The sequence below is a fragment of the Castanea sativa genome, chromosome 5 (assembly GCF_040712315.1).
Source record: "Castanea sativa cultivar Marrone di Chiusa Pesio chromosome 5, ASM4071231v1".
NCBI lineage: Eukaryota > Viridiplantae > Streptophyta > Magnoliopsida > Fagales > Fagaceae > Castanea > Castanea sativa.
The window spans coordinates 63,661,956-63,723,973 of record NC_134017.1 but is presented as its reverse complement, the minus strand read 5'-3'; the positions used below and the strand labels follow the sequence as shown (position 1 = coordinate 63,723,973).

At 40.7% G+C, this 62,018-nt stretch overlaps 2 protein-coding genes across 3 annotated transcripts; one reads left to right on the top strand and one right to left on the bottom strand.

Annotated features, from left to right (window-relative positions):
• The first annotated feature begins 16,833 nt into the window (after nucleotides 1–16,833).
• Nucleotides 16,834–22,822, top strand: LOC142636203 (acetyl-CoA acetyltransferase 2). The gene is made up of 14 exons (XM_075810334.1): nucleotides 16,834–17,064; nucleotides 17,422–17,520; nucleotides 17,658–17,831; nucleotides 17,931–18,036; nucleotides 18,594–18,732; nucleotides 19,589–19,666; nucleotides 19,753–19,818; nucleotides 20,648–20,733; nucleotides 20,860–20,959; nucleotides 21,045–21,155; nucleotides 21,231–21,272; nucleotides 21,413–21,499; nucleotides 21,756–21,841; nucleotides 22,422–22,822. The coding sequence occupies exons 1-14, from the start codon at nucleotides 17,019–17,021 to the stop codon at nucleotides 22,453–22,455; spliced, it is 1,254 nt and encodes a 417-aa protein (XP_075666449.1). The 5' UTR covers nucleotides 16,834–17,018; the 3' UTR covers nucleotides 22,456–22,822.
• A 377-nt stretch (nucleotides 22,823–23,199) lies between these two features.
• On the bottom strand, nucleotides 23,200–31,964 carry LOC142634153 (cellulose synthase-like protein E6). Of its 2 annotated transcripts, XM_075808439.1 has the most exons (8): nucleotides 31,653–31,964; nucleotides 31,241–31,562; nucleotides 25,909–26,049; nucleotides 25,674–25,805; nucleotides 25,358–25,570; nucleotides 25,033–25,257; nucleotides 24,024–24,371; nucleotides 23,200–23,937 (listed from the first exon to the last, which is right to left on the bottom strand). In XM_075808439.1, the coding sequence occupies exons 1-8, from the start codon at nucleotides 31,922–31,924 to the stop codon at nucleotides 23,395–23,397; spliced, it is 2,196 nt and encodes a 731-aa protein (XP_075664554.1). In that variant the 5' UTR covers nucleotides 31,925–31,964; the 3' UTR covers nucleotides 23,200–23,394. The 2 variants fall into 2 exon arrangements, with proteins under 2 accessions (XP_075664554.1, XP_075664556.1); XM_075808441.1 differs by lacking the exons at nucleotides 25,033–25,257; nucleotides 25,358–25,570.
• Between the last annotated feature and the right edge of the window lie 30,054 nt (nucleotides 31,965–62,018).

Sequence of the window (62,018 nt, the reverse complement as noted above, 5' to 3'; positions counted from 1 at the left end):
AGTACACTCTTCGATTTGATAGCTTGTGAAAAATCGTCTTCATCGGACCTCTCATGCACTCTCATGCTCCACTAAAAGTCTTGGTGGCATGATCATGCGCCTCCACGTGCGGCCTTTCTTCTTCACGCGCCTCCATGTGCTTGCATGCTCCAAAACACCATCTGCCGATGTCATCGATTATGTCATTTGCTGACATCAGCCCTAGTGACGTCATCACTACCATACCATCAGTTGCTTGCGTTAGCATGAGTCAACTGCTTGCATCATCTTGCTAACTTCATCACTGTTGACTTTGTTGACTGCATGTTGACCATTGACTTTGAATTTGACTTTGATCGTTGACTTTTTCGAGAGTTGACTTTTTGTAGTCTAGGTGCTCTTTACCCCATTTTTCTCGTAGATTTTTTTTTTGCAATCCATTTTTGCATATTTTGCTTCTAAATGAAGAATAAGAACATGCCTTCTTATTATTACAACAATCGTCACCAACAATCCAACAAATGATTTTGTAATTTTTGCAAATGTTTTGGCCTTAATATTAAAACTTACTATTTATGCATCAAATTAGTTGTTTCCATTTCTGTTGCTACTATTGCTAATATTGAGTGTGGGGAGTAAGGATACCTTGATGAGAATATGGGCCGATGGGTCATGCTAAGGAAGGCCGACCTGCTCTTGGGTTTAGGGCCTGTTAGTATTACGGGTCGGCCCATAAGCCGAGGATCCGAAGATCCAGCCGAGGATGCTTTTCCCCTCGTACTGACACCAGAGAACCCGAGACTTCATGGTAAAGGTTAGGGAATGACACGGTCAAGACCAATGGTTAAAGGAGGTGAACCCTTGAATGTCCTAGAAGCACTGATGTGGGAAAAATGTCAAAGGTAAATGCTGCTACCTCCACATTAAAGACCCTGCACCTACCATCCTGGCCGCATTAATGGGGAAGTGACACTTGAACAGTGGAAGGGAAACTTCTAGTTACTGTTCAAAGGCACTAAGAAAAGAAATATCTAGGCTAAGGGAGGAGTTGGGGCAACACGTGTATAAAGTATTAAAAAGAGGAGTATTTAAGGAGAGACAGAGAACAGAAAGGGGACGGAACTTTTTGTAACCTAAAAAGAAAAAAGACAAAGAGAGAGATATAATATAAGAACAGCTCTCGGCTTACATCCGAGGAGGCCTACTTACATTATTCCTTGTTGTTTCCAAGTACTGGCAATCTTTAGTTTGTCATTTAATCCCCACACACTTCTAACCTAGGTTTAAACCCACACTCTACAAATTCGTATTGTTTAAGGCTCATTGGGCCTGAGCCCATAACTGCTCTTGGGTCCAGGTGCAATTGTGCACTTACAATTGGCGCCGTCTGTGGGAATCTAGTCTAGAAGAGGTAGGGATATTATGGCAGGCTTAGGCTCTGACCATGCAGAGTCACAAGGATCACAACCGGAAGATCATTTCGAACGTCTTGAACATCGTAAGGATCGTGAGGGAAGCGTCCATACAGAATACCCAGGGGCTAGCCATACTCATGGAGGGGGTAGCATTGCCCACGATGAGGGTTCTAAATCCATGCAGAAGGAAATCAATTGTTTGAAGAGGAAGTTACGCCGTGCTAAACGTAAGGTTTCCCCGTCCTCGTCTAGTTCTTCCTCAGAGAAGGATAGGGGACTTGGGTACAGTTCAAGGTCATGTTCCCCCACCAGCGCAACATCCTCTGGTGAGGAGGACGACCAGTCAACCCACAGGCGTAAGAAGCTTCGTTCTAGGGGCTTGGGTAACGATACCATGAGTAGGGCGTTGCACCAACTCTCTAAATCTCCGTTTTCACGGAGGATTGAGAGGGGGAGGCTTCCCAGGAGGTTCACCCAGCCCACCTTTACCATCTATAATGGCCGGACTGATCCGGTGGAGCACGTGAGTCACTTCAACCAAAGGATGGCAGTGCACTCTCACAACGAGACTCTGATGTGTAAAGTTTTCCCCTCCAGCTTGGGACCTGTGGCTATGAGATGGTTTAACGGCCTCAAATCAGGATCTGTAGGCTCCTTTGGGGAGCTAACTAGGGCATTTGCTTCACGGTTCATTACGTGTAGTAGAGTCCCTCGGCCATTGGACTCGTTGCTATCCATGGTCATGAAGGAAGGGGAGACACTGAAAGCATACTCTGACCGATACTGGGAGATGTTTAATGAAATAAACGGCGACTTTGATGAGGTGGCGCTTAATACCTTTAAGGTGGGTCTTCCTACAGATCATGACCTAAGAAAGTCTTTGACGAAAAAGCCCGTCCGCAGCGTACGCCGTCTTATGGATCGTATTGATGAATATAAAAGGGTAGAGGAAGACCAGCAGCAGGGGAAAGGAAAGGAGAAGGTTATCCCGCAGGAGAGAAGGGATTTCAGGTCGGACAGATATCATAACAATAAGTCGAGGAGGGATTACTTTGGACAATCCGGCTCGGCAGCACCTCAGGCTGTAAATACTGTGTTCCGAGAACCAGTGCATCGGTTATTAGAAAAAGTTCGTAAAGAGCCCTTCTTCAGATGGCCCGGCAAGATGGCAGGGGACCCTGCGAGAAGAAATCAAAACCTTTTCGTCGGTACCATCGGGATGTGGGCCACACTGCGAGAACCGTCGGACCCGTGGAACCATCTAGAGCAGCTCGTCGGTGAGGGAAAGTTAAAGCGGCACTTGTGTCGGCCACCGGGCAGTCGGTCAAGTTGGTTCAAACAACCGGAGGAACAGTTCATCTCGGCCGGCATTGGGAACAATTAATGTTATCTTCGCCGCACACAGTAGGACCGGCTCAGGTCCCACTAGGGTTATGGCGGTTTCCCATCCGCAGGCCGAGGATGTGGGTAGTAGGCCGAAGAGATTAAGGAGCACTTTACCTGTCTTGGGTTTTTCCGAGGAGGATAAAGTAGGGACTATCCAGCCCCATGACGATGCTCTTGTAGTTACCCTCAGGATAGGGAATTATGATGTGAGAAGGGTGATGATAGATCAGGGCAGCGGTGCAGATATCATGTACCCTGATCTATTTAAAGGGCTGAGGTTGGAGTTGGAAGATCTAACTCCTTACGATTCCCCACTTATAAGCTTCGAAGGAAGGGCCGTTGTGCCGAAGGGACAGATCCGTTTACCCGTTCAATCCGGCACAGAAACGGTTGAGGTAGATTTCATTGTGGTTGACGCGTACTCTCCATATACAGCCATCCTCGCCAGGCCATGGCTGCACGCTTTGGGAGCTGTCTCTTCTACCTTACATGTCAAGGTGAAATTCCCCTCGGGGGAGCATGTTGAGGAAATCTTCGGCAGCCAGTTAGTGGCTAGGCAATGCATATCGGCTGCAGTGCTTCGTCAGTCAGAAATTGAGTCATCAACCTTGCCCATCCAGGAGTCATAGCAATTAACAGCTCCGGAGGCACCTGGAGCGATGACCGAAGATGAGGCTGTTTGTGAGGAGTTAGAGAAATTTGTAATAACGGATGATCCAGAGAGGTTCTTCCAAGTTGGCATACGTTTGCCACACCAAGAGAAGATGGAGTTGTTGAAATTTCTGAAGGATAATTTAGATGTCTTTGTGTGGGACCCCTATGAGGCTCCAGGCGTAGATCCGAACTTCATTTGTCATCGTTTGAACGTCAATCCTGCCATTGTTCCGAAGAGGCAGCCACCTCGGCGATCTTCTCGAGAACATTCTGAGGCTGTGAAGGAAGAGGTTCTTAAATTAAAAAGGGCGGGGGCTATCAAAGAAGTTTTCTACCCTGAATGGTTGGCTCATACTGTTGTTGTTAAGAAAAAGAACGGCAAGTGGCGAGTATGTGTGGACTTTACAGATCTGAACAAGGCCTGTCCTAAAGATTCGTTCCCAATGCCACGGATTGATCAGTTGGTAGATGCTACTGTTGGACATCCTCGGATGAGTTTTTTGGACGCCTTCTAGGGTTACCACCAAATTCCCTTGGCGTTAGAAGATCAGGAGAAGACTGCTTTCATTACTCCAACTGGGAACTATCATTATAAGGTCATGCCATTTGGGTTAAAAAATGCTGGGGCTACTTACCAAAGAATGATGACCCGAATGTTTGAACAGCAATTGGGGAAAACCATAGAAGTATACGTGGATGATATGGTGGTGAAGAGTAAGACAGTACCTTCGCACATGACAGATTTGGCCGACACCTTCCAGATGCTAAGGAAGTATAAGTTGCGCCTTAACGCTTCCAAGTGTTCTTTTGGCGTGGGATCTGGAAAGTTCTTGGGATATATGATCACTCATAGGGGCATAGAGGTAAACCCAGTACAGGTTAAGGCTATTCAGAATTTGCAGCCGCCTCGGAACCCAAAAGAGATTCAGAAATTGACCGGAATGATTGCTGCGTTAAATAGATTTATTTCTCGGTCAGCTGACCGGTGCCGTCCTTTCTTTCAGTTGTTGTACAAGTGGAAAGGGTTTCAATGGACCGAGGACTGCGAATTAGCCTTCCAACAGCTTAAGCAATATCTTTCTCGCCCACCCATTTTATCTCGCCCTGAGGTGGACGAGGTTTTATTCGCTTATCTGGCCGTGGCTATTCACGCGGTGAGCCTAGTCCTTATAAGGAATGAAAATGGAGTGCAGAGACCGATCTACTACGTTAGTAAATCCTTGAATGAGGCCGAGGTGCGCTATCTGCCCTTGGAAAAAGAGCTTCTGGCTGTAGTCCACGCCACGCGCAAACTTCCTCATTATTTCCAATCTCATACTGTGGTTGTTTTGACCCAGTTGCCTCTCAGGGCTGTGTTACGTAGTGTTGATTATTCTGGCAGGGTGGCAAAATGGGGAACTATTTTGGGAGCCTTTGATGTTAAATACAAGCCTCGTACTTCAGTAAAGGGACAGGTCCTCGCTGATTTGGTGGCAGAGTTTACTGAACCATTGTTAGAAGAAACTTCAAAAGAAGCACACATGGGTGAAAAATCAGTTGGTGTGATAACAGCCATATCGCCCTCGGCTTGGAGAGTTTATGTAGATGGGGCTGCTAATCAAAAAGGGTCTGGTGTTGGACTTGTTCTAATGTCCCCTGATGGAATTGTCTTTGAAAAATCTGTGAGATTGGCCTTCTCGGCTACTAATAATGAGGCCGAGTATGAAGCAGTCTTGGTAGGCATGCAAATGGTACATAAGATGGGTGGCAAGGAAATCCATGTGTTCTCGGACTCTTAGTTAGTGGTCGGCCAAGTCATGGGGACCATGGAGGCTAGAGACCCCAGAATGCAGGAGTATTTGGCCCAGGTCAAGCGTCAGCAGGCTGAATTCGACTCCTTTGCCTTAGCTCATGTCTCTAGGAATGGAAACACTCATGCAGATTCTTTGGCTACGTTGGCAACATCCTCGGCTCAAGGTCTACCAAGGGTTATTCTCGTTGAGGATCTGGTAGAACCTTCTCTTGTAACTGCTAACGCACCTCGCATCCATCTAATAAGGCCTGGTCCTTGTTGGATGGATTCGATCATATCTTTTCTTAAAAATGACATCCTTCCCGAAGACAAGGTTGAAGCAGAAAAGGTACGTCGAAAGGCGCCGCGTTTCTGGTTGTTCGAGGACCAGAAGCTATACAAACGATCCTTTTCAGGACCGTATTTGTTGTGTGTACACCCTGAATCAACAGAATCATTACTGGAGGAATTGCATGAGGGAATTTGTGGGAGTCATACTGGGGGAAGGTCCTTAGCCCATAGAGCCCTAACTCAGGGTTATTGGTGGCCCAATATGCAGAGGGAGGCTCAGGACTATGCCAGAAAATGTGATCAATGTCAGAGATTCGCCCTTAATATCCACCAACCTGGAGGGGTTCTTAACCCTCTCTCCAGCCCTTGGCCTTTTGCACAATGGGGCCTGGACATTGTAGGGCCATTTCCGAGAGCTGCTGGCAACAAAAGATGGCTGCTCGTGGGAACAGACTACTTCACTAAATGGGTTGAAGCTGAGCCCTTAGCCAATATCCGAGATGTTGATTCTAAGAAGTTTATATAGAAAAATATTGTTACTAGATTTGGTATACCGCATACACTCGTCTCAGACAATGGCGTTCAATTTGACAGCAACGCCTTTCGGCAATATTGTGGTGACATGGGTATCACAAATAGATATTCTACCCCAGCTTATCCTCGAGGGAATGGGCAGGCCGAGGCCATTAACAAGGTTATAGTCAACGGGCTCAAGAAGAGGTTGGATGATGCGAAAGGCAGATGGGTAGAAGAGCTCCCTCATGTCCTGTGGACGTATCGGACCACTCCGCGCAGGTCCATTGGAGAAACGCCATTCTCTATGACTTATGGAGCCGAGGCGGTAATACCATTGGAATCTGGTTTTCCTACTCTAAAGACAAGTTCTTTTAGCCCAGAGAATAACAAGGAACTTCTAGAAAGAGATCTTGATTTACTTGAGGAACGGCGTGAGGCAGCTATTGTCCAAATGGCTTATTATCAGCAGAAGCTAAAACAAGGATATGATGCCCACGTGAAGCTAAGGCCACTTGCGCCTGGTGATCTTGTATTAAGGAAAGTTGTAGGCACTTCTAAGAACCCAGCTTGGGGTAAGCTAGGACCTAACTGGGAAGGCCCCTATCGCATTGTTTTAATAGCAGGCATAGGGTCGTATAGGTTAGTTGACCTAGACGAACGAATTGTACCATGTCCATGGAATGTAAATAATCTTAGAAGGTATTATTATTAATGAAAATGAGCTTTTTTCAATTCATATTTCAAAGTTATGAGTAGCTCTGATTTTTGAAGTTATCATTTTTAAGAATCAAACAGAAACTTGGTTAAGTGCAGTCCTCGGACCATAAACCTTGTGGAAATTGATGTCTTGTCATTTGTTAAACAGAACCTTAGTTATGCCGGGTCTTCGGACCTCCTACTTTGGGAAAATTAACATTTGAAGTTATAATTTTTAAGAATCAAACAGAAACTTGGTTAAGTGCAGTCCTTGGACCATAAACCTTGTGGAAATTGATGTCTTGTTATTTGTTAAACAGAACTTTAGTTATGCCGGGTCTTCGGACCTTCTACTTTGGGAAAATTAACATTTGAAGTTATCATTTTTAAGAATCAAACAGAAACTTGGTTAAGTACAGTCTTCGGACCATAAACCTTGTGGAAATTGATGTCTTGTTATTTGTTAAACAGAACCTTAGTTATGCCGGGTCTTCGGACCTCCTACTTTGGGAAAATTAACATTTGAAGTTATACTTTTTAAGAATCAAACAGAAACTTGGTTAAATGCAGTCCTTGGACCATAAACCTTGTGGAAATTGATGTCTTGTTATTTGTTAAACAGAACCTTAGTTATGCCGGGTCTTCGGACCTCCTACTTTGGGAAAATTAACATTTGAAGTTATCATTTTTAAGAATCAAACAGAAACTTGGTTAAGTACAGTCTTCGGACCATAAACCTTGTGGAAATTGATGTCTTGTCATTTGTTAAACAGAACCTTAGTTATGCCGGGTCTTCGGACCTCCTACTTTGGGAAAATTAACATTTGAAGTTATAATTTTTAAGAATCAAACAGAAACTTGGTTAAGTACAGTCTTCGGACCATAAACCTTGTGGAAATTGATGTCTTGTCATTTGTTAAACAGAACCTTAGTTATGCCGGGTCTTCGGACCTCCTACTTTGGGAAAATTAACATTTGAAGTTATAATTTTTAAGAATCAAACAGAAACTTGGTTAAGTGCAGTCCTTGGACCATAAACCTTGTGGAAATTGATGTCTTGTTATTTGTTAAACAGAACCTTAGTTATGCCGGGTCTTCGGACCTCCTACTTTGGGAAAATTAACATTTGAAGTTATAATTTTTAAGAATCAAACGTAAAATTGGTGAAGTCTTATCTTCGGACCACAATTTTGATTAAGGTTATCTCCTTATTATGTCTGGATGTTAATGCGTTACTGTTTATTAAACTCGGACCTTAAGTTTCATATCTTTAAGTGTTAAGCAATTTTGTGTAAGGAATGGTCCTCGGATCTTACATCCTACTAGAAACAGTGTTGTGCATTATAAGGGTTTAATCATTATATGAAGTCCTCTTTTCTTTTTAATCAAGGCATTGTTTAAATATATTAACCATGTCACTTTTTATTAAATCTTTAATGATGTGCATAAGATTATGTGAAAGTTATGATTGTGCAATCCTTGGAGTTAGATTTGTTTACTCTGAGAAATTTTGGTTATGTACTAATGGCAATATTTATAACAAATACAAAAAAAAGTAAAGTAAAGTATAATAGATACAACCCAAGTGAAAAGCAAATGAAATTGTTCTTCATTAATCAGTTAAATATGCATTACATAGATAATTCAAAAATGGAAAAAGAGAAGCCCTAAGCTAAGTCCTAAGCTTTTGGAGGAGGCTCTTGCTGAGAGGTACAAGTGCCCTCGGTCTTTCTCAACTCCAGCTCAAAGGGAGTCAAGATCTGCTTTCCCTTATCTGCTGTCTTCGTTGGCGGGACGTTGGGTTCAACTGTTTGGCTTAAGTCCTTCTCTGCATCCCCTCCTCCTTCCTTCTCTTTGTTGGAACCAGAAGGTTCTGTAGGATCAGGAATTTGCTGTGGGACCACCGGAGGTAGGGCAGGAAGAGTTGTCTCAGGGGTAGGAATAGCAGCAGGAGCCTCTTCAATCTCTTGTATTTCTAGGGGAAGCCAAACGTTCTCGGACTTCCTCAAATCCGAAGATTGGGGAACTCCTGCTGCATTTAAAGCTTCCCCCCATACTTTTTGACAGTATTCGCGGCATAGAGCCGCGAACTCCTCTATCAGCTGCTCCTCGGTGGTTGCTACCCCTTCATCAAAACTTGCCTGCTTGGCAGCTTGAAGAGAGAGTTGGAAGGAGCAAGCTTCTTCCTTCATCAGCGCCAGTTGCTTCTTCAGATCCGAGCACTCCCTTTGAGCTTGGGAGAGCTCTTCATCTCTTTCATGAAGGAGCTTGCGCTGTCCTTCTATCTGGGTCATCATAGTCTTCAAGTTTGACTCGACCCCATTTTTCTCTCTCCTCAGATCTGACACCTCCGAGGTCAGCTTCTCGTTCTCAGCAAGGGCTGTACCCAAGGACTTCTCAGTCTCCAACCTAATTTCGAGCTCAGTTCTGGCTACTTTCCGAGTGTCTTCAATAAGCTTTTCAGCTACAAAGACCTCCTGAATAGCCTGTAACAAAGTATGATGGAGTTAGGAATAATAAAAAACAAACTTACCTATAAATATTATTAAAAGTGGAATCTTCCTAAAAAAGGAGAAAAACTTACCAGCGCTAAGTCTCTTTTTAGTGAGAGGAATAGTTGTGGCTGGCCCATCTTTTCCAAGGTCTCCATGTCCTTGGGCAGCAGAAGAGGGCGTTCCAAGACCTTGGCCAGGTGGTGGGCGTGGCCTTGTTGAACCGCCCTTATACTGGACTGGCGGGGAGATGGGTGCGCCGTCCAGCTTTAGATCAGGGGACCAGGTGGTCGGTGCTCGGCGCACTTCAGCCTCGTCCCTGAATTCCCCGATTTCAACCGAACGGGCTCTACCCTTGCCCTTGTCTAGCTTCTGCTGCTGGGCCGATGGGAGTTGTTGGTGTGGTTTCTTGGGGTCTTTATTGATCGTCCCCTCATTATCCCCCTTCCTCTTCTTCTTGGGATCCTCGGCTGGCAGTTTTGGCTCAGCTGGAGTTTGGAGGAGGAGGAGGAGGAGGTAAAGCTGGGGGAACTTAGGACGTCCCCGTTTTCTTTTTCTCTGCAACCTTAGCGGCCCTATTGGTGAGGAGACCCTCCATTCTTCCCATGTCTTCTTTAAATTCGTCCTCGGGAAGGGCAACTACAAACCCTGCAATTCCAGAGGCCTCGGTGGCTTCTTCCTCCTCGTTGGAAAGTACCACAAACTGGTTCCCGCGAGGTCTCTCGGTGTCTTCGAGATGGAATTGATCTATCTCGTCGTCAAGTGTGTGTGAAGAAGACACTTGCTCTTCTGGAATGACAGTTGTTCGTGAATGCACAGCAAGGGGGATTGCTGCTATAGGCCGGTTGTACAAAACGGTGTTGGGAGCGTCCGGGAGTTCGCGGTCGTCCAGAAAGTGGGGCCGAGCTACGTTTATCCTCCTTCGTCTTCGGTCGCCCGCAATTATGGCGTTCTCTATCTCCTGGAAGTCCGAGGAAAGGGGATTGTACCCTAGAATGAGGTGAGCAGCCCGGAGTTGTAAGTCTTCACTAACGAACACTTCGGAGCGAAGTACTCGGTTTAGATCGGCAATGTTACAGTGACTCAGACGAGGACGCACGTGCTGCTTATCTGCAAAAAAGACGTCAAAACAAACAAATCTGGTCAGATTCACACAAATATTTAACAAATTTAAGTAAATACGAATACGCATTTCTGTGTGTGTTAGGAGAAGTTGTGTTGTGGGGAGATTAATCCTACGGCGTCGCACCTGGATCCCCCCACTCAGCGGGCGGTGGAGGCCGTCGTGCCGGTTCTCGGACACGATCAAGTAGTCGTCCTTCATGCCTTTGTTTGATTTGGGCGGACGGAGATTAGCCTAACGGTGCTGGACCGAGATTTAATATAATAACCTACCTTAGAAAGTTTATGGGACTCATATAGGAACACGACATCGTGCCATGTGAGGTTTAAACCCATCTGCTCGTTGAGAGCATCTACACTACCTAGAACTCTAAAAACGTTTGGGAGGCATTGATCGGGACACAACCGGTGGTTGCGAAGGTATTCCCTCATTACGGGTTTCATTGGAAGGGTCATCCCACCCTCTATAAAGGCTATCATAGGGATGATAACCTCTTCCTCTTTCCTAGAACCGGCCACGGCTTCTGCCGGGCAATATTTTAGTCCTACATCGCTGGGAATACGGTATTTAGCCCTAAAACCCTCCATCCCAGCGACGGAATCAACTAGACACTTAAACCTACCCATTAGAAAAAAACGAAAGGCTAAACTTTAAAGGAAAAAATGTTTACGAAGATAGCCGAGGACTGTATCCGAGGAGAAAAGGTTAAGAACAGAGAGAGCAAGAACTTACAAAGTTGAAGGTACGGGTTTCCACGGTTTTCTGCTGGTAAAGAATGATTGTAGGTGTTTTGATGGGATTGATCCCTGATGAATTAAATGAAGGCGCAGGTTCCCGAAGCGTCACGACGTGCGAAAGGGCGGCCTCGAAATTATATTTGTCCCGCCTAAAATTTCGTGGAGTAACGAGGACCATTGGATGCCCATCTCACCGTTGAACATGGGAGACAAAGAGTAACTTGCAGTAATAAATGCGCGCGTTTTTGAAAATAAAACCGCCAAGTGGCATCTTCTGGGACGCGAAACGATTTCCACACGTGCCATCACATATAAAGTGGTGAGAGTGGATCCTCGTTAAATCAAAACCCTATTTTTCTCCTCGGACGTCGAAAATTAGAGTTTTGAGGGGCTATTGTGGGGAGTAAGGATACCTTGATGAGAATATGGGCCGATGGGTCATGCTAAGGAAAGCCGACCTGCTCTTGAGTTTAGGGCCTGTTAGTATTACGGGTCGGCCCATAAGCCGAGGATCCGAAGATCCAGCCGAGGATGCTTTTCCCCTCGTACTGACACCAGAGAACCCGGGACTTCATGGTAAAGGTTAGGGAATGACACGGTCAAGACCAATGGTTAAAGGAGGTGAACCTTTGAATGTCCTAGAAGCACTGATGTGGGAAAAATGTCAAAGGTAAAGGCTGCTACCTCCACATTAAAGACCCTGCACCTACCATCCTGGCCGCATTAATGGGGAAGTGACACTTGAACAGTGGAAGGGAAACTTCTAGTTACTGTTCAAATGCACTAAGAAAAGAAATATCTAGGCTAAGGGAGGAGTTGGGGCAACACGTGTATAAAGTATTAAAAAGAGGAGTATTTAAGGAGAGACAGAGAACAGAAAGGGGACGGAACTTTTTGTAACCTAAAAAGAAAAAAGACAAAGAGAGAGATATAATATAAGAACAGCTCTCGGCTTACATCCGAGGAGGCCTACTTACATTATTCCTTGTTGTTTCCAAGTACTGGCAATCTTTAGTTTATCATTTAATCCCCACACACTTCTAACCTAGGTTTAAAGCCCACACTCTACAAATTCGTATTGTTTAAGGCTCATTGGGCCTGAGCCCATAACTGCTCTTGGGTCCAGGTGCAATTGTGCACTTACATTGAGAATATCCAACCAATGGCTCCCATCTCCGCAAAGTCCAAGTCTTTTGGATCCACTATCACCATTTCCACAGTTGACCTTCAAAATATCATCGCTAATACCATTCGCATGGTTAGTAATGCATCTTATTCTTCTTCTCTCTCAATTTCATTTGGTATGTCTCCTTCCTCTTGGCTTATGGATTCTGCTTGTTGCAACCACATGACACCTCACTCGTCCTTATTTTCTTAACTTGAACCTACACCACACCCTCTTAATATTCACATAACTAATGGTTCCACAATATTTGGTCATAATATAGGTTCTATCTCGACCTCCAACTTCTCGGTTCCTGGGGTCTTTAATGTTCTTAACCTTTCTTACAATTTTATTTTTTGTGGGACAATTAACTGAGTTACGTTATCGCATTACCTTTGATTATTCTGGGTGTATTGTGTAGGATCCGAGGATGGGACAGGTTCTTGGGATTGGTCCCAGAGTTGGGCGTATGTTTCCCATGGACAACCTTTGTTTTCCACTTGTTGCCCCTGTTTCTGTTGCTGTTGCAGTTGCTGCAATTTCTTCTATTCCTTCCCTTGCACTTTGGCATGGCCATCTTGGTCATGCATTTTTCTCTCGGATACAACACTTGGCTTCTAGGGGCTTGTTAGGTTCAGTGTTCACAGAAAATTTTGATTGTGTTTTATGTCAGTTAGGAAAATAACCAGCCTTTTCTTTCAATACTAGTGAATCAATGTCCACTATTATCTTTGATCTAATTCATTCTGATGTTCGGGAGCCTTCCTCTATCTCTAATATTGGTGGATCTTGATATTTTTTTTTTGTCTTTTTTGATGATTATTCTCGCTATAGCTGAATTTTTTCATATGAAACGTTGTTTTGAATTATTGCAAGTATATTCTAATTTTGCAAAAATGGTTGAAACTCAGTTTTCCAAATGAATCAAAAATTTTCAATCTGATAATACTCTTGAATATACTCAATATGTTTTCCAAGCTATTTTGCATTCCTATGACACTATTCATCAAGTAACTTGTCCAGGTACCTCTCAGTAAAATGGTAGAGCTGAGTGAAAACTTTGTCATGTTCTTGACACTGTTTGTGCTCTCCTTCTCTTTGCCAAAGTTTCTACTTCTTTTTTGGGTGAAGCTACTCTTCATGTTGTTCATGCTATTAATCACATTCCCAGTCCTGTCATTCAAAATCAAACTCCATATAAGCGATTGTTTGGGTCACCTCTAGACTATCACCACCTTCGTTCCTTCAGTTTTGCTCGTTTCATTCAGCTTCAGCAACATGAGCATAACAAACTTGAGCCTCGGTCTAGACTTTGTTATTTTCTTGGCCATGACGAAACTCAATAGGGGTATCGGTGTTATGATCCTGTCTCCCATCGTCTTTGTATCTCCTGCAATGTTATCTTTTGGGAACATTGCTCATTTGTCGAGCTCTCTTACTTTCGTGCCTCCTCATCTATCTCCTTTGCCTTAGATATTTTTCTAGATGAGCTACATATTCCTTCTATAGTTGCTCCTGACCCTCCTATAAACTTCTCTATCTAACCACCAAATATTTTTGATGCCTCTCCTAGATCACCCTCTAATGAACAAGTGGAAGATGAACAGGTCGAAGATGAGCCACCCAACCCTGAATTTGGGTCCCTTGCTCCTACTTCGCCTGAAGATCTTGAACAAGACATTCCACTTTGTTACTCAACTCGGGTAAGATCCATTCCTACATATTTACTTGACTATCATTGTTATACTGCCCTTGCTACACTGCACGAACCTCACACCTATCATGAGGCCTCCACTGACCCTTTATGGCAGATTGTAATGAAAAAGGAACTTGATACATTATCTAAAAATTATACTTGGGATTTGGTGACTCTCCTCCCAAGAAATCTGTGGTTGGTTGTAAGTGGGTCTACAAGATCAAGACTCGCTTTGATAGGTCCATTGAGCGATATAAAACTCGTCTTGTTGTAAAAAGTTTTACACATGAGTATGAGATTGATTATGAAGAGACCTTTGCTTTAGTTGCTCGTATCTCATCTGTTTGTGCCCTTTTAGCTGTTGTTGCTGCTAGTAAATGGGACATTTTTTCAGATGCATGTCAAAAATGCCTTCTTTAATGGGGATTTAAGTGAAGAAATTTATATGCAACCTCCTCTTGGTCTCTCTGTTAAATTAAACAAGGTTTGTCACATTCGACGTGCTCTTTATGGCCTTAAACAAGCTCCAAGAGCTTGGTTTGCCAAGTTTAGCTCCACCATCTTTCGCTTGGGTTACACTGTTAGTCCTTATGATTCTGCCTTATTTCTTCGTCACACCGACAAATGCACCATTTTGCTTCTCCTGTATATGGATGATATGATCATAACTAATGATGACCTCAGTGGCATTCAAGAGCTCAAAGATTTTCCCAGTCAGCAGTTTGAGATGAAAGATCTTGGACATTTCAGCTTCTTCTTGGGTCTTGAAATTACTCATTCCTTAGATAGTCTTTATATTACTCAAGCCAAGTATACTTTTGAACTTTTGTCTTGAGTTGGACTCATTGATAACAAGACTGTTGATACTCCAGTTGAACTTAATATGCATCTGACTCCCTCGGGAGGGGGGGAAACTATTGTCTAATCTCTCTCTTTACAGACGATTAGTTGGCAGCTTAGTTTATCTTACTGTCACTAGTCCAGACATTTCCTATGCTATTCACCAGGTGAGCTAGTATTTGTCTGCTCCACGATCGACTCACTATGCTGTTGTTTTGCGCATTCTTCGATACTTGAAGGGCATTGATTTTCTCAGTCAGCAGTTTGAGATAAAAGATCTTGGACATCTCAGCTACTTCTTGGGTCTTGAAATTACTCATTCCCCAAATGGTCTTTATATTACTCAAGCCAAGTATACTTTTGAATTTTTGTCTCGAGCTAAACTCATTGATAGCAAGACTGTTGATACTCTAGTTGAACTTAATATGCATCTGACTCCATCGGGAGGGAGAGAACTATTGTATAATCCCTCTTTTTATAGACGATTGGTTAGCAGCTTAGTTTATCTCACTGTCACTTGTCTAGATATTTTCTATGCTGTTCACCAGGTGAGCCAGTATCTGTCTGCTCTATGATAGACTAATGTTGTTTTGCGCATTCTTCGATACTTGAAGGGCACTCTCTTCCATGACCTTTTCTACTTTACTCAGTCTCTTATTCTTCGTACATTATCTGATACTAATTGGGTTGGAGATCCCACTGATCGTAGATCCACCACTGGTTATTTCTTTTTTCTTGGTTCTTCTCCAATTTCTTGGTAAAGTAAGAAACAAATCCTTGTGGCCCGCTCTAGTATTGAAGTAGAATATCTTGCCCTTGTTAATACCACATCTGAGCTCCTTTGGCTGCAATATTTTTTTAAGGACTTAGGTATGTTTATATCCTCTGCTACTCCTCTTTATTGCGACAACTAGAGTGTCATTCATATTACTCACAATTATGTCTTCCATGAACGGATTAAACACATCGAGATCGATTGTCGTTTTATCCGTTATTATCTTATCCATGGTGCTCTTAAGTTGTTCTCAGTATCCTCTAAAGATCAACTTTTAGATATCTTCACCAAGTCACATCCTGATGGACACTTTCATGCTTTGGTTGACAATCTCAAGTGAGTCTTACACCCACCTCAAGTTTGAGGGGGGCTGTTAACATGTAATAGGTCTGTGGGCTTTAGGCCCACCTTGTTTGCTTGTAGAGCACACTTTGCCTCCTATATAAAGGCACTCATGTATATTTTATTCTTTGAAAAATACAATACATTCATTCAGTATTTCTAACAAGTACAATAAGTATTGTAGTTATATCATTTGAACAAACATATAAGTTTTGGAATGTGACTAAAATTTTGAAAAGAAATCACGAAGAAATTTACCTAACAAAAATGAAAACTTGAGCATGAAAATAGTGTTAAGTGCCATTAGTTGAAAAATCATTCACTTTGATTAATGTTCTTGAAATTCTAATTCTATTAACACTTGTACGTGCTTAAAGACTTGTATTTTTCTATTTCTAAAGAACAATACTTTTCATTGGTTGCAATTTCATTTATCAATTACAAAAATTAAAAAATACGTAGAGTTTGACATGGATAATGAGGGCTTGTTTGAATTACCATTATTATGAGTGATATCACCTAGTTTTTATCACTGAGTTTCTAAAACGTATGAGTCTCACTGAAAAAATCTTGTTTGACTTGGTTTTTGGGTGATGTTTCCATCACTCAAAACTCAAAAATTTGAATGATTTATGATGGAAATTGAAAATATAATTTTAGTGTTTTTAGTTTCTGAAATATGAGTTATGGTGGCAAAATGTGAGTTATATGACCAAACAAGAATTTTGGAGTTTTTGAAATAGAGTGAGATTTGAATTATGAGTTATAAGTTTGAGTTTGAATTATAATAATTGAGTTATAAAAATTGAGTCATGGCCAAATCAAATAAGTAAAAAAAGGGAAAAAAAAAAAAAAATTCAGATAAGGATAACGAGTGAAAGACAAAGTTGGGCCCAACGGCCACGTGGACAGATGCGTATTGCGCTTTCCAATGTCGAATGAGTTCCATACTTCCATCAATGTTAGAAACAAGTAGCCGTGCACACCTCTGTGATTTGCCAAACAAACAAAACATCAAATTTTAGTATTTCTTTTTTGGAATCCAAAAATATAATCATAGCCCTTTCTTGGATCAAATCTCATTTTTAAGTACAACTACTAACTGAACATCTTCTTTTCTCTTTCTCGGACCCGCCGAAAATGGCTCCTCTCTCAAGGGCATCCTCAGACTCCATTAAACCTCGAGGTTTTTTATTTATTTAATTTCTCATTTTACAAGTTCGTTTAACTCTTGGGTTTTGCTTTCTTTCTTGTAATAGTCTCAGTTCCTCTGTTTTTATATGATTCAATTACTGGAAATTAAGCCACACCCACAATTTATCGTGCTTATACCAAGATCATAAGAGATCAAAGTTTCAATCTTTACTACTTATTTTGGGTATCGGGCTAATCATATGCTTGTGATTTCAATTCAAAGAAAAGGTTTAATATTACGATTTAAGCATTTTTTTTGTGTGGTAATTCTCATATCATTGCAGCTGTCTTTCATAGTGTTTTCATTGTTTTTATTTATTTATTTATTTTTTTAATTATTGGAATACAGATGTTTGTATTGTTGGTGTTGCACGTACACCAATGGGTGGATTACTTGGTACCCTTTCATCGTTGTCAGCTACCAAGCTTGGGTCTATAGCTATTCAATGTAATTACCACTAATTATCCTTTTATATTATGTCTCTTTTATTTTTGTTTCTTCAAACTATGTATAGTATTCCAAATCATAACAATTTTTTTGGGGTTTAATATTGTGCCTTGTGATTGTAATTTATCAATTTGTAGGTGCTCTTAAGAGGGCAAATGTTGATCCTTCACTTGTGCAAGAGGTTTTTTTTGGCAATGTCCTAAGCGCGAATTTAGGCCAAGCTCCTGCTAGACAGGCTGCGTTGGGTGCAGGGATTCCTAATTCTGTGATCTGCACGACTATTAATAAAGTTTGTTCTTCGGGGATGAAAGGTTCACTCTTCATTAAATTGAAACGGGTAGTTTCACTTTTAGTAGAAAACTTAGAAATGGCATTGAGTGGTGATGTGTTGTTTATCTTGATTGTCTCAGCAACAATGCTTGCAGCACAGTCTATCCAGTTTGGTGTAAATGATGTTGTTGTGGCTGGTGGAATGGAAAGCATGTCTAATGCGCCTAAATATCTAGCTGAAGCAAGGTTAGCCTCTTTGTCATTAACGTTTACTCATTAGTTTATTTCATGTTGCTTTTGTACTACTCATTCATATACTAGGAATTTGGAAGGACATGCTTGTAAAAAACTTGAGGAGACCTCTAAAGTGTTATGATAGGATCTTTCTCATTGCAGCATATAGATATACATGATATACAAGCTTGGAGTGTATGCCCATCTTGGTAATTAAATGTTAATTTGTTCAATTATAATATGGAGAAAGTGAGATTCGGTGATTCTGTTACATGTTTGTCCGAGAAAGAAACATAAAAAATTTTCATTTTGGAACTTTCAAGTTATATATGATATGATTACCTATCAAAAAAAGAAGAAGAAAAGAAGCTATACATGATATGTTGGTTATCTAAACCATATTGTCTCATTTACTTGTTTGTTCATGCTTCTAGTTCTTTGCTACTTTTATGTAGCTGTTGCCATACGAATGGACCTGAAGTCTTGTGATGCCTTACCTTTGCATGCAATTGTTCCTATTTTAAGTAGACAGAAGTATGTTTGTTATCCATTCTGACTCCTATGAACAGAAAGGGATCTCGATATGGTCATGACACTATTGTCGATGGAATGGTGAAAGATGGACTTTGGGATGTGTACAATGACTTTGGAATGGGAGTTTGTGGTGAAATATGTGCTGATCAACATGCTATAACAAGAGAAGAGCAGGTAGTGTACTGTGGTAATTGGTCAATTTAAATTTCATTACTTGGAAACACACCAGTGCAACACCCTACTTATGCAGCAAAACCAGAAAATACAAGAATATCAGGCCAACAAACTAAAGACTACATCAGAGACTAACTAACCACCCCAAATCAGATCTTGATCGAGCACAGAAAAAGGAAAGTGCTGCAAAGGATCCTGTTTTGGATGGTGTTTTTTACATATCTACTCCAAGATAATCTGGCTCTAACATAAAAAAAATAACTCTTTAAATCACTTATTCTTCAGAACACACCTAGGCATCAAGAACCCTTCCATTTCTTTCGGCCCATAAGTGGTAAATAACTCCTGCCCAGCTAACTTGCAGATGACTTTCTGAAAATTCTTACTCTTCAACTTCTTCAAAGCCCAAGCTAACTCAAGAATCCAGTCTCCAATCTTCCTTTTATTTTCTAAGGCATCTTCTCAAGCTCTCAGCACCCCTTCCCAGATTCTTTCAGAGAAATAAAACTTAAAAAATATATCATCCCTTGATTCCTGCTTGCTTCAATAGAAGGAACACAGCAGATCACCTTGATATCCCAGATTTTTTTTTTGAATCAATATTTGATTCAACAAATCGATATTTAGCGAGTTTAAACATCTGTCTTGATGATATGCATAAAAGCATTTTACAAATAAGAAAAGAAAACAATGGAAGAAATTTTTTGCAACGCTAGTTTATGGTCTAATTGCAGTCGTGTTTTATTTAATGTTGTATTTCCCATTATTATATTGGCTGGTTTTCTACTTGACTTTAAAAAGTAGTTTGCATAAATTTGTTTCTCTTCTGCTACATCCTTTTTTCCCCTTCTTTTAGGACAATTATGCTATTAGGAGCTTTGAGCGAGGAATTTCTGCACAGAATGCTGGTGTCTTTGCATGGGAAATAGTTCCGGTGTGCTTTCTAATTCCATTCCAAGAAGGAGAAAGTTCTCAGTCTATGGTATCAAGTCGTTATCACTTGATAATTCTGTTATGCAGGTTGAAATTTCTGGGGGAAGAGGGAAGCCTTCCACAATTGTTGACAAGGATGAAGGTTTAGGAAAGGTGAATACAACAAATGGCAATGGTTGATTTATGTGAACTTTTATTCTTTGAGCTACATAATGTGAAGTTGTAGATAGCTCCTCTCAATTGTTCCCCCTCCCTTTTTGGTGGGTTGGAATGGCCATCATTAGCTGAAGGTGCTGCCATTTCACTAATTGGACTACAGCAATTTAGCTAATAGAGATAAAGCTATTTGTGTTTAGGTATCGGCAACTTTAGTATCATCAGTGCCACAAAAAATAATGGTAAAGAGAAGCTGAGATAATGGCTTCATTGCTTGTTCCACCTCAGGTTATTGGAGGCAGTGAGGCACAGCTATTTATTTTTCTCTTAGGTGCTGAATTTAATTAAATTACCACCAAGCTCCACATTGAAATAAAAAAAAAAAAAAAAAATTACAGTGTTCATGACATATTTCTACTCATGTTATGGTTCCTTGGTTTCCAAGTAAAAAAGGCCTTAGTATTACTTAGAATGCTACAGGCTGCTGTGAAGGGGAAAGAAAGACATTTAGGGAAAATTTAGTTCTTAAATAAAATACTTTTTTATTCATGTCATTTTATTTTACTCTACTTTTAGAATCCTAGAGTCAAAAGTTTTTGGAGTTCTCTATGTCATTTCTTTTAGAACTATGGTTAAATGATTAAATTCATCATTTCCTAATAACTTAAAACTTTTGGGAGAATTGGTAATGTAACAATTTCCTTGTTTTATGTTGACCTTTTACCCTTCCCCCGCTCAATTATTTACTCAGTACTTGTTTTTGTACCAACATATTGATTTTTGTTCAAATTTAACCCTTTCCCCCATTTCATATGTACCATTGTAGTTTGATGCTGGAAAACTGAGGAAGCTGAGACCAAGTTTCAAGGAGGCTGGGGGTTCTGTTACTGCTGGGAATGCTTCTAGCATAAGGTATCTCCCTATATCTCTCTCTAATGCCATAATATATTTTTTGTATAATTTGTTTGCTTCCTTGTATTGGTGTTTAAGTGAATTTCCTGTCATTTGACTCTGGGTTGGTGCTGTTATGACGGACAGTGATGGTGCAGCTGCATTAGTGCTTGTGAGTGGGGAGAAGGTTCTTCAACTAGGGTTGCAAGTAATTGCAAAGATCAAAGGATATGCTGATGCAGCCCAGGTACTATAAAGAATATTGTTGGTATTTGGCTTAATTTTGATGAAACTTACTGCAAATTAGTGCTAAAACAAGATTGTGTGTGTAGGCACCCGAATTATTCCCAACAGCCCCAGCCCTTGCAATACCAAAAGCTATTTCAAATGCTGGTTTGGAAGCTTCTCAGATTGATTACTATGAAATTAATGAAGCCTTTTCTGTAAGAATTTTTTCTGTTGTTCTCCGTTACATTGAGCTTTAATTTGCTATATGTGTGCTAAACTCTTCCCTGCAGGTTGTGGCACTTGCCAATCAAAAGCTGCTTGGTCTTAGTCCAGTGAGTCTTCAAGTAACTCGGTTGTTTATTCTAATTTGTAGAATTGACTTGTATATAGATGTTTTATTCTCTAGTGCATTGTAAAAATTACATCAACTCTATACCATTATAAAGTTATTGTCTCTTTACTTTGAATGCAGGAAAAAGTTAATTTACATGGTGGGGCTGTATCTTTGGGACATCCACTAGGATGCAGTGGAGCTCGTATTTTGGTCACATTATTAGGGGTAGTATATGGATGCTATCTTTATTTGTTCTGTATGCCTAGTTAGAAATGATTTGACCAAATATTATTACATAGCTCTCTCTCTCTCTCTCTCTCTCTCTTCACGTAGTGGTGAATGTGGCTGCAAAGCATTCCTCTGCCTTGCTTCTCCAATTGAAACCATTTGGGAGATGAGGAATCTTTTGCAGAAATCAAGTAGCACTCAATGTTAATTCACTTCATTTTTTTTAAGCTTATTCAAAAAGGAGTTTTTGCAGGTGTTGAGACAAAAGAATGGGAAGTATGGGGTTGGTGCTATCTGCAACGGAGGAGGAGGAGCATCTGCTCTGGTTCTTGAGAGAATGTAAGAATTTTATGTTGTTTTTCCATTTACATTTGGTACGGCAGATGCTCAATTGATTACTTTCAGAATTTCTAGTCCTATGAAGTAGACATTCCTGTGCTTTTGTTTTGCTTATTGTCCCGACCGACATTTAGAAGGTTAAGTGTGTGGGATTGTCTTCTCTACTGTTTCTGATATTTGATTAGATATCTGAATGATTTATCAAAGAGAATTAAAAGAAGGTATAAATCATACCTGATCATAATTTTTCTGAAATCATCAATAAATTGCTTTGATCGGATATTCTTGTTTCATTATCCCCATTTTGAACTGATATTCTTGTTACCACCATCCGATATTGTCATCCCTAGTTTCTAAATTTTGAAAGGTATGGAATTGTAGAGTTGTCTTCTTTTCTGATGGTGATATTTGATGAGATAGTTTATGACTAACCACAAATAATTAGAAAAAAATAAAACCTATTGAATTATTGACCCGATATTATTGTTTATCACTTTTGCCTCTGAAGAAAAGAAAGTTTCAATCTCTTCCCATAATTTAAAAGTTCCTATAAGTCATGAAAGAATTTTGCATCTTGCAGGCCAGTTGTGATTGTGGGACTTTCTAAGCTGTGACGCTGATTTTTTTCTCACATTATCCTATATTTATGGAGTTTTTCCCCCTTTTCTATTTTCATTTCTGAATTTTATTTTTATAAATAAAATAAATTGTATAAATAACTTGTACAAAGATAAAGGGGAAAAATGGAGTATATCAACTCTATACCCATAAGTTCCCTTACTAGATCAATAGCTATTTTAACATTTGTTATTGAGTAACAAAGTAAAAGTGTGTTGTATCAAGTCTTTTTAAGAAATATGCTTAAGTAGTGGAAAAAGGTGTTGTATTGTATCAAGTCTTTTTAAGAAACATGCTTAAGTAAAGTGTGTTGTAACAAAGATGGTTGTTTTCTATTTTCAGTTCTAAAATTTATTGGAAAAAGTTTGTTCTATTTTTGGATGAATTCATAAGTTCAGGCTTATTATGTTCTGTTTTTTAATGTCTATTTCTCCTTGTGTTTGAATGTAGTGGATTTAGTGTATAACCTGATATTGACTGTTTATAAATAAAAAGGAAAAAAAAAGAAAACAACATGGCATGTGAGATTGTCAAGCAATGCTTTGTCTATGAAAACTTCTTATGATGTCCAACTGATAGAATATTCTAAAATATAGGTAAAATGGTAAACAAATAGCCTTCACGCATCACTGGCAAATAGAGGAGATAATGTGCTCTTACCATGTTTGTTGCAAAACAAGATTGCAAATTCTATCAAATACCCTGACTTTAAATTTTGCTTATTATCCTGCTTGAGATTATTTATCTGAACCGTATCGAGCAATAAATAGGATACAATAAAAATCTTGACAGTACAGATTACAGTTACCTTTGATAGTGCGACAGTACAGATTACAGTTTCCTTTGATAGTGCAAACCCTTGGTAACTAGAAATAGTTCCGTCAAAAGTATTTCTTAGCTAGAAGAAGTTTTACTTGCAACAAACATAGAACTTACTACAGGGATAATACACAAGCCAATATAGCAAACATTATTGACTGGCATGTTACTGAGGTGGGCATACTACCATTGTCTTTCCTGAGGAAGAGACCTTGGTAAATAGGGAGGTTGATAAAAATTAGCATACCACATAGAAGAATCTGCAATGTAAATCGTTCCCAAACCAAATTTTCCACATCCGCAATCACCCTCATCAGTCCTCCAATGAAACAAAATGCGTTTAGCAATGCAAGTGTTGCTAAAATGGTGAACATTGGGGAAGAAGCACCGAACTCCATGATCTCTTGCTTGTATCTCTGTGACACATCATTATCAGCCACCTTTGCTGTTATGACAAAGGCTGACTTTGAAAACCTAAGTAGTCTTAGGATGTTGTCTAGGAAGCCAAAGAAGTAGGAAGTCATTCTTTTATACAGCCACATTCTTTGATCATTCCACCAACCTTGTAATGTGCCCCCAAAGAAAACAAATTCTCCAAGGCTGTATGCACGGTGGACAAAGATGACAAATGCGAATGGTAGTACCCATGAGTTTGAAATCTGTTGGTGTAAGATGATTGTATTCTTAGAATATAATGTAGCAACAATCATAGATAGGTCTGGTTCAAGTAATGAAAGTTTTGTACCTCTGGAAACAAGGAAATGCCTCTAAGCAGGCATAATGATGGCACAACAACATAGTACAGCGTAGCCAAGCAATTTGCAGCCCATAGCAAAAAGTAGCAGTATGAAAACTGAAGCTTTAGGGGAATTTTTTTATATCCCATCACAAAGGGAGAATACCTAGAAGCAAATATCTGAAAATCACCTTCAGACCATCTTTTGTGTTGTACAAGTGATTGTAGTAGTGTTGTGGGAGCGACTCCTAGGAAGCCCTTCCTTTTTGGATTGAAATATATGGATCTCCAACCTCGACATTGTATAGCTAATCCTGTTATGATGTCTTCCACTGGACAACCATACTTCAATCCTATCTGCAAATCAGTATATGTGAGGTTTGTATGATGTTTGAGAGAGACAGTTGCATATGTGAGGTTCATATATACATAATGTGAATAAGTTAAAAAAAATTGCGACTGCGATCAAGTTTTGAATAAAAGAAAAGAGCTCTATAGAGATAAAATTAAACTAATTAAATTAAAGTTTTTTCTTTGACCCAATTATCGATTAGAAGATTAACAACAGTTTAGGTACAAGATACTATCATTATTGCCTGTACAATTAGACATCCAACCCGTAATCGCAATGACCCAATGGCAAGAGAGGAGCTCTTGGCCTATTTACTTTACCAATATATATATATATATATATATATATATATATATATATATATATATATTCGAGTAGTTGAAGCTGAAGCCCCTATTTTTGATGTAATAGAAAGAAAAGCAACGACTGGAGTGGGAGAGTCAACTATGAATATGATGCCGAAAATAGACAGATTTTATATCACCCTTCAATTCAAAATTTTTCCTTAAGTCATAATCATTCGGTTTTCTTTTTTTTCTTTTTTCTTTTTTATGTTATTGCTATGAACTTATTCAATTTATGGATGAACTAAATGATAAGGTTAATATATATATATATATATATATATATATATATAGAGAGATATAGAGAGAGAGAGAGAGAGACCTCTTTTCCCCACTGAGTGTTTTCTTCATAGGTACAACTAGCGAGAACTTTGCATGTTTCTTCTAGTACACTAATGCTCTGTTCTACCTCTCTCTTGGTCAATCTCTTCCAATCTACCTTACATTCCTTGCTATAATTTTTCCCACAAAGAATCTCTCTTCTGTGAAAGCAACCACTACCAATATAACAAGGCCCTCCATTCCCATCAAGTCCAGGAAGCTCTACCTTTATTGTAGGGTACACCACAGATAGAAATTCCATTAAAATCTTCTTCAATTAGAAATACAAGTTTTGAAATAACTGTACGTTTTTCGTTGATGCTCACCTCATTTATTACATTAAGGGAACTGCTGTAGACATCATTTTTTGTAAGGTTCTCGAAGGTTTGTGGAAACTGTACGAAACCAACTTTGTGCCCCTCTTCTTCATCCATAAAAAAACATATAGCATCTCTTACAGACTCTGAATTGTTTGAGTACATGTCGCAATCCACATTAAGAATTATAAGACCATCACTTATCTTCGATGACACCCTCAACTATTTTTCAATGACGGATGATTATGATATTTAAATATGTTAAAAAAAAAAAAAAACAATGAAACTTTTGAAGCTTGATATGTGGATATGGTGCAAGACTTACCAGTGCATTCATGGCTCCTGCTTTAAAATTGTGGTGGTATTGAGGTCTCTTTTCACGTGCTAAGTACACTAAAGTTGGCAAAGATTGTCCTTCAATGTCCACGGCATTGGGGTCTCTCCCATCAATAAGTATCTATGAATTAGATACAACTCTATTATCAAAGTCCAGGAATTGAATACAAATATACGATTTGGAAGCATTCATTTCCATGAGATAGAGAGAATGTAGGAAGTACTTGAAGAATAGTTTGATGATCACGTTTGCTTGCAAGCCATGTCCACTCCTTGAATCCCTTGTGTTCTTGATTAATTTCTTCTGAAATTAGACCTAGCTTTGTGGTGGTTTCAATCCGCTTTTTCATGTCTTCATATAATTTCTGCAACAAGATATAAAACACGATTTTATTTTATATCACATGTGAACCAGAAAATAAATAAAAGAAAAAATTTACAAGATGTTTGTAAGCTTTTTTGAACTTCCAAATTAGAAGTAATTATAGTTTGACTGAAGTTAATAAGGGTTGAGTAAAAATTAGGTATAGTACCTTAGGTGTAATATATTAGAATTCCAATTAAATTCAAACATCTAGTTGCATTGATCAATAAATTGCAAATAGTGTTGCCTTTTCCAAAAATAATTCAATTCAGTACAACCAAGTGATTTAATTAAATTGAAAAACCTGAAGTCTCTGTGCCAAAGTTCTATCCATTAGGGTCAGTTCAACGTGCTTTCTTATAGTATCATTTTCATTTGCCAACAGGCATGACACTAGTTGATAGCTGTGCTACAACCTACAAGTCATTTGTGAAAGAAAAAGGAAAATTCCACGAAGTTTGAGTTTAAGTGCTCAAATACCTATGATTAAAACTACACGTATTTTAGCCATATTTTCTTTTCTTACTTTTGGATGCGAGTGCAATGCCACTTCACCTTCCTCAAATCTTTCAGCCATTTCATATCCAACATCCCTCGTTGCGACCCTTATTTATAAATGCCACTAATAGTGCATTTATAAAATCTTTTTAGGACATAGTGTAACTCTAAACTAGTTTGAAGTTGTCTCTTCCAATCTAGTAAGTGGCGATTTATAAGATTATTTATGTATATTATTTAAATAAGTCATATAACTCATTAAAAAAGTCATATGACTAAAACTATACAAAAGTCATGTAACTAAAACTACATATGAATTATCTTTTCAATCATTACATAGTGAATTGAAAGAAAATGGATCTATACTGGTTTGGAGCTAAGCTCTTTCTATCTTTTAATACATTTCTTTTCAAAATAGACTAGAGTTTACAAATAACACATTGCATTCAAACAAAATAAAGGCAACAATCTTCCTAAAAACCTTTAACTAAACCAAGAAAAGTATGTTCAAATTTAAGATTTAAGAATAATATGAGAAGTTAATAGAATAATTTTTAAAAACTTCATACATTCTAAGAATTAAAATAGAGGGAATATTTAATGATTGTACCAAGTTTAGCTATAATTCTCACAACATAAAAAGTACACATGACTAGATATTTGAAAATTTAACTATTGAATTGTATGTCACTATGTTGCCCATGTTTTTTATATTCTTAATAGATATATTAAATTTTGAGCCAATCTTCTTCTTCTTCTTCTTCTTCTTCTTTTTTTTGAGAAAGAAACCTGGAAATATTATTAAGAAACAGAAGCCAAGTTGGCAAGATAAACAATTGAAACTTGTGGAGGGACATTTTCCACCCACACAAGGGACCTTTGACATGACGTGCATGTCTAACAAAGTTGTGAGCTATAGAGTTCCCATCTCTACAAACATGAGAAAAATTAATACAATGAAAATGCTCTACAAAAAGACTGATGTCTCTAATAAGAAGACCATAAGATGCTACTGAGGGAGAGGACCATTTTAATGCATTAATCACTATCACAAAATCTCCTTCAAGAACAGCTTATTTACTGTATAAACTTATTTTTTATGCGTAATTTAAGACTACAAAAAGTTAAAATTTAAATATTTGATTAATGATATAACTATTGATTTTTCATCTTTAGAAAAATTTGCAAAAGTGAAGGATATAAGAGGAAAAATGTAATTTCATAGTAGATTTATCAAAATTGACATTTAATTAAAAAAAAAAAAGGCGTAAATGCACTTTTAGTCCCTACATTTTAACCCGATTTCTATTTTGGTTTCTACATTTTATTTTTACCACTTTTAGTCCCTAAACCAATTAACGCATGACGTTTAAGTCCTTACCGTCACCCAACTAACAAAAAATGCTGACATAGTTAACGGCACAGTAAAATAATAATTAAAAAAAATCTATTTTTGGCATTAAAAAATTGTCACGTCAGCATCTAAATTAATTTTAATTAAATAAAAAAAATTAAAAACAAAATTAAAAACAAAAAATTACATGAATTGAACATGAACATGAACATCAAACCCAGCAACAACATCAAAACCCAGAATCAAAGAACTTGACCTACAGGAAAAAAAAAAAATGAATATCACCAGATCAAAGAGCATGAACAAGAGCAAACACAGGAAAACTCACACGAAACCACACCCAAACCAACAACAACAAACCCACATCGATCATCCGATCAAACCTAGTCAAACCCACCAACGATCATTGATGAGAAAGCCCAGATCCCCACAAACCTAGCACCCACCATCTCTTTCTTTAAACCCAGATCCGATCAAACCCAGCATAGAAATGAAAAGCCAGCAACCCCAGTGGCGGCAGCGCATTGAACTCTCCCTCTTCGTTGACGCTGTCGAAGCGCTTGAACAAATCACACAAATCAACAATCACCCCAGCAAACCCATTATTTCAGCACCCACGCAATCAAACTCCGATCTCCATAGAACCCACGCGATCAAAACCCCATCGGAATGAAACCCACGTAATCAATACCCGATCTCCATATACGCCGATCAAAACTCTAATCTCCAGAAAACCCACGCTGATCAAAACTCCATCGGAACCCACCTGATTTCCTTCCGCCAATCAAAACCCCATTTGAACCCACGTAAAAGCTGTACGAGTTCGTAAAAATGGTGCTGATAAAGATATTTGCGCACCCATATGCAACTGTGTGTGACTTGTATTGCTATGGAGGAGGAGGATTTGGCCTCGACAACGATTCCCAAATTGGTCACTACATCGGGATCGATGTATCTTCGACTGGAATAGCCCAATTAAGAGAAGCTTGGGAGAGCCTGAGTCAGAAGAAGCCTTACCCTTCTGAATTCTTTCACTTTTATCCTTGCTTGGTCTGTCTTCTTCTTCTTCTACTTCTTCTCTCTTTCTCATTCTCTTTTGCTATTAGTTTTGGTTATTAGGTTTTAGTGTGTCATTTTGATAGCTGGGTTAGTTTTAGTTGCGATGATTCTGTTAGTGAGTTTTGAAAAAATTTGGGTTTGTAAGTGAGTTTTGATTTTGATGTATATGGAATAATTCTGTTTTTTTTTATTTAATTAAAATTAATTTAGATGTTGACGTGGCAATTTTTTAATTATTATTTTATTGTGTTGTTAGATACATCAGCATTTTTTGTTAGTTGGGTGACGGTAAGGACTTAAATGTCACGCGTTAATTGGTTTAGGGACTAAAAGTGGTAAAAATAAAATGTAAAGACCAAAATAGAAATCGGGTCAAAATATAAGAACTAAAAGTGCATTTAGGCCAAAAAAATAATATGGGGTGTAGTTATATATAGCCAAACTTTATTCTCAGTCATATCTAATCATCTATTTCGTCAATCCATCTGTGGAAAGAGGTACAGATGCATACATATTCTGAAGCTCAGCCATCGTCTAGGACCTACCATGAGTTATCCAAAAAATAAAATGTATGACAATTGAAAAGGATTTTATATAATAATAATCGAGTTGCCGACTACTGCCCATGCATCCTCTAATACTGATGTGATATTTTTTTAACTTATTGCATTCTTTAAACACAAATTATTGAATGTAACATGAGGATCTGTGCGAAATATGATTAGATAATAATATTCTCTCTTCGACAATCACTATAGAGAAATATGACAACAAACAATCAAGCATCGACGACGACGACAAGCTTGTAGAGAACGGTGGCCATTGATATAATATAAACATTATCTTCTAAAAGTTGTCCACGCTGACCAAAATTCTCCATTCGGGTAGTCTAAGCCATGCTTTTTGTGGAAAATCAAATGCCAATTTGCATGTGGTTACGGACGGCCACAATGGGCATTTGCCAATTTTGCCAAAACTTTCCAGCAAAATGTCCTTATTTTAAAACTATCTTGCAAAATACCCTTGTTTTAAACTCGATTTTCTAAAAATCGAGTTTTTCATTGAAACTCAATTTTTAGAAAATCGAGTTATGTGAAATCAAACTTAAAAAAAAAAAAAATTTCATGGGACTCGAGTTCCATGTAAAATTTCTCACATTACAAGATTTTTATCAAATCGAGTTTTTCATTGAAACTCGATTTTTAGAAAATCAAGTTTCAAAATAGGGGCATTTTGCTAGATAGTTTTAGAATAGTGTCATTTTGCTACATCTTTTGGGCGAAATGGGCAAATGTCCATTTTGGCTGGTTACGGACAGAAGGAAAAGCCATTCTATTCTATATATACGTGCACTACAATGATTCTCTACACAGAGATAAGAACCCAACAATGCATGTAACGAATTTCTTTTTAGAACTTATTTAACTCTTATAAAGAAGTAAGACACATATTATTATTACACTATTGTCTTTATGAGTTTCACTCTATACTTTACTAACCGCAGCTTGTCACATGCCCTTTTTTTCTTAAAAAATACATATGATATACAATAGTTGGTGGATATTTGGAACACTTCTAGTGAAACATAAGATTTTTATTCCATATAGAGATCTAACACAATTGAGAGAGAGAGAGAGAGAGAGAGAGAGAGAGAGAGAATTCAATTTCTCTTGGTCATGTTGACCCACAAAATTTAAGGATCTGTGGATTTTTCAGGCAATTACTCGTTGCATTTGGTGGAAGAAAGTGAGGGACAAGGACGAAACTAGGACTCTGAATTAGTGGAGGCTATAGTATAAAAAGAAAATTATTATGAAACTCCAATTAGTATTAACATAGTCAAAACAGTACTTGAAGCTGTTTCAATATGGCAAAAAAAACTAAATATTTTAATACTAACTAATACTGGTGTACCATTTCAGAATAATCTTTACTTTTATATATATATATATAATCTCCACATTATGTAATTTCAATATATTAAGCTAAGATATAGTAAAATAAAAAAAATATTATATTAGAATTATATTATTTTTTTAGTAATTATGGACCGATTTACATTTTTTTTTTCACTTATATCTCTACCATAAATATAATTGCACGGTTTTAGTTTTCCCACCCACCTACATGCCACATTTTTTATTTTTGTTTTCTTTTGTTTTATTCCCCTCCACTCATTGTATATAGTGCCCCAACAATAATATTCAAGTGTGGAATATTCAAATGGAATTTAATAATTCTCAACAAAAAAAAAAGTGGAATTTAATAACAAGGTGCATACCTTAACGGAGGTCCACTCTTTGGCCATGGCAGGCTCCCCAAGTGGCTCAATTGCTGTGCGAAAATAAGCCTCCGGCGATCTTGGTTCTACTTTGAACTTCTTGCAGAATGGAAGCCATATCTTGGAGAAACGTGAAGCCTCTAGCATAGCATAAAATGTCAAAACTGAACCACCATCATCTGATAGATAAACACTTAGCTTCTCAGGTGGATAGTCATAAGCCATGACTGATAGAACTGTGTTAATAACCATAGCTGGTGGTTCTATCGTGGGGTCAGCAGTGCATACAAATATGTCTATGCTTGGAAAGAACTTTTCGTATCTGTTTATTGATTAAACAATCACACTTGTGACTGAGCAAGTGAAGCAAAACATTCATATGTATGTGAAAGAGAGAGATATTCATATGTACCTGAGAGAGAGGCGGTCTTTGAAAGTATAACGATAGATGGGGTTCAATCGGACAAACGTAGTAAGAAACCAATAAAAAGAAAACCAAAGTTCTGCGAGAAACAGTCCAATCCAAGCCCATCTTCCAGCTTCTTCTCTTCTTGGTATGTGGCTCAGTCTATATAAAAAGATCAAGCACACACCCACACAAATCAGAATTGCATACAATTGGAAAAGGATGCGCCCCTTTGCTGACTTTGTTACAAAAAGAGGAAGACCATTGTTGTCTCCCATCTCTCTTTCTCTTTCTTATGATTAAAATGAGTTGAATTGCAGGTACTAATATATGGTGCCAATAGTTTATGTTTAACAACTTTAAACTTATATTTAAAGAATGAATAGTTTGAAGTTAGAACTAAGCACAAGCTTGATAAGGGTAGGACCAACGGAATATAAATTGAATATAAATTTGCTGACCAAGTACATACTTGTGGAGAGGCTGGTGAGTTGCAATAAATACTAGAGTAAATTTTGAATGAGTTGTCTGAAGTTGCCAAATTTTGGTTGTTATAGTAGTATTTAGTTCTCTTGATAAATTATTAAATGTTTCCAAATCCTTAAGTTATAACCATTGAAAAATACTGAAGTTACAACATGTTTATACTGCGTAAGGTTGGAAAATGTTAAAGATATTACAAATATTATTGCATAAAGTATACAAATTCATATAACAATAAATGTGATTGGTGGATTTTAATCATCTAATAAATGAATGTTTGAACTGTATTTTGGTAACTTACACATTAGAGTAGGGAGAGTGAGACACAAGGTGATTTTAATATTTACCTATAATTTCAAGCCAAAATATGTTATTTTGGTCATCTTTTATCCAAGTTTAATATAATCTTCTCCTATAATAATAAATAAATAAATAAATAAAAACTAAATATGTCCCTAGGGACGAAGCTAGGACTTTAAGTTAAGAGAGGCGACTTTGACCTCTAGTTTGGTGGCTTCTTAACCGCAAAGATTTATTTTATTTGCCGGGTAAAGAAAAAATTATTTTGTTTAAAACTTTTTAAAGGGCCAGTTGTTTGTTTGAGGTAAATTGGTTAATTGGACTTAATTTTTTTAGCTTTGCTATTGGTGATTTTTGTTGTTGCACAAATGTTTTTTGGCTAGTATATGTTGTTTTAGATTTTAGATCTATAAATTTTTTTAATAGCTTTTAAAATGAGGAAAGTGCTAGAGGTATATTGCTGATGTAAGCGCACAATTGTACCTGGACCCAAAGATAACTGTGGGCTCAGGCCCAATGAGCCTTAAACAATGAAATTTGTAGAGTGTGGATTTGAAATCTAGTTTAAGGATGCTGGCAACTTAATAAACGGGCTAAGGTGTTAAAATACATGCGAATAGTAAATGATTATTGCAAAGGAACTTCCTCGGACATAAGCTGAGGACAATTTCAATATTATTTCTCTTTCTTCTTTAAAGGTTACAATTCTTAGTTCCTCTCTTTGATAACTGATCCATCCCCCCTCTTTTCTTTAGCCTCTACTCTTCTTAAATACTTCTTCTCTTTCTGCTTTCTCCACGTGTTACCCAAATCTTATCCTCTCCCTTGACACCACCTTCTTTAAGTCTTTAGATAGTAACCAGAAGGTTCAGTTCTACTGTTCAGGGGTCACCTCCCCATTAATGCGGCCAGGGAGGTAGGTGCAGGATCTTTAATGTGGAGGTGGCAGCCTTTTCCTAAGATATTTCTCTAACATCGGTGCATCTAGAGAACACAAGGATCCCCCTCTTAACTAACAGTCTTTCCGGAACTCTGCCTTGATCTTTCTAGCGAATTTCCAAGTCATCCTGGGTCTATCCGAGAAGAGATTCTTCCTCGGATGCATCCTCGGACCCTCGGCGTGTGGGCCGACTTGCAGTCCTAACAGCATTTTAGGCAAGAACGAACTGTTCTTCTTGTCAGAGCCCAAAGGCCCAAATACCTGCTCGGGTCCTTTTACTCCCCACAATAGCCCCTCAAAACTTTATTTTTCAGCATCCGAGGAGAAAAATAGGGTTTTGATCCGATAAGAACTTCCCCCACACGTTTTGTAATTCACCACGCGTGTGAAGATCGTTTCGTGTCCCAGAAGATACCATTTGGCGCTTTGAATTTCAAAACTCGCGCATTTATGACCGTAAGTTACACCTTGTTCCCCACATTCAACGGTGAGATGAACATCCAACGGTCCTTGTCGCCCCCCAAAAATTTGGGCGGGACGGATGCAATTTCGAGGCCGCTTCCCGCACGTCATAATGCTTTGGAAACATGCGCCTTCGTTTATTTCTTTAGAACTTTAATCACATCAAAACATTAGTCGTTGCCTTTTCTCTGCAGAAACCCGTGGAAACTCACACAACTTCAAACTCGTAAGTTCCTATTTTTTCTTTCGCTTCTTTCTCCTCGGATTCTATCCTCGGCTCCCTTCTTAACCACTTTTCTTCTTAAAAATTGCCCTTTCGTTTCTTATAGATGGGTAGATTTAAGTGTTTAGTTGACATCGCCGTTGGGATTGAAGGTTTTAGGGCCAAATACCAGATTCCCAGCGACGTAGGCTTGAAGTATTGTCCGGCGGAAGCCATGGGTGGGTCTAGGAAAACGGGAGAGGTCATCATCCCTATGATTGCCTTTATAGAAGGTGGGATGACCCTCCCTACGAGAAGTGTAACTAGGGAATACCTTCGTAACCACCGGTTATGTCCTGACCAATGCGCACCCAATGTCTTTAGGGTCTTAGGAAGCGTCGATGCTCTAAATGAGCAGATGGGCTTAAACCTTACCTGGCATGACGTCGTCTTTATGTACGAATGCCATAAACTTAGAAGCATAGGCTATTATATTAAATCCCGATCTAGTGTAGTTAGATTAATCTCTTGTCTGCCCAAGTCCAACAAAGGCATGAAGGACGACTACCTCATCGCCTCAAGCAACTGGCACGACGGCCCCCACTGCTTAGTCGAATGGGGAGATCTAGGTGTGACTCCTTAGGATCTAACTCCCCAACCTCGTAGCTCCATCTAAAAATCTTGGAATACTTATTTACTTGTACCGACTGTTCAACTCCGGTTTGTCATTTTCATTACAAATCTGACCATATTTGCCCTTTTTTGGTGTTTTTCCTTGCAGATAAACAGCACGTATGCCCACGCCTGAGCCACTGCAATGTCGCTGACTTAAACCGAGTACTACACTCAGAAGTTTTCGTGAGTGAAGACCTGCAGCTTAGAGTGGCTCACGTAATACTAGGGTACGACCCTATATCTTCAGACTTCCAAGAGATAGAGAACGCGATTATCGTAGGAGACAGGAGGCGTAGGAGAATAAACGTAACAAGACTACATTTTCTTGCTGACCACAACATTCCCGACGACCTCCACACCATTCTTTACACGCAACCCATCACTGCGGTCCCTCTCGCAACGCATTCTCAAGCAACCGTTGTCCCAGAGGAGCAAGTGTCCTCGTCGCACACATTGGACGAGGAGATAGACCAGTTTCATCTAGAGGACATCCCAAGACCTTGAGGAAACCAGTTTGTCGTCCTTTCCAACGAGGAAGAAAAGCCCGCCGAGACCTCTGGGATCGCAGGGTTAATAATCGCACGTCCAGACGACAGCTCCGTAGAAGAAGACATGGACGTGCTAAAGGGCCTTCTAACTGTGAGAGGCGAGAGAGTCGCCAAGAAAGGAGCGAGGGGATCACAAGTTCCCCCGTCCTTGCCACCACCCCCTCCTCCAGCCGATCCCAAACCTCCAGCTGAAGAGCCCAAGAAGAAAAAGAAGGTGGAGGCCGAGGAGGCTGGTGGTGACAAACAAAAGAAGCTGAAACAGCAGCAGCAGCAGGCTCAGCAGTAGAAGCTGGACAAGGGCAAGGGGCGTGCCCGTTCAGTTGAAAGTGGGGAAATCAGAGACGTGGTCGAGGTGCGCCGAGCACCAGCTATGTGGTCTCCCGAAATGAGACTGGACGGAGCGCCAATTCCCCTCCAGTTCAACATCAGGGCGTTCCAACAAGGCCATGCCCTCCACCTGGCCAATGCGTTGGAACGTCCCCTTCTGCTGCCCAAGGATATGGAAGCCTTGGAGAAGATGAGCCAGCCTCAGCTGTTTCTTTCATTGAAAAGGGACTTAGCCTTGGTAAGTTTTCACTTCGTGTTTATAATATCTGGCTAGTTGTAAATGTATTACTATGTTTAACCTTCTGATACTTTGTTACAGGCCATTCAAGAGGTTTTCTCTGCCGAGAAGTTCGTGGAGGATTTTTGGAAGCGAGCTAGAATGGAACAAGAGATCCGGCTGGAGACAGAGAAGTCCTTGGGCCAGGCCTTAGCAGAAAATGGGAAACTCACCTCTCAGCTGGCCGATCTAAAAAGAGAAAGAGATGGTGCTGAAGCCAATCTGAGAACGATGAGGACCCAAGTAGAGGGGCAACGTAAGCTTCTTCACCAAAAGGATGATGAGCTTTCCCAAGCCCAAAGGGAATGCTCTGACTTGGAGAAGGAGCTTGCGCGGATGAAGGAGGAAACGCGCACCTTCAAGCACTCACTAGAGGCTGAGAAGCAGGCAAGCTATAAAGAAGGAGTAGCCGCAACATAGGACCAGCTGATAGAAGCTTTCACGGCTGTATGCCGAGAATACTGTCAGCAGGTTTAAGGGGAGGCTTTAAACGTAGCAGGGGTTCCTTTAGCTTCCGAGCTGAGGAAGCCGGAGAACGTTTGGCTTTCCCTTGACATACAGGAGATAGAGGAAACTCCTACTGTCGCTTGTCCTCCTGCTTTTCCTCCCATGATGCCAGAACTCATTCCTGATCCTACAGAACCTAAAGGTTCCAATAAAGAGAAGGATGGGTGTGAAGGTGCCGAGAAGGAACAAAGCCAGAGTGTGGAGCCCATCATTCCTCCAACAACTACAACAGACAAAGGGAAACAAGTCTTGTCTGCCTTTGAGTTGGAGATGAAAAGCACCGAGGCTGGCAGTACTTCCCATCAAGACCCTCCTTCGAAAGCTTAGGGCCAAGCTTAAGGCTTCTTTCCATCTGTACTTCAAATTTTCCATGTAATGATGTATACCAAGATAATTAATGAAAAACAGTTTTATTTGATTTTCATCTGAGTTGTGTTTATTTTTCCTTGTCATTTTTATGCTTGCCATGAAAGTTCTCATTAGCACACAGCGAAAGTAAGAATGAGATAAATAAATCCAATTTCAACTGTTAAACAATTACAGCTTTAAATAGCTATGCAAAGTAAAGCGCTCATGAACCTAACAAAAACTAACTTAGTTTAGATGGTAAACAGTGCCTCACTTTGGAAACCCAGGTGATACTTAGACTTTGTGACCTGAAACGCTAATTTTAGTAAAGTGTGGGGTCCGAGGACCTTGCCTTACCAAATTTCTGCTTAACACTTAAAGATGTACAACTTAAGATTCAATTGAACCATGGTTCTATTCAACAGATGATCAAATGTCAATTTCCACAAGGCATGTGGTCTGAGGGCCATGCTTACATAAACTTCTATTTGAAACTTAATAGTAACTTAAAACGTTAATTCTTCGAAAGTAGAAAGCCCAAGGACCCGACATACTTAAGGTTTCTGTTTAACAAATAATAGTAACTTCAAGTGTTAATTTAGGAATAGTAATTTCAGATGTTAATTTTCCCAAAGTAGAAGGCCCGAGGACCCGGCATAACTAAGGTTCTGTTTAACAAATGATAAAATATCAATTTTCGTAAGGTGTGTGGTCCGAGGACCATACTTAACCAAGTTTTTGTTTGATATATAAGAATAGTAACTTAAGATGTTAATTTCCCCAAAGTAGAAGGCTCGAGGACCCGGCATAACTAAGGTTCTGTTTAACAAATGATAAGATATCAATTTCCACAAGGTGTGTGGTCCGAGGACCATACTTAACCAAGTTTCTGTTTGATATATAAGAACAGTAACTTAAGATGTTAATTTCCCCAAAGTAGAAGGCCCGAGGACCCGGCATAACTAAGGTTCTGTTTAACAAATGATAAAATATCAATTTCCACAAGGTGTGTGGTCCGAGGACCATACTTAACCAAGTTTCTGTTTGATATATAAGAACAGTAACTTAAGATGTTAATTTCCCCAAAGTAGAAGGTCCAAGGACCTGGCATAACTAAGGTTTTGTTTAACAAATGATAAAATATCAATTTTCACAAGGTGTGTGGTCCGAGGACCATACTTAACCAAGTTTTTGTTTGATATATAAGAACAGTAACTTAAGATGTTAATTTCCCCAAAGTAAAAGGTCCGAGGATCCGACATAACTAAGGTTCTGTTTAACAAATGATAAAATATCAATTTCCACAAGGTGTGTGGTCCGAGGACCATACTTAACCAAGTTTCTGTTTGATATATAAGAATAGTAACTTAAGATGTTAATTTTCCCAAAGTAGAAGGTCCGAGGACCCGGCATAACTAAGGTTCTGTTTAACAAATGATAAAATATCAATTTCCACAAGGTGTGTGGTCCGAGGACCATACTTAACCAAGTTTCTGTTTGATATATAAGAACGGTATTTGTAAGTCCATATGCATTTATAACTTTGAACTGCAAATCAGCAAAAGCATCTTTTATTAATAATAATACCTTCGAAGGTTGTTTACATTCTATGGGCGTTGTACAATTTTTTCATCCAAGTCAGCTAACTGATACGACCCTATGCTTGCTATAGAAACAATGCGATAAGGCCCTTCCCAGTTTGGTCCTAGCTTACCCCAAGCTGGGTTCTTAGCAATGCCCACGACCTTTCTTAATACGAGATCTCCAGGTGCGAGTGGCCTTAGCTTCACGTGGGTGTCATACCCCCGTTTAAGCTTCTGTTGATAATAAGCCGTTTGGACCATAGCTGCCTCTCGCCGTTCCTCAACTAAATCCAGATTTTTCTCCAGGAGGCCATTGTTATTTTCTGGGCTAAAAGAACTCGTCCTTAGTGTGGGGAAACCAGATTCAAGAGGTATCACCGCCTCGGCTCCATAAGTCATAGAGAATGGAGTTTCTCCAATGGACCTACGCGGCGTAGTTTGATACGTCCATAAAACATGTGGTAGTTCTTCTACCCATCTGCCTTTCGCATCGTCTAACATTTTCTTGAGCCCACTGACTATGACTTTGTTAACGGCCTCGACTTGCCCATTTCCTTGAGGATAAGCTGGAGTGGAGTATCTATTTATGATGTCCATGTCACCACAATATTTCCAAAAAGCCATGTTGTCAAATTGAACGCCATTATCCGAAATAAGTGTGTGTGGTACACCAAATCTGGTAACGATATTTTTCCAGATAAACTTCTTGGAATCGACGTCCCTAATATTTGCTAGGGGCTCAGCCTCGACCTATTTAGTGAAGTAATCAGTCCCCATAAGCAGCTACCTTTTGTTTCCTACAGCCCTCGAAAATGGCCCCACTATGTCCAATCCCCATTGAGCGAAAGGCCAAGGGCTGGAGAGAGGATTGAGAGCCCCTCCAGGTTGATGAATGTTAGGGGCGAACCTCTGGAAATTGTCACATTTTCTTGCATAGTCCTAAGCTTCCCTCTGCATATTGGGCCACCAATATCCCTGAGTCAGGGCTCTGTGGGCTAAGGACCTTCCCCTAGTGTGGGTCCCACAAATCCCTTCATGCAGTTCTTCTAAAAGCGTCTCCGTTGATTCAGGGTGTACACATAACAAGTATGGTATGGAGAAGGATCGTTTATACAGTTTCTGATCCTTGGACAACCAGAAACGCGGTGCCTTTCGACGAATCTTATCTGCTTCAGATTTGTCCTCGGGAAGAATGTCATTTTTCAGAAAAGCTATCACCGGGTCAATCCAACTAGGTCCAGGCCTTATCAGATGGATACGAGCTGCGTTGACAATGGTAAGAGTCGGCTCTAGCAAATCCTCTACAAGGATAACCCTGGGCAAACACTGAGCCGAGGATGTCGCTAACATGGCCAAAGAATCTGTATGTGCGTTTCCACTCCTAGGAGCATGAGATAGAACAAAAGAGTCAAATTTAGCTTGCAGACGTTTGACCTAGGCCAAGTACTCTTGCATTCTTGGATCCCTAGCCTCCATGGTCCCCTAGCCTCCATGGTCCCCGTGACCTAGCCGACCACTAACTGAGAATCCGAGAACATATGAACTTCCTTTCCGCCCATCCTATGTACCATGCTCATGCCCACCAAGACTACTTCATACTCGGCCACATTATTAGTAGCCGAGAGCGCCAATCTCAGAGACTTTTCGAAGATAATTCTCTCAGGGGACACCAGGACAAGTCCAACACCAGACCCTCTCTAGTTAGCTGCCCCATCAACAGACACTTTCCAACTCGGAAGTGCTCCGCCTGTGATCACACCAACTAATTTTTTCATCCATGTGTGATTCCTTTAGAGTTTCTTCTAACAATGGTTCGGCAAACTCTACCACCAAATCCGCAAGAACCTGGCCTTTCACCGAGGTGCGTGACATGTATTTGATATCGATGGCTCCCAAAATGGTTCCCCAATTGGCCACCCTCCCAGAGTAATCGGCACTACGTAACACTAACTTGAGGGGCAGTTGGGTCAGAACTACCACGGTGTGGGACTGGAAATAGTGAGGAAGCTTCCGCGTGGCATGAACTACGGCCAGCAGTGCTTTCTCCAAAAGTAGATAACGCACCTCGGCCTCATTCAAGGACTTACTGATGTAGTAAACCGGTCTCTACACCCCACCTTCATCCCTTATGAGGACCACTCTGACTGCGTGGATGGCCACTACAGATACGCAAATAGAACCTCATCCACTTCGGGCCGAGACAAAATGGGTGGCCGAGAAAGATATTGCTTAAGCTGTTGGAAGGCTAGCACGCATTCCTCAGTCCATTGGAACCCTTTCCATTTATTCAACAACTAGAAGAAAGGATGGCACCAGTTAGCTAACCGAGAGATAAATCTGCTGAGAGCAGCGATCATTTCGGTCAGCCTCTAGACTTCTTTCAGATTTCGAGGCGGCTGCAAGTCCTGAATAGCTCTGACCTATGCCGGGTTTACCTCTATCCCTTTATGAGTAACCATATAACCCAGGAACTTCCCAGAACCCACACCGAAAGAACACTTTGAGGCGATAAGGCACAGCTTGTACTTCCTAAGCACTTGAAAGGTGTCGTCCAGATCTTTAACGTGCGAAGGTATCGTTTTACTCTTCACCACCATATTGTCCACATATACCTCAATGGTCTTCCCAAGCTGCAGTTCAAATATTCTGGTCATCATTCTTTGATAGGTAGCCCCAGCATTCTTCAACCCAAACGGCATGACCTTATAGTGGCAGTTCCCAGTTGGAGTGATAAAAGCAGTTTTCTCCTGATCCTCCAACGCCAATGGAATCTGGTGGTAACCCTGGAAGGCATCCAAAAAACTCATCGGAGGATGTCCGACAGTGGCATCCACAAGCTGATCAATACGTGGCATTGGGAATGAATCCTTTGGGCAGACCTTGTTTAAATCCGTGAAGTCCACACATACTCTCTACGTCCTATTCTTCTTTTTGACCACGACCGTATGCGCCAACCATTCGGGGTAGAAAACTTCTTTAATAGCCCTAGCCCTAGCCCTTTGAGCTTGAGCACTTCCTCTTTGACAGCCTCGGAGTGTTCCTTGGAGGAATGCCGAGGTGGCTGCCTTCTGGGAACAATGGCGGGGTTGAAATTCAGATGATGACAAATGAAGCTTGGGTCTACGCCCGGAGCCTCATAAGGATCCCACGCAAAAACATCAATGTTGTCCTTCAGAAATTCTAACAAATCCATCTTCTCCTAGTATGGCAAACGTATGCTAACTTGAAAGAATCTTTCAGGATCATCCGCTATCAAAAACTTCTCCAAATCCTCACATAGGGCTTCCTCTCCTGTCACCGCATCGAGCGCATCCAGAGCTGTTAATTGCTATAAGTCTTTGATGATCAAAGCCAATGACTCGGTTTTGGCCTGATGCAGCACTGCAGCCGATATGCATTGTCTGGCCACTGATTGGCTGTCGAGAATCTCTTCAACGTATTCTCCCGATGGGAATTTGACCTTAACATGCAAGGTAGAGGAGACGGCACCCAAAGCGTGCAGCCATGGCCTAGCAAGGATGGCTGTATATGGGGAATACGCGTCAACCACAATGAAATCCACCTCGACCGTTTCCGAGCCAGATTGAACCGGCAAACGAATCTGTCCCTTTGGTATAATAGCTTTACCTTCAAAGCTTATAAGTGGGGAGTCATAAAGAGTAAGATCCTCCAACTTCAACCTTAGCCCCTTGAATAAATCAGGGTATATGATATCTGCATCGCTGCCCTGATCAATCATCACCCTTTTTACGTTGTAATTCCCTATCCTTAGAGTGACCATAAGGGCATCTTCATGGGGTTGGATAGTCCCAACCTTATCCTCCTCTAAAAATCCCAAGACAAGCAAATTCACCTTCAACCTCTTCTGCTTGCAACTTGCCTCTTCGGCCTGAGAATGCGAAACTGCCATCACCTTGGTGGGACATGAGCCAGTCCTGTTAGGTGCAGCGAAGATAACGTTAATCGTTCCCAATGCCGGCCGAGATGAATTATTCTTCTGATTATTTGAGCCGGACTGACTGCCCTGCCCGTTAGGTTGATAAAGGTGCTGCTTCAGTTTTCCTTCACTGACAAGCTGCTCCAAGTGGTTCTAGAGGGTTCGACACTTCTCGGTAGTATGACCCACGTCCTGATGGTACTGACAAAAGAGATTCTGATTCCTCTTTGCAGGGTCCCCCGCCATCTTACTAGGCCACCTGAAGTAGGGCTCCTTACAGACTTTCTCCAGTAGCTGGTGTACTGGTTCTCGAAACACCGTATTTACGGTCTGAGGTGCTGTCGAGCCAGACTACCCGGTATAATCTCTTCTCGGCTTGTTGTTGTGATATTTGTCCGACCTGAAATCCCTTCTCTCCTACGGGATAACCTTCGCCTTACCCTTTCCTTGCTGTTGGCCTTCCTCTACCCTTTTGTATTCATCAATATGATCCATGAGGCGACGTACGCTGCGGACGGGCTTTTTGGTCAAGGACTTCCTCAAGTCGTGATCAGTAGAAAGGCCTACCTTAAAGGTATTGATTTCCACCTCATCAAAATCACCATCTATCTCGTTAAACATCTCCCAATACCGGTCGGAGTATGCTTTCAACGTCTCACCCTCCCTCATGGCCATAGATAACAGTGAGTCCAATGTTTGAGGAACTTTCCTACATGTGATAAACCACGATGCAAATGCTCTAGTAAGCTCCCCAAACGAACCTACAGACCCTGATTTAAGGCCGTTGAACCACCTCATAGCAACAGGTCCCAAGCTAGAGGGGAAGACTTTGCACATCAGGGTCTCATTATGAGAATGCACCGCCATCCTCTGGTTAAAGTGACTCACATGTTCCACCGGATCAGTCCGGCCATTGTAGATGGTGAAGGTAGGCTGGTTAAACCTCTTGGGGAGCCTCCCATTCTCAATCCTCCGTGAAAACGGCGATTTAGAGAGTTGGTGCAACGCCCGGCTCATAGCATCATTCCTCAAGCCCCTGGAAGGGAGCTTCTTACACCTATGAGCTGGTGGGTCACCTTCCTCATAGGAGGACGTTGCGTTGGGGGGCGACCATGACCTCGAGCTGTAGCTACTTCCCCGTGTCTCCCCTGAAGAAGGATTAGATGAGGATGGTGAACGCTTCCGTCTGACGCGGCGCAGTTTCCTTTTAAGATGATTAATCTCCTTCTGCATGGCCTTAGCACCATCCTCGTGGGTGGTGCTGCCTCCGCCATGAGTATGGCTCGCTCTAGAGTATTGAGTGTGAACGCTTCCCTCTCGATCCTTCCGACGCTCAAGATGCTCGAAAAGATCCTCAGGTTGTGATCCTTGAGACTCTGCGTGATGTGAGCTTAAGCCTGCCATAGTATTCCAGCTCCTTCAAGACTAGACTTCCCACAGACGGCGCCAATTGTAAGCGCACAATTGTACCTGGACCCAAAGATAACTGTGGGCTCAGGCCCAATGAGCCTTAAACAATGAAATTTGTAGAGTGTGAATTTGAAATCTAGTTTAAGGATGCTGGCAACTTAATAAACGGGCTAAGGTGTTAAAATACATGCGAATAGTAAATGATTATTGCAAAGGAACTTCCTCGGACATAAGTCGAGGACAATTTCAGTATTATTTCTCTTTCTTCTTTGAAGGTTACAATTCTTAGTTCCTTTCTTTGATAACTGATCCATCCCCCCTCTTTTCTTTAGCCTCTACTCTTCTTAAATACTTCTTCTCTTTCTGCTTTATCCACGTGTTACCCAAATCTTATCCTCTCCCTTGACACCACCTTCTTTAAGTCTTTAGATAGTAACTAGAAGATTCAGTTCTACTGTCTAGGGGTCATCTCTCCATTAATGCGGCCAGGGAGGTAGGTGCAGGATCTTTAATGTGGAGGTGGCAGCCTTTTCCTAAGATATTTCTCTAACACCGGTGCATCTAGAGAACACAGGGATCCCCCTCTTAACCAACAGTCTTTCCGGAACTCTGCCTTGATCTTTCTAGTGAATTTCCAAGTCATCCCGGGTCTATCTGAGGAGAGATTCTTCCTCGGATGCATCCTCGGACCCTCGGCGTGTGGGCCGACTTGCAGTCCTAACAGCATTTTAGGCAAGAACGAACTGTCCTTCTTGTCAGAGCCCAAAGGCCCAAATACCTGCTCGGGTCCTTTTACTCCCCACAGCTGATATAATAAGTGATTATTGGTAAGTAAAAAGGTGATGTAAGTAATAGGTCCAGATGCAAACCAAATGCAAACCAATAAGAATTTGTATCTCAACAGTTTATAAAAATATTGTAGATAAGTTTGTAATTGTAAAGTTACTCTAAAAAGAATCAATGATATTGTACATTAAGGGGATAAAATTTAATTTTATAAAATAAAATTCCTAAAATTAATGCATATATATACTAATATATTTTTTAAAAAAATTTAGGGGGGCCATTGCCCCCTGATCAATTAATGTCTTGGTCCCTGTATGTCCCTGCCACCCATAACACTATCCTGGGAGGACACTTTCACGTTAGGTGTCTATTTTTTTTTTAATCCCCAAAATGTCTATATATAATCTATGATTATTATTATTTTTTTTTTTATACAAGATAGAATTCTACTTTATCTTAATCTAAGTGTATATGTGTGTGAAGCTCCCTCCTAGAGACTTGAATCTCGGCCCTTGTCCCCCACACCTCACAAGCACTTATACTTGTGGAGTGACCATCGCACCAAGGGTGTGCGGTGATATTTTTCTAATGCTTATTGATTGCGGGTTTCAGTTAGCTCAGCTAGTAAAGTCTCTGATGACTGTTTACACACCGTACACACTAATTTTACTATTTTAGTCGGCATACGAAGAAAGCGTATTTTTTTTTAATATGTTTTTTTCATTTTTTTTAAAGTGTAATAACTAATATGTAGAAATCTTTATTTAAAATGTATACGAAGGTGTATCACAAAATGGGGCAGCTTTGACAAAATGCTGAGAGTTCTTTCTCACAAATACAATTCATTAGGTTCATCAGCTAGATTTAAAAGTTTGTTTGGATTAATTTAATTATTTTTCAAAAAGATAATAAAATTATGTTTCATGATTAATGCAAGATTAAGGGTCATCAAATAGCTTACAACATACTTATCCAACAGTCTACCAGCCCACAAGGATAATAGGTGGCTTAACCACGTGCTGATTTTTCTGTCCATGCCCACTTGCTATAGCTAGACATGGCAAAATAGGTAGGTCGGGACAATCAGGTTACGGGTCAAAAGGGTTATTTTAAGCAGGTTAAAAACTGGTTTGGGTCAATCGGGTTATGGGGTTAGGTTAGGTCGGGTTGACCCATATTTTTCACGTGATATATATATATATATATATATATATATATATATATATATATATATAAAGAAAACAACATGTGTTTGTCATTTGGAAAGTCATGCAATAAATTACTTGATGTAAAATGCATTACTTTGAATTCATCACTTATATCAAGAATGAACTCAGTTAAACTTATTAATACTTATTCAATAATTTTAAAATTATACAAATCATAACATTTCTATCTAAAATAAAATAATACAAAGATAAGTAAAACATGTTGGGTTCTAAGGATTTAGGATCTAAATGTTTTAGAACTTCAATATGTAATGTTGGCAAACCATGATCAAAACTTAGAGTCTAGATTTAGGTTGCTCAAAGTGATGTATGTGTAAAGTTGAAATCAAGTAATTGTAGAAAATTACTGTTCAATTTCTGCAAGGCTCGATCGATCGAAAATTAGACTCAATCGATCGAAGCTCATGCAGATTATTATATATTTTTTTCTAACTCAACCCAAGCCCATATGATGTGTAGGGTTTTATGTTTTACCTTAAGTATAAAAGGAAAATCCCTATCCATGTTTTGAAGTTGTTGTTTATGCTGTGTGTGTGAATCTCTTGTGAGATCTAGAGGTGTTTGCCTTTATACACACTTAGGGTTATCAAGATCGAGATTGATGTCGAGAGCTTGGTGAACATTTCAGTTGTTACATAAAGAACTTAAAGAAAAACAAGTGGCATTCTTGTGGATGCTGTGGTACGAAGAAAGAAGTTGTCACATGGTCGTGGTAGTAAGTTTTCTACTCGAGGTAGCAATAGGATGTTAGTGGTCCAAGTTGCTATTGTAAAAATTCAATTCTTTCATAGTGGATCTGTTTTATCTTGAGGATAGCTAGGTTAAATCCTCCCTAGGTTTTTTACCGGTTTGGTTTTCCTAGGTTATCATATCGTTGTGTTCTTTACTTTCCACACTGTTTCAATGATATGATTTGCTTGTGTTAACCTAGATTTGAATAATTTACCTAAGTTAATCACTTGGCTAAATAATTAGGTTAATCTGTATGTGTTTAAGGGTCTAAAAACGTACAAAATAAATACATATGTTTTATTTCTACACAATATCAACATCCCAAAATATAAATTAAAATTACAAATGACTTATTGGATAATTCATTTGACAAAGAATAAAAATATATAAGAAATTTACAATCTTGAAAATTAATTTTGTAATCTATTATCAATTGTGGTTGGCACTCTATTTCAATTTGAGATATATGTTAAAGTTTGATTGTTTACTTATTTATACATGGTCACTTTTATGAATATCATATCAATGTTAAGCAACACACACTCTAGGAAATATCATAATTTATTTTATAAAGCCATTTATTTTGGACATAAATTGTTAAAAAAATAGGTCTAAGCATTCATAATTTATGTTAATTTGATACTTTGGCTTCATTATTTTCACACTTGTGAATGTTTTTCACACATGTCTACAATTTTTAATCTATGTTTTTAACCGTATTGTAACCAGATTATCTTCGTATGTACTTTACTATTTGATATCTAAAAATCTTTACTCATTACAGAATGCTCAACCATTCATTTTTTAATTAATTTGCATGCAATTATGTAAATGTCTAAATTGTTTCCTTAAAGCACATAACAAAAAATTAAACCAATATTGTCTTAATTTTAATATATTTATTTACCAAAAAAAAAGTTTTAAAAAATGGTTCGGGTCGGGTTGACCCACAAAAAACATGGGTCGGGTCATGAGTCAACCCGTATTTGCTTCGGGCAAAAAAAAGGGGGTTCGGGTCAAGTATTTTTTAGATCGGCTCAAAAAATTCTGACCTATTTTGCCATGTCTAGCTATAGCCGGCCCAACTAACCTATGAATAATAATAATAATAATAATAATAATAATAATAATAATAATAATAATTTTGGGGGTTAAACCAAAGGAATCAATTTCGTATCGGAAGCCATTTCGGTTTAGTTAGTGAAATGAACTATTTTGGTACCAGTTGATATCGGTGTACCGTTTCGAAATTACTGCTATATATATATGTGCCAAAGTTTACATAATTTCTGAATTTTTTTTTTTTGATTACTAAGTCTTTAAAATGAAATAAATACCTTACTAATATTTCTCTTCAAAAGAAAGAAAAAAAAAAAAAAAAGAACTAACGAAAAAATGTTTCTAAAAAATAAACCAAACAAAAATGATAATAGTAATTTTTTATAGAAATAAAATAGTAATATATATATATATATATATATATATATATATATATATATATATTAGTAGGTGTGGAGAGTAAAAGGGCCCAAATGGGCATGTGGGCCTTTGGGCTATAACATGGAGGGCCAACCTGCTCCAGGGTTAAACTCTAAGAGTCGGCCCATACGCCGAGGGTCTGAGGATACAGCCGAGGACTAGATTCTCCTCGGAAAAGCCCTAGAGAGTTCAAAATTTCATTATGAAGGTCAAAGCACAACTCTGGAGAGACCCGTGGTTAAAAGGGGACATCCTGAATTTTCTAGATGCACCAGTATTAAAGAAAATATCAAGAAAAAAGGCTGCCACCTCCACATTAAAGGCTCTGCACCTACCTCCCTGGCCGCATTAATGGGGAGGTGACCCCTGAACAGTGAGGTGGAAACTTCTAATTACAGTTCAAAAAGTATCAGGGAAGGAAGTATAAAAGGGGGTAAAGGCCAAAGAAAAAGGGGAATCGGAAAACTAAGAAAGAAATTAAGAACTTGTAATTTTGAAGGAAGAAAGAGAAATAATAAAGAAATAGTTCTCGGCTTGAGTCCGAGGAGACCCATTTGTCATTATCGTTCTTTATTTACTTGCGTTTGCTTATAAAAGCCTGTTATCAAGATCCCAGCATTTTTAACATAGGTTTAAAGCCCACACTCTACAAATCTTATTGTTTAAGGCTTATTGGGCCTGAGCCCGTGATTGTTTTTGGGTCCAGGTGCAATTGTGCACTTACAATTGGCGCCGTCTGTGGGAAATCTAGTCTAGAAGAGGTAGGGATACTATGGCAGGCTTAGGTGCTCACCATGCAGAGTCACAGGGATCACAGCCGGAGGATCATTTCAAACGTCTTGAACGTCGAAGGGACCGTGAGGGAAGTGTCCATACAGAATACCCAGGCGTTAGCCATATTCATGAGGGGGGTAGCACCACCCACGATGAGGGTTCTAAATCCATGCAGGAGGAAATCAATCGTTTGAAGAGAAGGTTACGCTGTGCTAAGCGTAGGTTTTCACCGTCCTCATCTAATTCTTCCTCAGAGGAGGATAGGGGAGGTGGCTACAGCTCAAGGTCGCGCTCTCCCACCAGTGCAACGTCCTCCGGTGAGGAGGACGACCAGCCAACTCGCAGACGTAAAAAGCTTCATTCTAGGGGCTTAGGCAATGATGCTATGAGTAGGGCGTTGCACTAACTCTCCAAATCTCCATTTACACGGAGGATTGAGAAAGGAAGGCTTCCTAGAAGGTTTACCCAGCCCACTTTCACCATCTATAATGGCCGGACTGATCCGGTGGAGCATGTGAGTCACTTTAACCAGAGGATGGCGGTACACTCTCACAACGAGACCCTGATGTGTAAAGTTTTCCCCTCTAGCTTGGGACCTGTTGCTATGAGGTGGTTCAACGGCCTTAAGTCGTGGTCTATAGGTTCGTTTGGGGAGCTTACTAGAGCATTCGCCTCGCGGTTCATTACGTGTAGCAGAGTCCCTCGGCCATTGGACTCGCTGTTATCCATGACTATGAGGGAGGGTGAGACGTTGAAAGCATACTCCGACCGTTATTGGGAGATGTTTAATGAAATAGATGGCGACTTTGATGAGGTGGCGCTTAATACCTTTAAGGTAGGCCTTCCTACTGATCACGACTTGAGAAAGTCTTTGACTAAGAAGCCTGTCAGCAGTGTACGTCGCCTCATGGACCGTATTGACGAGTATAAGAGAGTGGAGGAAGACCAACAGCAAGGAAAGGGTAAGGAAAAGGTTATCTCGCAGGAGAGAAGGGATTTCAGGTCGGACAGATACCACAATAACAGGCCGAGGAGGGATTACATTGGACAGCCTGCCTTGGCGGCACCTCAGGTCGTGAACACTGTATTCCGAGAACCAGTACATCAGCTGCTGGAGAAAGTTCGCAAGGAACCCTTCTTCAAGTGGCCTGGTAAGATGTCAAAGGACCCTGCGAAGAGGAATCCGAACCTCTTTTGTCAGTACCATCAGGATGTGGGCCACACTACCGAGAACTGTCGGACCCTTTGGAACCATTTGGAGTAGTTTGTCAGTGAAGGAAAACTGAAGCAGCACTTGTGTCAACCTACTGGTCAGGGCAGCCAGTCCGGCTCAAACAATCAGAGGAACAATTCGTCTCGGCCGGCATTGGGAACAATCAATGTTATCTTCGCTGCACCTGGTAGGACCAGCTCAGGTCCCACTAGGGTAATGGCGGTTTCCCATTCTCAGGCCGAGGATGTGGGCAGCAGGCCGAAGAGGTTGAAGGGCACTTTGCCCGTCTTAGGATTCTCCGACGAGGATAAGGTAGGGACTATCCAGCCCCATGACGATGCCCTTGTAGTTACACTTAGGATAGGGAATTACGATGTGAAGAGGGTGATGATAGATCAGGGCAGCGGTGCAGATATCATGTACCCTGATCTATTTAAGGGGTTAAGGTTGAAGTTGGAAGATCTTACTCCTTATGATTCGCCGCTTATAAGCTTTGAGGGGAGAGCCGTTGTGCCGAAGGGACAGATCCGTTTGCCCGTTCAATCCAGCTCAGAAACGGTTGAGGTGGATTTCATTGTGGTTGACGCGTACTCTCCATATACAGCCATCCTCGCCAGGCCTTGGCTGCACGCGCTTGGAGCCGTCTCCTCTACCTTACATGTTAAAGTTAAATTCCCATCGGGGGGAATGTGATGAGGAAATCCTCGGCAACCAATCGGTAGCCAGGTAGTGCATATCGGCTGCAGTACTGCACCAGACAGAAGCCAAGTCTTTGGCTTTAATCACCAAAGACTTACAGCAGTTAACAACTCCTGGTTCATCTGGGGTGGTGACAGGAAAGGAGACACATTGTGAGGAGTTAGAGAAGTTTCCAGTAGCTGATAATCCAGAGAGGTTCTTCCAGGTCGGCATACTTTTGCCACACCAAGAGAAGATCGAATTGTTAGAATTTCTGAAGGACAATATTGATGTTTTTGCGTGGGATCCTTACGAAGCTCTAGGCGTTGATCCGAGCTTCATTTGTCATCATTTAAATGTCAACCCAGCTATTGTTCCGAGAAGGCAGCCACCTCGGCGCTCTTCCAGAGAACATTCTGAGGCTGTGAAGGAAGAGGTGTTTAAACTCAAGAGGGCTGGGGCTATGAAAGAAGTTTTCTACCCCGAGTGGTTGGCCCATACAGTTGTTGTTAAAAAGAAGAATGGAATGTGGAGGGTATGTGTAGACTTTACTGATCTGAACAAGGCCTGTCCCAAAGATTCGTTCCCAATGCCGCGTATTGATCAACTGGTGGATGCCACTGTTGGACATCCTCGGATGAGTTTTTTGGACGCCTTCCAGGGGTATCACCAGATTCCCTTGGCATTGGAGGACCAAGAGAAGACTGCCTTCATTACTCCGACGGGGAATTATCATTATAAGGTCATGCCATTTGGTTTGAAAAATGCTGGGGCTACTTACCAAAGAATGATGACCAGGATGTTCGAACATTAGTTGGGGAAGACTATTGAGGTGTATGTGGATGATATGGTGGTAAAGAGCAAAACGATACCTTCACACGTGAGAGACCTGGCTGACACCTTTCAGGTGTTAAGAAAGTACAAGATGCGCCTTAATGCCTCAAAATGCTCTTTCGGCATTAGGTCTGAAAAGTTTTTGGGGTACATGATCACTCATAGAGGCATAGAGGTAAACCCAACACAGGTTAAGGCTATTCAGGACTTGCAGCCTCCTTGGAACCCAAAGGAAATCCAAAAATTGACCGGGATGATTGCCGTATTGAATAGGTTTATCTCTCGGTCAGCTGACCGATGTCGTCCCTTCTTCCAATTGTTGAATAAGTGGAAAGGGTTTCAATGGACCGAGGACTGCGTGTTGGCTTTCCAGCAGCTTAAACAATATCTTTCTCGGCCACCCATTTTATCTTGCCCCGAGGTGGACGAGGTCTTGTTTGCTTATCTGGCAGTGGCCGTACACGCGGTCAGCCTGGTCCTTATCAGGAATGAAAGTGGGGTGCAAAGACCGGCCTACTACGTTAGTAAGTCTTTGAATGAGGCCGAGGTGCGCTACTTGGTCTTGGAGAAAGCGCTTCTGGCCATAGTTCATGCCACGTGGAAGCTCCCTCATTATTTTCAGTCTCATACTGTGGTGGTTCTGACCCAATTGCCTCTCAAGGCAGTGTTACGCAGCGCCGACTACACTGGTAGGGTAGCAAAGTGGGGAACCATATTAGGAGCTTTTGATGTTAAATACAAACCTCGCACCTCGGTGAAGGGCCAGGTCCTCGCTGACTTGGTGGCAGAGTTTACTGAACCATTGCCAGAAGAGACTCTAAAAGAAGCACGCATGGATGGAAAATCAGTTGGTGTGATCACGGCCGCAGTGCCTTCGCCTTGGAAAATGTATGTGGATGGGGCAGCTAATCAGAGAGGGTCTGGTGTGGGACTTGTTCTGATATCCCCGGAGGGAATTATCTTTGAAAAATCTCTAAGGTTATCATTCTCGGCTACTAATAATGAAGCCGAATATGAAGCAGTTCTGGTAGGCATGAACATGCTACATAAGATGGGTGGAAAGGAAGTCCATGCGTTCTCGAACTCTCAGTTAGTGGTCGGCCAGGTCATGGGGACCATGGAGGCCAGGGACACAAGAATGCAAGAATATCTGGCCCAGGTCAAGCGTCAGCAAGCAGAGTTTGACTCCTTTGTCTTAGCTCACATCCTTAGGAGTGGGAACACTCATGCCGATTCCTTGGCTACGTTAGCAACGACCTCGGCTCAGGACTTGCCCAGGATTATCCTTGTGGAGGATCTACTGGAGCCAACTCTTATCCCCGCCAGGGCGGCTCGCGTCCATCTAATAAGGTTTGGACCTAGTTGGATGGACCCAGTCGTATCTTTTCTTAAGAACGACATCCTCCCTGAGGACAAGTCTGAAGCAGAGAAGGTGCGTCGAAAGGCGTCACGTTTTCCGAGGATCAGAAGCTGTATAAATGATCCTTTTCAGGACCGTACTTGTTGTGTGTGCACCCTGAATCAACGGAAGCGTTACTGGAGGAACTGCATGAGGGAATTTGTAGGAGCCACACTGGGGGAAGATCCTTAGCCCACAGAGCTCTAACTCAGGGTTATTGGTGGCCCAACATGCAGAGAGAGGCCCAGGACTATGCCAGAAAATGTGATCAATGCCAGAGGTTCGCCCCTAATATTCATCAACCTGGTGGGGTTCTTAACCCTCTCTCCAGTTCTTGGCCTTTTGCGCAATGGGGATTGGACATAGTGGGGCCATTTCCGAGAGCAGCAGGAAATAAAAGATGGCTTCTTGTGGGAACAGACTATTTCACCAAATGGGTTGAGGCCGAGCCCTTAGCAAATATCAGAGATATTGATTCCAAGAAGTTTGTCTGGAAAAATATTGTCACTAGATTCGGTATACCACACACACTTATCTCCGACAATGGCGTTCAATTTGACAGCAAGGCCATTAGGCAATATTGTGGTGACATGGGTATCATAAACAGATACTCCACCCCAGCGTATCCTCAGGGAAATGGGCAAGCCGAGGACGTTAACAAGGTCATAGTCAGTGGGCTTAAGAAAAGGTTGGACGATGCGAAGGGCAGATGGGTAGAAGAGCTCCCTCATGTTCTATGGACGTATCGGACCACACCGCGCAGGTCCACGGGAGAAATGCCATTCTCTATGACTTATGGAGCCGAGGCGGTGATACCTCTGGAATCTGGTTTTCCCACCCTAAAGACGAGCTCCTTTAGCCCGGAGAATAACAATGGACTCTTGGAGAAAGATCTTGATTTACTCGAGGAACGACGTGAGGCAGCTATGATCTAAATGGCTTATTATCAATAGAAGCTAAAACGGGGATATGACGTCCACGTGAAGCTAAGACCACTTGCACCTGGTGATCTTGTACTAAGGAAAGTTGTAGGCACTTCTAAGAACCCAGCTTGGGGTAAGCTGGGACCCAACTGGGAAGGCCCCTATCGCATTGTTTCTGTAGCAGGCATAGGGTCATATCGGCTAGCTGACTTAGACGAAAGAATTGTACTACGCCCGTGGAATGTAAATAATCTTAGAAGGTATTATTATTAATAAAAGGGGTTCTTGTCAGTTAATATTTCAAAGTTATGAGTACCTCTGACGCTTGCAGCTACTGTTCTTAAGAATCAAACAGAAACTTGGTTAAGTGTCGTCCTCGGACCACAAACCTTGTGGAAATTGATATCTTTGTCATTTGTTAAACAGAACCTTAGTTATGTCGGGTTCTCGGACCTCCTACTTTGGGAAAATTAACATTTGAAGTTACTGATCTTGAGAATCAAACAGAAACTTGGTTAAGTGTCGTCCTCGGATCACAAACCTTGTGGAAATTGATATCTTTTCATTTGTTAAACAGAACCTTAGTTATGCCGGGTCCCCGGACCTCCTACTTTGGGGAAATTAACATTTGAGGCTACTGTTCTTAAGAATCAAACAGAAACTCGGTTAAGTGTAGTCCTCGGACCACAAACCTTGTGGAAATTGATATCTTTTCATTTGTTAAACAGAACCTTAGTTATGCCGGGTCCCCAGACCTCCTACTTTGGGGAAATTAACATTTGAGGCTACTGTTCTTAAGAATCAAACAGAAACTCGGTTAAGTGTAGTCCTCGGACCACAAACCTTGTGGAAATTGATATCTTTTCATTTGTTAAACAGAACCTTAGTTATGCCGGGTCCTCGGATCTCCTACTTTGGGGAAATTAACATTTGAGGCTACTGTTCTTAAGAATCAAACAGAAACTCGGTTAAATGTAGTCCTCGGACCACAAACCTTGTGGAAATTGATGTCTTTGTCATTTGTTAAACAGAACCTTAGTTATGCCGGGTCCTCAGACCTCCTACTTTGGTGAAATTAACATTTGAGGCTACTGTTCTTAAGAATCAAACAGAAACTTGGTTAAGTGTAGTCCTCGGACCACAAACCTTATGGAAATTGATGTCTTTGTCATTTGTTAAACAGAACCTTAGTTATGCCGGGTCCTCAGACCTCCTACTTTGGGAAAATTAACATTTGAAGTTGCTGATCTTAAGAATCAAACAGAAACTTGGTCAAGTGTCGTCCTCGGACCACAAACCTTGTGGAAATTGATATCTTTTCATTTGTTAAACAGAGCCTTAGTTATGCCGGGTCCTCAGACCTCCTACTTTGGGAAAATTGACATTTAAACTTATTGATCTTAAGAATCAAATAGGAAATTGGTTAAGTCTTGTCCTCGGACCACAAACTTGATAAAAGTTAATTTCTTATTGCACCTGGAAATTAGTGCCTTACTGGTCATCAACTCGGATCTTAAGTTCTATATCTTTAAGCGTTAACCAAATTTATATAAAGAATGGTCCTCGGATCTTACATCCTACTAAAAACAATACCACACATTATAAGGGTTTAATCGTTATATGAGGTCTTCTCTTTTTTAACCAAGGCATGGTTTAAATATCTCAACCATGTCATCTGCTGTTAAGTTTTTAATACTAAAACATGCGCATGACTGCGTGGAGGTTATGATTGTGCAATCCTTGGAGTTAGATTTGTTTACTCTAACTCTTCTCTTTTTTTTTTTTATCTATGTACTAAGGGGAAACTTTTGCGACAAGTACAAAAAGAATAAAGTAAAAACAGATACAACACGAAGAAAAATTAAATGAAATTGTTCTTCATTAATCATTCAAATATACATTACATGTTTAATTCAAATATGGAAAAAGAGAAGTCCTAAGCTAGGTCCTAAGCTTTTGGAGGGGGGTCTTGCTGAGAAGTGTTGGTGGCCTCGGTCTTTCTCAACTCCAGCTCAAAGGGAGACAGCACTTGCTTTCCTTTATCTGCTGCCTTTGTTGGAGGGACGTTGGACTCCACATTCTGGCTCAGGTCCTTCTCGGCATCCCCGTCTCCTTCCTTTTCTTTATTGGAACCCGAAGGTTCTGTAGGATCTGGAATTAGCTTTGGGACCATGGGAGGAAGAGCAGGAAGAGTTGTTTCAGGGGTAGGAGTAGCAACAGGAGCCTCTTCAATCTCCTGTATCTCCAGGGGAAGCCGAATATTCTCGGACTTCCTCAGATCCGAGGATAGAGGAACTCCCCGCTACATTCGAGCTTCCCCCCAGACCTTTTGACAGTACTCCCGGCACAAGGCCGCAAAGGCTTCTGTCAGTTGCTCCTCGGTGACCGCTACCCCTTCCTCATAACTCGCCTGCTTGGCGGCTTCTAGAGAACGATGGAATGCGCCGGCTTCCTCCTTCATTCGCGCAAGTTCCTTCTCCAAATCTGAGCACTCCCTTTGGACTTGGGAGAGCTCGTCATCTTTTTCACGAAGAAGCTTGCGCTGCCCTTCTATTTGGGTCTTCATGGTCTTCAGGTTCACCTCGGCCCCATTTTTCTCTCTCTTTAGCTCAATCACCTCCGAGGAAAGCTTCTCATTTTCAGCAAGGGCTGTGCCCAAGGACTTTTCAGTCTCCAGCCTGATTTCAAGCTCAGTTCTGGCCTTCTTCCGAGTGTCTTCTATTAATTTCTCAGCTACGAAGACTTCCTGAATGGCCTGCAATAAAGTGCGAGGAAGTCAGATATAGCAAGACACTTATGAATAATCTGATATTGTTAAAAGTGGAATCTTCCTAAAAGGGTTAAATTTACCAGTGCTAAATCCCTTTTTAAAGAGAGGAATAGTTGTGGCTGGCTCATTTTTTCCAAGGTTTCCATGTCCTTAGGCAGCAGAAGAGGGCGCTCCAACACTTCGGCCAAGTGGTGGGCATGGCCTTGTTGAACCGCCCTTATACTGGATTGGTAGGAGATGGGTGCACCGTCCAACCTTAAGTCAGAGGACCAGGTGGCCGGTGCTCGGCGCACTTCGGCCACGTCCCTGGTCTCCCCGCTTTCAACTGAACGGGCCCTACCCTTGCCTTTATCCAGCTTCTGTTGCTGAACTAGTGGGGGTTATTGTCGTGGTTTCTTGGGGTCCTTGCTGCTCGTCCCCTCAGCCTCCCCCTTTCTTTTCTTTTTGGGATCCTCGGCTGGAAGTTTTGGCTCAGCTGGAGGAGGGGGAGGTGGTAAAGATGGGAGAACTTGGAACCCTCCCGTCTTTCTCTCAACAACCTTCATAGCTCTATTGGTTAGGAGACCCTTCATCCTGTCCATATCCTCTTCGGATTCGTCCTCTGGTTGGGCAACGACTAACCCTGCAATTCCAGAAGCCTCAGTGGCTTCTTCTTCCTCGTCAGAGAGTACGACGAACTGGTTCCCTCGAGGTCTCTCGGTGTCTTCAAGTTGGAACTGTTCTATCTCTTCGTCTACCGTGTGTGAAGAAGACACCTGCTCTTCTGGAACAACGGTTGCCTGAGAGTGCACGGCGAGGGGGATTGCCGCTATGGGCTGTCCGTATAAAACGGTGTGAGGGGCGTCAGGGAGATCGTGGTCGTCCAAAAAGTGGGGCCGGGCTACGTTTATCTTCCTTCGCCTTCGGTCACCGGCGACTATGGCGTTTTCTATCTCCTGGAAGTCCGAAGAAATGGGAGTGTACCCTAGAATCAGATGAGCAGCTCTGAGTTGTAGGTCCTCGCTGACAAACACCTCGGAGCGCAGTACTCGGTTGAGATTTGCAACGTTGCAGTGGCTTAAGCGTGGGTGCACGTGTCGCTTATTTGCGAAGGAAGACACCAAATCAAACAAACATGGTCAGATTCACACAACATATAATAAACCTAAATAAACGTGAATACATGTGAATGCGCATTTTTGTGAGTATTAGAGGAGTTTGTGTAGGGGGGGAGGCTAATCCTAAGGTGTCGCACCTGGATCTCCCCACTCAACTGGCAGTGGAGGCCGTCGTGCCAGTTCCCAGAGACGATCAGGTAGTCATCCTTCATGCCTTTGTTGGATTTGGGCAGACAGGAGATTAGCCTAACGACGCTGGAGCGGGATTTAATGTAGTAACCTATGTTGGAGAGTTTATGGGACTCGTACAGAAAGACGACATCGTGCCAGGTAAGGTTTAGACCCATTTGCTCGTTTAGAGCATCGACGCTACCCAAAACTCTAAAAATGTTTGGGAGGCACTTATCGGGACACAACCGGTGGTTGCGAAGGTACTCCCTAGTTACAGGCTTCATTGGGAGGGTCATCCCACCCTCTACAAAGGCTATCATTGGGATGATAACCTCTCCCTCCTTTCTAGAGCCGGCCACGGCTTCCGCCGGGCAATATTTTAAACCTACATCGCCGGGAATGTGATACTTGGCCCTGAAGCCTTCCATTCCAGCGGCGGTATCAACTAGACATTTAAATCTTCCCATCAGAGAGGGGCGAAAGACTAAACTCTAAAAGGGAAAAAATCTACAAGTATAGCCGAGAACAAGATCCGAGGAGAAAAGGTTAAGAAAAGGAGAACCAAAAACTTACGAATCTCAAGTTGTGCAGAGTTCCACGGTTTTCTGCGGGTAAAGTATGTTTACTGATGTTTTGATGGGATTAGTCCCTGATGAATTAAATGAAGGCGCAGGTTCCCGAAGCGTCACGACGTCCGAGAAGCGGCCTCGAAATTATATTTGTCCCGCCCAAATTTTCATGGAATGATAAGGACCGTTGGATGTTCATCTCCCCGTTGAACATGGGGGACAAGGTGTAACTTACAGTAATAAATGCGCGCGTTTTTGAAAATAAAACCGCCAAGTGTCACCCTCCGGAACGCGAAACGGTTTTCACGCGTGTGGTTATTTGCAGAAAGTGTGGAGGAGGTGTTCGTTGGATCAAAACCCTATTTTTCTCCTCGGATGATGAAAAATAGAGTTTTGAGGGGCTATTGTGGGGAGTAAAAGGGCCCAAATGGGCATGTGGCCCTTTGGGCTATAACATGAGGGCCGACCTGCTCCAGGGTTAAACTCTATGAGTCGGCCCATACGCCGAGGGTCTAAGGATACAGCCGAGGACTAGATTCTCCTCGGAAAAGCCCTAGAGAGTTCAAAGTTTCATTATGTAGGTCAAAGCACAACTCTGGAGAGACCCGTGGTTAAAAGGGGACGACCTGAATTTTCTAGATGCACCAGTATTAAAGAAAATATCAAGAATAAAGGTTGCCACCTCCACATTAAAGGCTCTGCACCTACCTCCCTGGCCGCATTAATGGGGAGGTGACCCCTGAACAGTGAGGTGGAAACTTCTAGTCACAGTTCAAAAAGTATCAGCGAAGGAAGTATAAAAGGGGGGTAAAGGCCAAAGAAAAAGGGGAATCGGAAAACTAAGAAAGAAATTAAGAACTTGTAATTTTGAAGGAAGAAAGAGAAATAATAAAGAAATAGTTCTCGGCTTGAGTCCGAGGAGACCCATTTGTCATTATCGTTCTTTATTTACTTGCGTTTGCTTATAAAAGCCTGTTATCAAGATCCCAGCATTTCTAACATAGGTTTAAAGCTCACACTCTACAAATCTTATTGTTTAAGGCTCATTGGGCCTGAGCCCGTGATTGGCTTTGGGTCCAGGTGCAATTGTGCACTTACAGTAGGTAAAACTGAGAGAAAATCTATTTAGATTTAAAATTAGAGTTTAATTTTGCGTTACATATCCCATTTAATCTAAGTTTTTAAATTTTGCGCCAAGTTATTTATTTATTTTTTTGATAAAGTTAGTTAAGTTAAACTCACACACATAGGAAAGGGGGAAGTAAGACCCACAAGAGCTTACAATACTTATCCCATCAAAAGGGCCTAACCTTTGGGGGAATAAGCAGGGCTTATAAGTCTTACTACACACTTACACGGGACCGATGTGGGAACACAACCCACTTGCCAAGTTAGTTAATTTAATGTAAAAATTGCAATTCAATTAAAATTTAATTTTGCATCACGTGTGTTGAGGTCTAAAAAATCACAATGTTGCACCAAGGTCCAAAACAACACAAATGATTGAAATCTAGGAAAATAAATTATTTGGGCCTTCAATAAAGAAAAGGGAGGAGAGGCCTAAACCCATTAAGGGTCATAAGGAGGAACCCAAATCCATGAATGGGCAAGCTTTAGACTTCATAAAACAAAGGAAAGTAAAAGCCCAGCCCAGCCTTTAAAGGTCAAAAAAATCGCTAGGGAGCCCAAGGAAAGAACTAGGCCAGGATACTTGGGGATTCCCAGGAGCTTGAGATTCTTAGGACATGCAGCAAAGCCAGGATGGGATTAAAACAGGTCAAGGGGGTATGCCGATAAACACAAAGAACAAGACATATATGTCCTTATCAACAACCCAATGATGCTGAAAAGGGATCAGAAGGCTTGGGAACCAACAACTCATAAGCAAGGGCTCGGTACCTCCAGAAACCTAGGAAGAAGGACCATGAAGGAAGTTGGCTGAGGATCTTTTAGCCTGACAGGAAGAAATCAGCCTACTTGGGAAAAATGACAAAGGGAAAAGCAGCCAAAAGATAGGTCTGAAAAGTAGAATCTAGAAGCCTAGAAAAAAGAAAGGCTAGAGGTCAGCCCTTTAGGACCCCCAGACCGGGAAAGTCAGTTGGGGTCTTTTGAAAAGAGGACCTCAAAAGAGGGAAATAATGAAGAATGAGGAAGGAACCAGCTACCAATGTTGTTGACACAACATTGGTACTGGTACCTAGAGGACCAAATTGAGAGAATCAATGGCACCCCAAAAACCCTAGGATGACACTATAAAAAGGGGAAGCAGCAGAACAGTTAAGGCATTCAGCCACAATGAATTGGAGTAAAAATACTTGAGAAAAAACTCTGTGAGAATTCAAAAAGAGAGAAAAGGGAGGGAAAGCACCGCCTGGGATCCTCTGAATAGCCACTAGAGAACCCACACTTGGATTCAAAGGGATTCAAAATTTGTAAGTCTTAGAGGCCTGAAGAGCCATCTAAGTCTGTGATTTTTGAATTTATTTGAACCTTGTAACACGGCCTGGTGAGCATAATGTATTACATGAATAAGAAAATAATGAAGCATTTTACATTATTTTAAGGATCCTTAACATCCTATTTTATTTTATTTTATTTTTTCTTATTATTTCGTTCTTTGCTATTCCCTGCTATTCAATATGTATATTCTTTGTATGTTAGCATATATGTATTGTAGGATTCATGCCCTGTGCATCACTTGGTTTGAAATTAGTCTCATTTAGCTATGGTGAACCAAACTCAGTCCCTTAAAATATAAAGCATTAGGGCCAAGATCCTCACTTTCTTACTTGGGCCTGTGTGTTGCTTTCTTGAAAAAAAAAAAAAAAAAAAAAAAACCCACACAACGTGTCTCATCTAATGTAATTTTTTTAATTTTTTTACCAAGTGAGTTAATTCAATGTAGAAAACAAGGAATTCCATATAAATAAACCATAAAAAACCTAATTATATATATATAACACCAATGCTTAGAGAAAATTTAATTAGATTCAAAATTGAAATTTTCTTTTGTTAGCTTTCCATAAAATTACATTGTTTAGATATTTGCTGTTATTGTTTCTTTGAACTAATGAGCATATTTTTTATATTATTTCTATTTAGATATTTTGTGTGCCAGGATCTTGAATGTAACAAATTGTAATTGAGTTGAATGATCCATGCACCTATCCCCATTCAATTTAGGAGATACTATTGGACCAATTTATTTTTTTATTGTGTTGTATTTAGTAGAATTTCATGCACAGTGATTGTGATTGTGAATTGATATTGTATATGTAGTACCCAATAGTGATTGTAATCACTATTGGATATGTAGCAAGTGATATTGTATAGCTCACTTAACCCACTAAATAGTACAACCCCAAATTAGAACTAGAACTAGTTAGGCAAAAAATTTCGATTTCCTCTACTTCCTCTTGCCCGAATCTCCACCACACCTCACACCGAAGCATATCGCCACACAGGCGACCAGATTCGTTGCTTGAGCTTGTAAACATGCCAAAGCCGCCATGACCATGGTGTTGCGATCTGAAGGTTTGCTTTTCATGATTTGCCATTTTTCTCAATTTGGATTTCAAATTATTGAGGGTTTGTTTTGGGATTTATGGGTTTTTTTTTGGAGCCTCTTGAATTATATATGTGTGTGTGTGTGTGTGTTTTCTGTATTTTGGTATCTTGTGGTTTTAATTATATTCCTAAGTGTTAAGGTTCAACCTGTA

Coding starts and splice junctions, on each gene's coding strand:
- LOC142636203 (XM_075810334.1), top strand. CDS start 17,019: ATGGCTCCTCTCTCAAGGGCATCCTCAGACTCCATTAAACCTCGAG. Junction 17,065..17,421: donor AGACTCCATTAAACCTCGAG/GTTTTTTATTTA, acceptor ATTGGAATACAG/ATGTTTGTATTGTTGGTGTT. Junction 21,500..21,755: donor TTTTGGTCACATTATTAGGG/GTAGTATATGGA, acceptor GAGTTTTTGCAG/GTGTTGAGACAAAAGAATGG.
- LOC142634153 (XM_075808439.1), bottom strand. CDS start 31,924: ATGGGAGACAACAATGGTCTTCCTCTTTTTGTAACAAAGTCAGCAAAG. Junction 25,806..25,908: donor ATCATCAAACTATTCTTCAA/GTACTTCCTACA, acceptor TCTAATTCATAG/ATACTTATTGATGGGAGAGA. Junction 25,258..25,357: donor CCCTTAATGTAATAAATGAG/GTGAGCATCAAC, acceptor CCTACAATAAAG/GTAGAGCTTCCTGGACTTGA.